Here is a 70873-nt window from a genome sequence, read left to right as displayed (position 1 = left end):
AGGCCAGCAAAAAACACCTAAGAGCCCTCTCCCATCGGGTCAACTTCAGCGCGGTGGGAGACAACCAGCTGTTAGGTTATGATTCATATGACAGTTCATAAATCATGCGGAAAAACCATAAAGCCAGGAAACATATTATTTACACATAATCATTTAGCATAGTTTAGATGCATACTCTTTGTTGCGTGCCTTCCCTAGCTGCGCCCGAACCGAACAAGAACAAGTCTTTAGGACTCCAAGTGTCGTCCCTCCGTAGATAGTCCACAGCACGTCCGGATCCGCCTTAAGATTGACCAACTAGAATCGCCCTTAAGGTTCTAATATTTTCGGTTAGGTAGGCAAGAATATTGGCTGATTTTTCTGCTTAAAAATCTTAGTTTTGAATACTTAAAACTTGTGTATAAATAATGACCCCTAGGCCTTTATTTATAGAGTTATGGAAAAGGAATCGTAATCCTAGTAGGATACGAATTAATTGAAATTAGAATCCTACATGAATTCTATTTAATTAATTTATCCAATTAGGAATAGGAATTTAATCATACACTAACTCTTGTAGATTTAGGAATCATGCATGAGCACAAACTCACATACACACGGCAGCCACAAGGGCTGCCCATGCGCGTGCGAGCAGCAGCCCACGCAGCGCGGCCCACGCATCCGTGGCCTTGGCGCGCGCTGGGCCTGCCTTGCGGTAGGCCTGGGCGCTGCCTTGGCTGGGCTTGTGGCGCGCGTGCTTGCTGGGCGATGGCCCGGCTTCGTGCTGGGCCTTCGTCCGGCAGGCCTCGTCCGATGCTAATTCGTACGATACGCTTCCGATTAAATTCCCGGTTCCGGAATTCATTTCCGATACGAACAATATTTAATATTTCCGATTCCGGAATCAATTTCCGTTTCGAACAAATATTTAATATTTCCGTTTCCGGAATTATTTTCCGATTCCGATAATATTTCCGATTCTGACAATATTTCCGTTTCCGGCAATATTTCCGATTCTGGTAATATTTCCATTTCCGATAATATTTTCCGATACGTACCATGTTTCCGTTTCCGGCAACATCTACGACTTGGATAATATTCATATTTCCGATACGATCCATATTTCCGTTTCCGGCAATATCATCGTTTCCGGAGTATTCATTTCTTGCCTGTGACGATCTTAGCTCCCACTGAAACCAAGATCCGTCGGTTCCGAATATTCATAGATGGAGTATTTAATGCCATTAAATACTTGATCCATTTACGTACTATTTGTGTGACCCTACGGGTTCAGTCAAGAGTAAGCTGTGGATTAATATCATTAATTCCACTTGAACTGAAGCGGCCTCTAGCTAGGCATTCAGCTCACTTGATCTCACTGAATTATTAACTTGTTAATTAATACTGAACCGCATTTATTAGACTTAACATAAAATGCATACTTGGACCAAGGGCATTATTTCCTTCAGTCTCCCACTTGTCCTTAGGGACAAGTGTGCATTTCCTAATTCCTTTGTCGCTCGATGCTTGCTCTTGAACATAAGGTAAGAGTTGTCATCCTTATTATGTCCAGAGGCGTTCCTCGGTTTCAGAGTTCAACTGATCAAATAAACAGATAATCATAGCCTATGATTCATCCGAGCACGGCCATGCATTTCACAGTTTCTAGCTCTCCGAGTGGCCTTGTACAACTTTTAAGCATCTCATCCCGATTTATGGGAGGACAATCCCAATCTTGCGATCTTGAGATTAGACTTCGTTTGATAGGTGATTACCTGAGCGTTGCCTTTATAGCCTCCTTTTACGGTGCGACGGTTGGTCAACGTCAAAGCAACCAGTTCTCAAACAAGTAATCTCAAATCACTCAGGTATTGAGGATTTAGTGTCTAATAATTTAATGAAATTTACTTATGACAGACTTTCATCTCTTACAGTAAAGTTTCATAGGTCTTGTCCGATACTAGTCTTCCCAAAGTAAGTATCTATGCAAATGATTATGACATTGCCATGTCCACATAGTTCAAGAAACAGAACTACTAGTCATCTTGCATTCTAATCGTCTAACGTTTTCTATGCGTCCAATTTTATAGAAAACTCCGATTAGGGACCATTTTCAACCTTTGACATTCAAGTTCACTTGATAGACATTTCTTAGTCACAGGACTGGTCCTGACAGTCTATCTTGAATATATCGTCAAGTTGAAGGGACTCATCATTTAATAAACCACAAATTAAATGGAAAAATGAATTCCTTTCATTTATTGTGAATGATTAACCAATAATGTTTTACAAAGATTTAAACTCTAAAACTTTAAAACATTAAACAGAGACATCAAAGCCATTCTCCAATATGCTTGATTCCCATAGCTGCAGTGTGCGAGTTGTGCTTCGCTTGCGGCAGAGGTTTAGTTAATGGATCTGATATGTTGTCATCAGTTCCAATTTTGCTTATCTCGACTTCTTTTCTTTCAACGAACTCTCGTAGAAGGTGAAATCTACGAAGTACATGCTTGACTCTCTGGTGGTGTCTAGGCTCTTTTGCCTGTGCAATAGCTCCGTTATTATCACAATACAGGGCTATTGGTCCTTTAATGGAGGGGACTACACCAAGTTCACCTATGAACTTCCTTAGCCATATAGCTTCCTTTGCTGCTTCATGTGCAGCAATGTACTCCGCTTCAGTTGTAGAATCCGCAATGGTGCTTTGCTTAGCACTTTTCCAGCTTACTGCTCCTCCGTTGAGGCAGAAGACAAACCCAGACTGTGATCTGAAATCATCTTTGTCGGTTTGGAAACTTGCGTCCGTATAGCCTTTAACAATTAATTCATCATCTCCACCATAGACCAGGAAGTCATCTTTGTGCCTTTTCAGGTACTTCAGAATGTTCTTGGCAGCAGTCCAATGCGCCTCTCCTGGGTCTGACTGGTATCTGCTCGTAGCACTGAGTGCGTACGCAACATCCGGGCGTGTACATATCATAGCATACATTATTGAACCAATCAATGATGCATATGGAATCCCATTCATTCGTCTACGCTCATCAAGTGTTTTTGGGCACTGAGTCTTGCTTAGAGTCATTCCATGAGACATGGGTAGGTAGCCTCGCTTGGAGTCCGCCATCTTGAACCTATCAAGCACCTTATTGATATAAGTGCTTTGACTAAGTCCAATCATCTTTTTAGATCTATCTCTGTAAATCTTGATGCCCAATATGTACTGTGCTTCTCCTAGATCCTTCATCGAAAAACATTTCCCAAGCCAAATCTTGACAGAGTTCAACATAGGAATGTCATTTCCGATAAGCAATATGTCGTCGACATATAATACTAGGAAAGCAATTTTGCTCCCACTGACCTTCTTGTATACACAAGATTCGTCCGCGTTCTTGATGAAACCAAAGTCACTGACTGCTTCATCAAAACGTATATTCCAGCTCCTGGATGCCTGCTTCAATCCGTAGATTGACTTCTTTAGCTTGCATACCTTTTTAGCATTCTTTGGATCCTCAAAACCTTCAGGCTGTGTCATAAACACAGTTTCTGTTAAAACGCCGTTTAAGAAAGCAGTTTTGACATCCATCTGCCATATTTCGTAATCGTAATATGCAGCGATTGCTAACATTATTCGAATAGACTTTAGCATTGCAACTGGTGAAAAGGTTTCATCGTAATCCACACCGTGGACTTGCCTGTAACCTTTTGCAACCAATCTAGCTTTGAAAACTTCAAGTTTCCCATCCTTGTCCTTTTTCAGTTTGAAAACCCATTTGCTTCCAATGGCTTGGTAGCCATCTGGCAAATCGACCAAATCCCATACTTGGTTTTCAGACATGGAGTCTAATTCAGATTGCATGGCTTCTTGCCATTGCTTGGAGCTAGGGCTCGTCATAGCTTGCTTGTAAGTCGCAGGTTCATCACTTTCAAGTAATAGAACGTCATAGCTCTCGTTCGTCAAAATACCCAAGTACCTTTCCGGTTGAGATCTATATCTTTGCGATCTACGCGGGGTAACATTTCTAGATTGACCATGATTCTCACCAGATTCTTCTAAAGATCTCTGAGTTTCATCTTGAATGTCATCTTGAGCATTCTCTAGAGTTTGTTGTTCGACTCGAATTTCTTCGAGGTCTACTTTTCTCCCACTTGTCATTTTGGAAATGTGATCCTTCTCCAAAAAGACACCATCTCGAGCAACAAACACTTTGTTCTCAGATGTATTGTAGAAGTAATACCCCTTTGTTTCCTTTGGATAGCCCACAAGGATACATTTGTCAGATTTTGGATGAAGTTTGTCTGAAATTAATCGTTTGACGTATACTTCACATCCCCAAATCTTAAGAAAAGACACATTTGGAGGCTTTCCAAACCATAATTCGTATGGAGTCTTTTCGACAGCTTTAGACGGAGCTCTATTTATAGTGAGTGCAGTTGTATTTAGTGCATGTCCCCAAAATTCTAATGGAAGTTCGGCCTGACCCATCATTGACCTGACCATGTCTAGCAAGGTTCTGTTCCTCCGTTCTGACACACCGTTCCATTGTGGTGTTCCAGGAGGAGTCAATTCTGATAGAATTCCACATTCTTTCAGATGGTCATCAAATTCATAGCTCAGATATTCACCGCCTCTATCAGACCGCAGTGCCTTAATCTTCTTGCCTAATTGATTCTCTACTTCACTCTGAAATTCCTTGAATTTGTCAAAGGATTCAGACTTATGCTTCATTAGGTAGACATAACCATACCTACTGAAGTCATCAGTGAAAGTGATAAAGTAGCTGAAACCACCTCTAGCATTTGTACTCATTGGTCCACATACATCTGTATGGATTAAACCCAATAGTTCATTTGCTCTTTCTCCAACTTTAGAGAAAGGTTGCTTTGTCATTTTGCCAAGTAAACATGATTCGCATTTACCATAATCCTCTAAGTCAAATGGTTCTAGAATTCCTTCCCTTTGAAGTCTTTCTAAGCGTTTCAAGTTTATATGGCCTAATCGACAATGCCACAGATAGGTGAGATCTGAATCATCCTTTTTGGCCTTTTTGGTATTTATGTTATATACTTGTTTGTCGTGATCTAATAAATAAAGTCCATTGACTAATCTAGCAGATCCATAAAACATCTCTTTAAAATAAAACGAACAACTATTGTCTTTTATTATAAAGGAAAATCCCTTAGCATCTAAGCAAGAAACTGAAATGATGTTTTTAGTAAGACTTGGAACATGGAAACATTCTTCCAGTTCCAAAACTAGCCCGGAGGGCAACGACAAATAGTAAGTTCCTACAGCTAATGCAGCAATCCGTGCTCCATTTCCCACTCGTAGGTCGACTTCACCCTTGCTTAACTTTCTACTTCTTCTTAGTCCCTGTGGATTGGAACATAAGTGTGAGCCACAACCTGTATCTAATACCCAAGAAGTTGAATTAGCAAGTATACAGTCTATAACGAAAATACCTGAAGATGGAACGACTGTTCCGTTCTTCTGATCTTCCTTTAGCTTCAAGCAATCTCTCTTCCAATGCCCCTTCTTCTTGCAGTAGAAGCATTCGGATTCAGAAGTGGGTTGACTGACCTTTCTCTTTGCAGATTTGGCGCCAGTTTGCTTAGTTGGGCTGGCCTTGTTGCCACCTTTCTTAGCATTCCTCTTCTTTCCAGATTTCTTGAACTTGCCCCCACGCACCATAAGCACATCCTGCTTATCACTTTTGAGCGTCTTTTCAGCGGTTTTCAGCATACCGTGAAGCTCAGTGAGCGTTTTGTCCAGACTATTCATACTGTAGTTCAGTTTGAACTGATCATACCCGCTATGAAGAGAATGGAGGATGGTGTCTATAGCCATTTCCTGAGAAAATTGCTGATCCAGCCGACTCATATTCTCAATGAGTCCAATCATTTTGAGAACATGTGGACTTACGGGCTCGCCTTTCTTAAGCTTGGTCTCAAGAATTTGCCTATGAGTCTCGAATCTTTCGACTCGAGCCAGATCTTGGAACATGTTCTTCAACTCACTGATGATTGTGAAAGCATCTGAGTTGATGAACGTTTTCTGCAGATCCGCACTCATGGTGGCGAGCATTAGACATTTCACATCCTTGTTGGCATCAATCCAACGATTGAGGGCTGCCTGAGTGACCCCGTCGCCTGGAGCTTCGGGCATCGCCTCATCTAGGACATACTCCTTTTTTTCCTGCATAAGAACTATTTGCAAGTTCCTTTGCCAGTCAAGGAAGTTTTTCCCGTTCAACTTCTCCTTTTCGAGAATTGATCGAATGTTGAATGAATTGTTGTTTGCCATATTAAAAACTACAATTGAAAAGAATAAACAAATAAATAACCATTCACAGTTTCTCTTAATAAACTTAAATTCTAGCATACATGCATAATTCAGTGTTTATTAAGCATTTTATTCAAATTATGTGTTCCGGCAGGTGTGAATAAAATGATTCCAAGATCCTAAAATCATTGAAGAACTAAGCACAGTTTGTCGACTTAATCCTAGAACATCTTAGGTAAGCAAAAGCCTTTTGCTAATAGTCTAGAAACTATTCTTGGTTGATAGGTACGTCTAAGAACTTATTAGGTAAACCTATCGAATTTGCCACGACATAAAAGGACTCCTTACTTATATCGTTGAGTTTCACCAAAACTAACATGTACTCACAATTATTTGTGTACCTTGCCCCTTTAGGACCAATAAGTAACACCTCGCTGAGCGAAAACTATTACTAGATTGATGTAAAGGATATCCAAGCAAGTGTATATTTTGGCATGGCACCTTTTAACTCAATTTTTTAAGTTTGGAACTTAAGGCTCTTACTATGTTGGTTAGATTTTAAGTGAACTAAAATCCTTAATCATGCAACATAATCAAGCTTTTGATCTCATGCATTTTAAGACATATTTAAAACAATAAATAACTTAAAACATGCATAAGATATTTGTGATCTAGTATGGCCCGACTTCATCTTGAAGCTTTGACTTCAAAGTCCGTCTTGAAAATCTCCGTGGGAGGCACCATTTTCTTCAAATAGGATAAGCTATAACTAATTACAACTATTTGATGGTTCGCAGACCATATTTGAATTGAAAAATAACTTTGGTACTTTAGACCAATTACATTCAAATTAATGGTACGCAGACCATATTTTCTATCCTATTTGGGCCATACTAGTCACTTCATAACCTGCAAAACAGTACATATACAATATATACCATTCACCCATTCATTATCATGAATGGCCCACGTAGCTGGTTAGTAAAACACATTATGCATCACGTAAACATTTGCAGCAATTAATCAAGGGCACCAATAATCTACCAATTATTCAGTCCTTATTAATTCTAATCAAGTTGTTTTAACCTTAAGGATTTGTAGACCTAATCAAGAGTTTATGACTAAAAAGCGCTCCCACTTAAACCAATAAATTCATATGCTTTACCAATTTTAAACATAAAAATGTATTTCTAGTCCAACCGGAAACATACAAATTTAATTAAAATTTAAAGCTCATATCAATTTATAATTGAATCCAAAAATTTAATTTAATTTCAGTCGTATTTAAATTAATTCATGATTTTAATTTTAGTAAAATAATTAGAATAAATAACATTTATTATAATTATAATATTCAAAATTAAAATCCAAGAAAATAATTCAAATTATTAATTTTAAAATTAATTAAAATTACGTGAACTGAAATTTTCAAATTAAACATTCAAAACGATCTAATCGTAACGCAAACACCCTACGCGTTGCACGCCCATGGACCGTACGCACACAGCCATTGCTGGCCATGTGCGCGCAGCCCATGCGCTCGTCGCATAGCTGCTGCTTCCCTATCGCAAGCCTCCGCACGCATTGGTGCTCGCTGCGCGCGCCAGCGCTCATCGCACGCGAGCTATCGCTCGCAGTGCGCGCGCGCGACATCGCTCGCTGGGCGCGCGAGCCATCGCTCGCTGGGCGCGCGACATCGCTCGCTGTGCGCGCGAGTAATGCTGGGCGCAGCGCTCGTGGCACGCGAGCTTGCGCTCGCTGCGCGCGAGGCTGCGCGCTCTTGTGCGAGGCAGCGCGCGTTGTGGCGCAGCTCGCTTGCTGCCCACACGCGACTGCCTTGGCTCGCCCTTCGCCCATGCCCATTCGTTCATTGCTCGTGGCACACGACACAAGGCAGGGCTGCTGCCTTGTGCTCGTGCACTACGCCCTTGCTCATTGCATTCGTGCCGCACGGGCGACGAGCTCCCTTGCTCGTCGTCGCATGCCCGCATTATACAACACCCCTTAAGGGTAACACGAAGCGTCCATTGCTTCGTGCGTGCAAGTTTTATGAACGAATCGCATAAAAATTTAAAATTTATATTTAAAATTAATGACAAATTAATAAATAATATTAATTTCATAATTTTAGGGCGAAAAATCGAAAATTTATTATCCAATTGATTTCTGATTGTTATGGATTCAAGTCTAGGTCATAAAAATTTAAAATTTATCGTAAATTTACAATTTTTATGGTGGTTTTTAATCATAGGTTTCTAATTAAATTACAATTAATTATGAAAATCAAATTAATTCTAAATTATTCTAATTTTCAACAAATTAATCATAATTACAAATTAGATTGCATAATTAACAAGACTAGGCATTCAAACTTGTTAAACATATGCAGTAGGTCAATCAAAAATTCAAGATTTATCAACAAGAATCGCAAATATTTAATTTAACATCTTAAATTTACGAAATTTTGCATTCGAAAAACTAAAACCTTCGAAAAGTCATAGTTAGGCTTCGAATTTGAGAATTCTGGGTTCGGCAGAAAAATACTCTTTTTGTCAAAATTTTAGAATGCCTTTTACATGCGGAATTGACACAAAAATCACTCGATTTGGATGAGTAACGAAGAAACTGCCGAAAAACTGCGTACGTATAATTAAATAAACGCAATTTGCAATTAATTAACAATTACGAAAATTAATCACCCCTTTTAATTCTTGCAAATTTGTAATATTTAACCATGTTCATGCAACTTAGATTATGAAAATAATAAGGGGCTCGTGATACCACTGTTAGGTTATGATTCATATGACAGTTCATAAATCATGCGGAAAAACCATAAAGCCAGGAAACATATTATTTACACATAATCATTTAGCATAGTTTAGATGCATACTCTTTGTTGCGTGCCTTCCCTAGCTGCGCCCGAACCGAACAAGAACAAGTCTTTAGGACTCCAAGTGTCGTCCCTCCGTAGATAGTCCACAGCACGTCCGGATCCGCCTTAAGATTGACCAACTAGAATCGCCCTTAAGGTTCTAATATTTTCGGTTAGGTAGGCAAGAATATTGGCTGATTTTTCTGCTTAAAAATCTTAGTTTTGAATACTTAAAACTTGTGTATAAATAATGACCCCTAGGCCTTTATTTATAGAGTTATGGAAAAGGAATCGTAATCCTAGTAGGATACGAATTAATTGAAATTAGAATCCTACATGAATTCTATTTAATTAATTTATCCAATTAGGAATAGGAATTTAATCATACACTAACTCTTGTAGATTTAGGAATCATGCATGAGCACAAACTCACATACACACGGCAGCCACAAGGGCTGCCCATGCGCGTGCGAGCAGCAGCCCACGCAGCGCGGCCCACGCATCCGTGGCCTTGGCGCGCGCTGGGCCTGCCTTGCGGTAGGCCTGGGCGCTGCCTTGGCTGGGCTTGTGGCGCGCGTGCTTGCTGGGCGATGGCCCGGCTTCGTGCTGGGCCTTCGTCCGGCAGGCCTCGTCCGATGCTAATTCGTACGATACGCTTCCGATTAAATTCCCGGTTCCGGAATTCATTTCCGATACGAACAATATTTAATATTTCCGATTCCGGAATCAATTTCCGTATTTCCGTTTCCGGAATTATTTTCCGATTCCGATAATATTTCCGATTCTGACAATATTTCCGTTTCCGGCAATATTTCCGATTCTGGTAATATTTCCATTTCCGATAATATTTTCCGATACGTACCATGTTTCCGTTTCCGGCAACATCTACGACTTGGATAATATTCATATTTCCGATACGATCCATATTTCCGTTTCCGGCAATATCATCGTTTCCGGAGTATTCATTTCTTGCCTGTGACGATCTTAGCTCCCACTGAAACCAAGATCCGTCGGTTCCGAATATTCATAGATGGAGTATTTAATGCCATTAAATACTTGATCCGTTTACGTACTATTTGTGTGACCCTACGGGTTCAGTCAAGAGTAAGCTGTGGATTAATATCATTAATTCCACTTGAACTGAAGCGGCCTCTAGCTAGGCATTCAGCTCACTTGATCTCACTGAATTATTAACTTGTTAATTAATACTGAACCGCATTTATTAGACTTAACATAAAATGCATACTTGGACCAAGGGCATTATTTCCTTCACCAGCCACACCCCCCGAACATGACCTTCACTGCTGATGATTGCTTCGGAGTCCAGTACAAACATGACGATCCTCTGGTCATTTCCATGGACCTCAACAACCACAACGTACATCGAGTGTTAGTCGACGGAGGAAGTGCCGTCAATATCATCTTCAGAAACTGCTTCGAGCAGCTGATCCTCGAAGAGCCAGAGGAAGCACTGACGAAAGTCAGTTGTCCTCTGATCGGATTCAACGGATCCGCAGCTATCCCTCGAGGAAAGATCACCCTGCCAGTCACAGTGGGTGAAGGCCAGGCAGCAAAAACCCTTCGGGACGAATTTTTGGTGATGGACTGCGACTCCGTATACAACGTAATCATGGGGAGAACCATGATTCACAAGATGCAAGCAGTCCCCTCCACATACCACCAGCTGATGATATACGTCTCGGATGCAGGATTCGCCGAACGAATCAGAGGTGATCAAGAAGTGGCGAGAAGAACCTGCCACACTGCTGTCCGAAAGCCCAAACTAGGGGACGGCCCCGAGGAAGAAAAAGGAGCTACGGGAGAGGAAAGCGAGGCAAAAAGGAGAAGAGCAAGCACGAGCAGCTTGTCTCCCGCAGAAGTTGATGCCCGCCCCGAAACCCTATCTCCCGAACCAGATCAAGAAATGGAGGATATCTTCCTCGAAGAGGATTCAGACAGGAGCGTCCGAATAGGCAAGGGCCTAAGCTCGGGGCTCCGAATCGATTTGATCCGATTACTCAGGGATCATAAAGACATCTTTGCATGGTCAGCAGCAGATATGCCAGGGATAAATCCGAAGCTGATTTGTCACAAGCTGGACGTCAACGCTGAAGCTCGGCCAGTCAAGCAAAAAAAGAGGAACTACTCCTCGGAGAAAAACAAAGCCATCGCCGAGGAGGTGAAAAAGTTGCAGGAGGCCGGATTCATTGAACCATGCATGTATCCGAAATGGCTGGCCAACGTGGTGATGGTCAAAAAAGCGAACGGCTCCTGGCGAATGTGCGTGGATTTCACAGACCTGAACCGAGCCTGCCCCAAAGACTGCTATCCCCTGCCAAGGATAGATCAATTGGTTGACTCCACCAGCGGCCATGCACTGCTCAGCTTCATGGATGCCTTTTCAGGCTACCACCAAGTATTCATGCACCCCGATGACAGAGCAAAGACAGCGTTCATCACAAGCGCAGGAGTGTTCAACTACAAAATGATGCCTTTCGGCTTGAAAAATGCCGGAGCCACCTACCAGAGGCTAGTTGATCACGTCTTCGCCGACCAGAAAGGGAGGAATGTGGAGGTCTATGTGGATGACTCCATCGTAAAAAGCATCAAGGAGGAAGACCACGTCAAAGACTTGGCAGAGACCTTCGGAAATCTGAGGAAATACAGCATGAAGCTGAACCCAAAAAAATGCGTCTTCGGGGTGAAGTCAGGGAAATTCCTCGGATTCATGGTGAGCGAAAGAGGAATTGATGCGAACCCAGACAAAGTCCAAGCGGCATTGGATTTACCCGAGCCGAAGACCAAGAGAGATGTGTAGAGGCTAACCGGCAGGTTAGCCGCACTAACAAGGTTCATATCAAAAGCCTCGGACAAGGGAGCCCCCTTCTTCAAAGCACTGAAACCAAAGAACCTCCCCGGAGGAGAAGCAGAACCAGTCAAGAAAAAGGGGGTCCCGAGGAAAGTGGATCCCGAACTGATATGGGAACAGGAGCAAAAAGAAGCTTTTCAGCAACTCAGAGCCCACCTAGCTCAACTGCCGACACTGGCCAGACCAAAGGAGGGGGAAACCCTGTACCTATATGTCACAGTTAGCCCTGGAACCGTCAGCGCAGTGCTTCTTCGGGAAGAAGAAAAGAAGCAACAGCCAATCTACTTCACCAGCCGAACACTCACAGGGGCCGAAACCCGGTACCCACTCATCGAGAAAGTCGCATATGCAGTAGTGGTAGCTGCACGAAAAATGAGGCCATACTTCGACTCCCACCAGATCACAGTGCTAACTGACCAACCGCTCGAAAAAGTACTCGACAAAATAGAGAGGTCAGGAAGATTGGCTGCCTGGGCCTTCGAACTATCAGAGTTCGGCATCAAATATCAGCCGAGGACAGCAATCAAAGCACAAGCATTGGCAGACTTCTTGGCCGAGTGCTCATACCAGGAAATGCTGGATGATACGAAAAGCACTTGGGAGGTCTTCACTGACGGATCTTCCACAATAAACGGCTCAGGAGCAGGAGTTGTACTAATCCCCCCGACGGGGAAAAGCATAGAGTATGCATTGAAGTTCGGCTTCAAAGCAACTAACAACGAGGCCGAATATGAGGCCGCAATCGCAGGGATAGAGCTTTGTTTATCCCTGGAGGCCGAGCATGTTTGCCTCAAAACTGATTCCCAGCTTGTAGCCAACCAGATCCGAGGGGAGTATGAGGCCAAATGGCCCAGCATGACAGCTTACTTAGCAAAAATTAAATCCTTAACGTCAAAGTTAAGATCCTTTGAAGTCATTCTCATCCCCCGAGGACAAAACACGCAAGCAGACGCACTGTCAAAACTCGCAAGCTCAACACTCATCGACCTAAACAGGTCGGTCCACGTGGAGGTTCACCAAGAGAGAAGCATTGACTTGCCACCCACCACAGTATGCAGCTTACGTACCGAACCCAGCTGGATGGACGCAGTAGTTGCATACAAAGAAAGGGGAGAACTTCCCGAGGATAAGCTGCAGGCAAGAAAACTGAAAAGATTCAACAAGTGGTTCATCATCAGCGCCGAAGGAGAGCTCATGAGGAAATCATTCTCTGCTCCGCTGCTAAAATGTGTGGGTCCAACAGACGCTGACTACATCCTAAGGGAAATCCACCTCGGGATATGCGGAAACCACATCGGAGGCAGGACATTGGCACATAAAGCTCTTCGGGCTGGGTACTGGTGGCCCACTATGGTTTCCGAGGCAAAGCAGATGGCAAGGAAATGCGAGAAATGCCAAAAGTTCGCACCAGCCATCCATCAACCAGCCCAAACCCTACAATCAACACTGTATCCCTTACCATTCGCACAGTGGGGGTTAGACATCATTGGTCCCTTCCCCTCAGCGACGAACCAGAAAAAGTGGTTGATTGTAGGAGTCGACTATTTTAGCAAATGGATCGAAGCCGAAGCTGTCTCCTCCATCACCGAACCTCAGGTCCGCAAATTCATATGGCAGAACATCATCACAAGGTTCGGCATACCAAGACTGATGGTCTTCGACCACGGGAAACAGTTCGACAACACCCCGTTGCAAAAATGGTGCAAACAGTTCGGCATACACCTAGCGTACTCGGCAGTCTGTCACCCACAAAGCAACGGGCAAGCCGAAGCTGCTAACAAACTCATCCTCAATGCACTCAAGAAAAGAGTCGAGGACGACAAAAACAAATGGTTAGAAGAGCTACCCGGAACGCTATGGTCCCTTCGGACCACTGAGAAAGAAGCTACCGGGCAAACACCGTTCCACCTTGTATACGGATCCGAAGCTGTAATCCCTGTGGAAATCGGAACAGAAAGCCTGAGGATCCAGGCATACAACAGGTATGATGGGCTCCAAGGAGAGAGCAACAACCAACTTCTATCCGAAGCTCTCGATCTACTGGACGAAGCTCGGAACGATGCAAGGACACTCAACGCAGCCTATTTGCAGAGGGTCAACAAGCATTACAACCGAAGAGTCAACGCCAGACCCCTAAAAGTCGGTGATCTAGTACTCAGAAACGCCGCCTCGGTTCAGAAAGGACGGATCCATGGCAAACTCTCAGCCACTTGGGAAGGACCATACATCATCCATTCCGAAAAAAGGCCAGGCACGTTTATGCTGAAACAGTTAGATGGAACAATTTTGAAGAACCATTGGAATACCGATGTTCTCAAGAAATATTTTGTATGATCTCTGTCTGTAAACCAAGTAAGTTGTTTAATGAGAAGAGGAAAGCCATTGGCACCATGAGTTTCATTAAACTTATCTCTATATTTATTGTCCCTTTATATATACATGCAGCCTCGGATCTGATCAATCCGAGACTTAAAAACAGGATTGACTTTGCCCATTCCTTGATAAAATGCAAGAAATGACCAAATCATACACTTCAGGGAATCGTCCAGAATCCTCGGATTCGCGGTACCCTAATAAAATTTGTTCGCAACAAACAGTCGCTCGAATCAAGTTATAAAACTCCGGCTCAGATCCACGGATCGCCGAAGGCATAACTAAGAGGCAGACTAGCGATCTCTTGCCCAGGTTTCCGAACCACAAGAGATCGAAAGAACAATCCAAACCTCTGAGCAGATCGACGAATTTGAAGAGTCTGGAAACTAAAGAGTCTCTTAGCAGATCTACGGATTTGAAGAACTCGCAAAACTAAAGAGTCTCTTAGCAGATCTACGGATTTGAAGAACTCGCAAAACTAAAGAGTCTCTTAGCAGATCTACGGATTTGAAGAACTCGCAAAACTAAAGAGTCTCTTAGCAGATCTACGGATTTGAAGAACTCGCAAAACTAAAGAGTCTCTTAGCAGATCTACGGATTTGAAGAACTCGCAAAACTAAAGAGTCTCTTAGCAGATCTACGGATTTGAAGAACTCACAAAATCAAAGAGTCTCTTAGCAGATCTACGGATTTGAAGAACTCGCAAAGTTAAAAAGTCTCTTGACAGATCTACGGATTTAAAGAGCTCGCAAGATCAAAAGGTTTTTAGCAAGTCTACAGAAAGAGGAGCTCGAGAAATCTACGGATTTAAAGACCTAAAATTGCGAAAGTACAAGTTGAAAAGAAGCAGCCAAGTAACAAACATTCATTTTTTATTCAATATTTGGGGGAAGTACAAATACATTGAAAGCCTCAAAAATTGAAAACAAAATGAAACAGTTAAAATCGGCAGCCATCAACAGACAATACCGGCCTACCGAAGTACTAAAGAAAACAAAAAGAAATGAGTACAACGCAGCGCCGAGGCAAAAGGGGGAAAGGCAAGCACATGTTCGGAAGTCCTCAACTGGAACCGACCGACTCTGAAGAAGACGACTGCCCGAATCCCTAACTCTTGGGAGTCTCAGGAGCATCCCCCAGGGGAGCATCCTTCGAAGAACCCCCAGCAGTAGTATCACCTTCTGAAGTCGCCTTCTGGGCCCGAGCCTCTGCAAGAGCAGCTTGGCGCTCAGCTTCAGCTTCGTCTCGATCGGCCTGGCACTCCACCAAGTGATCCTGGGCCCTCATCCAGAGCGGAACCTTCTCATTCCAAGGGAAATGAGGCATATGCTTCGCGAACATCCGCCGAGCACCCAGGATGCCATTCCAGTATTGCTCCCTACACTGATCAGCAGTGTAGAGGTCAACTCTCTCTTGCTCCAATTTCCGAATGGCAGCATCCTTCTCTCGGATCTTCAGCTGAAGAACGGGCACCTTATCAGCTTGGTTCTGAACAATCTCCCGATGCTTGACAAACTGCTGAAGCCTCGCCTCCGCTTCCTGGCTCTGCTTAATGGCCGCCTCAAATTTAGAAGTCATCTCCTTGAGAAGACTGTCCTTTTCTTCAAGTTCGCTCGCAAACTTGGCGGCCATTTCTTTCCTCTCCTTGTCGAAGGAAGCTATCTTTTCAGCATCCTCCTCGACTCGGAAAGTAAGCTTCCCAACTTCGGCCCCGATCTGCTCAGCCGATTCCCTAGCCTCACGACTGTACTGAAGGTACAGTTGCTTGAGGTCCACCATCTCGGCGAAGAGCTGCCCAGCCTTCTGGTCCAAGACAGGGATATCACGAGCATAAGCCTCCTGATACCTCCTCAGTTGCCTCTCCTCAACCGAGCTGCACTCGGAAGCGAACGAGGACCAGAAAACAGCCTGGGAAAGAAGAAAAGACGAGAAAAGATGAGGAAAGGAGAAAACAACAAACCAAAAACGGAACTCAAAACAAAATTTCCAACACTTACCTCATTCAGATAATATTGGGCCATCATAGCTGGGTTTCTCTCCTCAGCTCCAGGAACCCTCCACTGCGGGTTGGCCCGAAGAAGATTCTCCCGTGCAGCTTCGGGACCCACCAAAGATCCCACGTGAGCCATGGGGTTCTCCCCCAAAACCGGAGCTCTAGCATAGCGAGCCATCGCCTCCCTTACCTCCTCGGGGATCCGTTTCAGCGGAACATCCGAGCAAGGGTCAGCGTGGATCAGTCTATCCAGGGCCGAGGTCGAAGTAGAGCCCAAGGTCGAGTGGCGCCTCTTCCTCGTCAGACCCTGCTCGGGTTGCTCCTCCTCAGCAGAAGGGACCTCCTTCTCAGCTTCGGGAACCTGTATGTGAGCTTCGGTGAGATCCACCATCTCCTTATCTGGACTTTTCTCCCTTTCGAGAGAAACGTCAGCAGATTCTTCCTTCTGCTCGGCCACAATAGGGACATCCGAGCCAGGAACAAGGTCGGCTTCAATTGCCTCCATCACCTTGGTTATATCCTGGATCTCGATCCCTAAAGCAGCAGACGGCTTCAGCGGAGAGGGGATGGTATCTTCCTCAGCCAACGGTTGGTCCACGGGCGGCGGTTCCGCAACCACCACACTCTTCAACTTCTGCCCTGGCAAGGGCATGAAGTGAAGGAGATTTTTGGGAGGAGGCATGACTTCCGAAACCGCTTCCTACAGGGCAAACGCTCAAAGGTCAGTTTCAGAAAAAGAGAGAACGGACCACAAAAAGCTCCAAGTCAGAACAAATACCTTCTCCGAAGACTGAGAAGCTTTCGCTTTCTTCGGATGCGCAGAAGGCCTCAAAAGAGTGCTGCCCTTCCTTTTGCGCTGATCCTAAACAGAGGAGACCAAGGGTCAATAAATGTAAAAGAAGACAAAGGAAGGAATAAAGAAAAATCGCGAAGTACCCGGTTCCTAGATAAAGAGATATCTATCCGAGCCGGAGATGAAACCGAAGGAACGGCACGCGGCACAGCGTCAGTCCCAGGACCCTAAAAAGATGGTCCAGGACCAAGACGTTAGCCGACGGCCAACCAGAAAGAAAGACAAACAAAAGACCCTTGGTCTATAGAAACACTCACCGGATCCGAGGTTGTCCTCAAATCAGGGAGCACGACTTTCACTGGAACAGCTTCGGGAGAAGAGGCAGAATCCCACGGATCAGCTCGAACTTCAGATATCCGAGCGACACCCGACGGAGACAGCACGTAATCCTTCAAGCGAGGATTACGAGGATTCTCCTTCCCGAACTTGTAATCAGGGGCCGAGTCGTGAATGGTCTTCAGATCCAAAGAAATGCCCAAGACCACAGGATCAACGCAGCTAAAGCCGTACTCTGCAGAAACAAAGCACAAAACAAAGTCAATAAAACGAGACAAAAAGGAGGAGGACAAACTTACTAAAGCACGGTCCCAGCCGAAAGACACCTACCCCTGTCAAAAATCCTGCTGAGACCGGCAACAGCAAGAATGTCCTCCCGCAAGATATAGTTGAGGTTCGGGAGCCAGTTGGACGGCAGTTTGTAGTTGTCCTCCCGAGCCAAAAACCACTGGAGGAGATCCACGTAGTGGTGATGGTTCCGATCCGGAGCAGCCACGCTTCGCATATCAGGATCAGGAGTCACAAACCACTTCGGAGGGCGGTAAAAATGTGGATGCTTCGGATCTGTCGGCACACGAACGAACAACCACTCCGTCTTCCAATTATGATCAGAGCTGAGGTAAGGGTAGGCCGTAATGTAGTTCGGCTCCCCCTTCCTTCGGGATCTTTTATTGATGATGGTCCACCAACCATACCCATCCCCCTTGGAAGCGTGGTTGAAAGACAGATCGTGCAGATCCCGAAACACGGCAACAGAACATGGAAAGTTAATAAAATCGCACACCCATCTAAATCCGATGATGTGCCTCATAGATTTGGGGGTAAGCTGGGCCAAACTGATGTTGTACGACACCAGGAGCTCGGAAACGAAGGGATCCAAAGGAAAGCGGAGACCGTTCTCCAAATGATGAGTATACACAGAGATGAACCCCCTCGGCGGATGAGTCACCCGAGGACGCTCCTGGTCGGGAAGCTCGCACCAGTACCCCAAGGCGTGCTGGATTCCGTATAACTCTTCGGCTCTCCGATGGTAGTTCCCCAGCTTCGCCTCCACCAACCAGTCACCACTGACCGATTTTTCCAAGGGACCATCGATCTTAGTGGTCTCATGCAGAATCGGAGCATACTTGCCCTGCGGATCAGCTTCAGTCCAATGAACTGGAAACTCAGGGTAAGAGCGGCGCACACCCGAAGAACCAGCTTTCTTACCAGAAGTTGCGCGTTCAGACACGCTAGACCCGCCGACAACATCATCTTTTGAAGCATCCCAACCAGTCGAACGCCTCTCCACCGGCCTCTCCGAAGGCCGACCCCTCGAAGTTTTCGGTAACCTTCCCGAAGGCACGTTCTCCCTCTCACTAGAGGAGCCAACGACGAACTTGCTCTTGCCCCTATTCTTTGCCATGGCCGCGAATTCTCGGTCTAGGGTTGAGATTGAGGGGTAGAAGGAAAAACGAAGAAAAAAGGAGAATTCAGAAACAAATTACCTTTTTCCGAAGCGGAATTCGCCGATAAAACGAACAACACAAGTTCCCGAAGTCTAAAGTTGGCCGAATTTCGTAGATCTGAAGAAACAAATTGCACTGCGATCGCCGGAATTTAGAGAGAGAATGGGTTTGAAAGAAGGAGTAAAAAGTTCGAAAAGAGCAAAGCACCCCGTATTTATAGAAAAGAAAAGGGGCGCATCAACTTCCTCAACCCACGATCTCCACAACACAATACAACTCCCAACACTTGTCATCAATGCAAATCATCCCTTTTCAAAAAAGAGAGGGAACTTTCGGACTTCTGACAGCTGGAAACCCACCCATTTAATTCTAAATGGACCGGGTCTGGGGGGGCATGTTGTTTGGGCTCCCAATTGACTCTCAATTGGGCCACTAAGTCCAAAGCCCAATGGCTCTAAACAACAGCATCAAACCTACCAATGGCTATTCAGCCATCCATTAAGGCCCAAGGCCCAATAGCAATAAATGACCTATGGGCATTTATTGTGCAAACACTATAAATAGGCCGCCAAGGCTCACACCTCAAGGTACGTCCAATTTATCGCCTTAAGACTACTCTTCTAGAGAACTTCTCTCTAGAATCCGAGCATCGTTCTTACTTAGGCATCGGAGGGGCTTTCCTCGGAAACACCCCCGAGGCTAATGACTTTGCTCTTGTGCAGGTGAATTCGGACTCTACTCATTCAAACAAGCAAGATCTTCAACACATACAAAAGGGCCTTCATTCGAAGCCCATTGTTTCCATCCTTACAACACCGGAACAGTAATAATTGTGTGAAAATTGTAACATGATTGTAACAAACTAACAATGGAGTAAACCGTGCATGAGTGCATGTAGGAGGTGTGAAATAACTACCAAAAGACTCAAAGACTTGGCCATCAAAAAATAGCAACACAATAAACATACAAGCCTGAGAAAAGACGACAAACACTAAACACCCTAATCTGCCCCCGCATTCCCATTCTCTTCCACATTCTCCATGGTAATATAGGTACTACACTGTACACTGTACACATACTTTCTACTAGGAGTATTGTTGACTCGGTAAGTTTTGTTATGAGAGATTTGAGAGTGGACAAGAGGCTGCATCAAAGTTGTTTGTTACTCCTTCCATTACTTGTTGGTATGTCTCTAAAATATTGTCCTCGTACTAAAAATTATCATGTAAACTACAACTTTTTACTAACTGTTTGATTCAACCACTTTTGTCTCACCACTCAACCAAACTCTTAACAAGAAAAACACTTTTGGTGCATGAATATATGAGTCAAATAATAAAGGACGGAAGCAATATGAATGAGAGAAAATGCCTCCTACTGAATTACAGTGCAAACAACTTTTTCTATTTCTCTTTCTTTTTTTAAAGACTTTCATTTCATTCGTTACTATTTGCCGTCAAATTTAAGGGTGAAGGGGTAGCAAAGGAGGAAGAAGCAAACTTTATTTTCCTAATTTCAGGTAAGCTAAGTTTAGTCAAAATAAATTCAGTTAAGTTAATTTCAGTCAAATTTAGTTGAGTCAAACAACGCCAAAATTAGTTTAAGTATATGTTATTCGTATTCATAATCTCATAATTTTAATCACACCATCTCTCTCTTTCTCTGAAATTCACTCTACACTTGTACTTACAGAAATGGCAAATGTTTGTGCAAAATGCAAGACGTGGAGGAAAAACCAATACTGGAATGTATTTCCTCATAACAAACATCATTTTTTCAAGGTTATGCTAGGCGACTTTCGCAACTATCTGGTAAACTATACAAATCCCCCTCTAACTAAGAATGAAAATGTAGATTTTAATACTAGCAAACATGCATTTCCTAACTCTATATATGAATTGAATGTTCCAACAGAGAATTCCGAGGAAATTCAAAGATGAGTACACAGAGAAACTATCGAAAGAGATGACTCTTCGAGGTCCAAGTGGAAACTACTGGACTGCGGCTCTTGCACAGAGAGGAGAGGACATTCAACTGCAAGATGGGTGGAGAGATTTTGTCAAGGACCACAGCCTAGAAGAAGGGAACTTTCTAGTGTTCCAACATGTTAAGGATTCATTATTCGATGTTCTGATATTTGATAAAACTGGGTGTGAAAGAGAAGACTCTCACTTTGTTGAACAAGACGGGGACTTATGTCATGAGAACTGTTGCACCATGTTTAAGAACACCAATCAACAAACAAACAATACTTCATTGTTATCCGAGGATGAAGATGAGGATGAAGATGAGGATGAGGAGGAAAGCCAGCAAGAACTAGGTATAAAAGCATGTTTAATTCAAGATGGTTTCCAGTTCTGTTCTGTTTTCTCACTTACCTGTCTTTTTCTTCTTTTTATGGCAAAGGAACTAATTCAAAGACTCGGCAATGGAAGTACTATGAATCAAACAGAAGACCAATCACAAAAAAGGATAAGGAGAGAGCTTTCCATTTGGCTTCCAAGCACTCAACAACTCGGCCTTCTTGCATGATAAAGATGAGGCCGAGCCATGTCCATCACTTATTTATACTGGCATGTCTTTGTACATAAGATCTAATTAACAGGCTTCTAAGTAATTTTAATTATAATTTGTGGATTAATTAACACATTTTATGATGCAGACAATCAATAGAGACTTTGCAGATCATTGCCTTTCTAAGGAGTCTCAGGATATTTTGCTGAGGGTCGATTCCAAGATCTGGAAAGTAGCACTCAAACACAGGAATGTGCAGTGCACATTGAACAAGGGGTGGGCACAGTTTGTGCTTGAAAATAACTTGGAAACAGAAGATTATTGTGTTCTAGAGTTGGCAGATACAGGGGAAAGCCAGCAAACACTAACCTTGGACGTTTACATATTTCGAGCTGTTAAAGAAATCGTTCCTTTGAAAGTAGTTCTGCCTTCATAAGTTCATAGCCCACTAAATGTATTAGTCAAAAGGTTTCTTAGCCAGTTTAACTACTATTGTGTTCCTGTAAAAGGTAGCAAGTAACTTAATTCCAGGAATTTCTGCTTCTAGAATCTATAGCATGCAATTCGATCTGTCTAAAAATGTAATGAGAATCCTTGCATGTATAATCATAAGCATAAATGCATAAGAAATTGTATGGTCTTTTAAATCCATCAAAATTAATAGATCATACTAGGTAAAATGAAGTTATTATTTCCTTTTGAAAATCTACCAACCAATACAACATATCTTTTGTTCAAGACTTAAAAATCAAAAACTAATCTAAATCACTACTAATACATACAGAACATCGTTAACAAAATGATTAAACTAATCCAGATCACAAAATTCAAGACCTACAAAATCACAAAATTCACTACATAAAAAACACAAACTGATGAGGAAAATGTAACTATAAATAGTAGGTATCATCAGAGGACGAGGAATCTATAGTAATATGTTGAGCAGACGAAGAGGAAGGAAATGATACTGATACAGGAACTTTTGGGTAGACTTTGCGCTCAGGACAGACAACTTCTACCTTTCGTGATGCTCTACGAAACCGGTTCAACTGCGATGTCATCCTTGAGTGGCGGCTCTGCTTTAGGGGCATGGTCAATGATATATATAATTTCTCAAGCACAGGGGAGCAATCTAACAAAAACTCAATCAACTTCAGCTCTGTACTAGAACCACTACAAATTCCAATTTTAGCACAACGCAGGTGGTGTAATGTACAGTCAGGATTGTATACCAACACATGTTCATCCAGACTTTTGCTTGTATTAACCTGAAAAATAACAACTTCTTTTGTTATTGACAATTGTAAAATGGGAGATATATAAACTTTGAGATTGCTACATTGAAAAGTAAACTACAATTACCAAATTTGACAAAAAAATCATTTCGGAAAAGAAAAATACTGAGTGTAATTACTTACAGAGATATTAAGTGTTTCAATGTTGGGAAAGCTCTGTAAACAGCTAACCGCAGAAGAAAAATCATTAAGGTCATCCAAATGGAGAGACTGCAATTCCAGATTTTTCAATTTCTGACAAGTATTAGGAAGACTGCATGATTCGAACAAAACCTGCAGTCACAAAATGTTTGAAGCACACATGATTAAGAAAAAAGCGAAATAGTTATGAATCAACTATTTACACATCATTTTTTTAAATTTGTGCAGTCACCTTACAAATATGACCTCCTAGACAAAGCCATTCAAGTCTACTTGAATTTGCAAGAGCATTGATCAGATCATATGAACTCTCCTCTTCACGACGATTTATTGTTAACTTCTGCAGAACAAATGAGGCTGAAACAAGATCCTCGGGAACTTTAACATCAAGTGAACCAAACACACCATCAATAACCAAGTTTCTGAGGTTTGGAGCATCAACAATGATGTGTTTATTCTCCATACCAGAAAAGTCTTTTAAAACTAAATTCTGTAGTAATGGGCAACTTCCAATCAGATGTTTGAGTGTGTTGTATACTATGTTGATTCCATAGAGCTTGAGGCTTGTCAGCTTCGGAAACCCCTTAAAATTAAGAGGAAGACTGAATATGCAGCGATAAAGCATCAACTTTTCCAAGTCCTTACAAGAGAAGAGATGTGGGCTCAACTTAAGAGGGGTCCGGTACTTATTACAAAGATCGAATTCTCTAAGACCCGTTCGTGAAAGAAACGCTATCCAGTGAGTAACATCTGGACAAGATTTCAGTTCCGGAACCCATAATGACAACTTTGGAATAGGACCATCATGTTGAAAAAGTATTTTACTCGCAATTTCGAGAAATTCATGGGCTTCAGGTACTTTCTTTTTAAGGACCCTTGTAAAGAAGTGAGTATCAAAAGCAAGATGGGGGGTTGAAGCCCAAATCTTTTGCCATTTATGTGAGAGAATAGACATTCTTGCAGCATCACGAAGAGGTAAGCGTTCAATGATTCTGTATAATACATCTTTAGGCAAATCACTAATCATATCAGGTTGATTGTTAAGGCTTTTCCTTTTCTTGTATCTAGTATAGTGCACATCAACTTGAGGGGTAACACTCTTTGTTTTCTTTGATCCTTTTTGAGCCATACTAAATTTGACCATCCAAAAGCAACCAGAACAGAGTTAGAATGCCCTTCAAACATGAAAGAAAAAAAAACAAATTTCAACCCAACTTGTATACGATTATTAGTTAATCTCGAGACATGCAAATAATATAGCCAGTATAAATTACTCCCTCCGTCCCTCCTAGGCTTCAAGATTGCCTTAAAAAGTAATGCATCCAAAATAATGAGGTGTCCGGCCTCGTTCTCATTTATAGACTTATGGTATGAAGCAAACATAAAGAGACAAACGGTAAAATAAAACGGGGCTATCTGCAATTCTATGTGCAAACAGTTTCACCGAACCATGAGCATGGTACAACCAAGGCGGATTAGAGCAGAGGATAAACCCATATAAATCATGGAACTCTTTTTTAAATCGACAATTTGATCGCATTGCACAAATCGCCTATGATCCATTTTTGATATTAGGATCACATATAAAATGTTGACCAGCTGCATACAAAATCTATGTACTTAGATAATGAAAACATGATCAACAAATCATAAAGTAGGAATTGAGTTCATCTTTGATTAAATTTACTTTTTAACAAAACCCTAATCGGCATACATCAATTGATTTCGTACAAAATTTCAAACTAACAGATCTTTGGCAATTAATTCAATGATCTATCAAACTAATCAATCAAATTGGCAATTGAATTTTTTTAATAAAGAATTGCTAAAAATTAAGATCAAACACAAAAGCAAGTTGAACAAAAACAATTTCACAAATCAAACATAAAACTTAACATCGAAAATGTAGGAATTCAATTAATTAAAAAAGGGAATGAAAACAATTACTTTGAGAAACAGCCCGGTGATGAGCGTTTGTTGCGGTGGTGTGGCGGATGCGGTAGTGAATATTGTTTCTGCAGTCAGAATATTACTCCGTACTACTGTAACTGTGTAAGTTAAGTGAAGTTCTAAAGTATACAATAAAACTAAGACTAAAATGAAAATGAAAATGAAAATGAAAATGAAAATAAGTCTATTTCCAAATTAATCGCAGATTTGTTACGTAATGATATTTCAAAGGGCAAATTTTTAATTTTGACTTTTTTTTTTTGGCAAGAGAGCTACAAAGGGTAAGACGACAAATGATGTAGAGGGATTCGATCCTATGTCTTGGGTATCATCCCTTCAAAACTTTACCAACTACGATAGTTGACATCAACACATTAGGTGATTATTTTATTTTGTCTATTTTATTTTTAGGGCCCGTTTGATTTAGAATACACCTGTTCGGGCCCCTCGGTGAGACCCACTTTAGAAGGAAATATTCAAATACCTCTCAAACGAAAACCCTCTATGGAACTCATAATCTCGGGGCCCAAATCTCAGCTCCAGCAAGCCCAAGATAGTGAAAACCAAATTTCAATTAGATGATAGTCAACTTTTTTTTGAAGGATAATGCATGTGATTAGCAGTAAGAACTCTTTATCACCCAAATTTATGAAATAATGTAATTATAAACATTGATGTAAAAAATGTCCGTAATCGTAAATTACAAATATTTATGAAATTATGTAATTCAACGATTGTCGATAAATGAGAAAGATTGAAAGCTGGTTTAAAATTAGCTATATATCTAATATTCGTTAAAACAAGGCCTGGAGCAAATGAATGTTGGGAAAAATATTCTAGAGCAAATGAATGCTCTAGAGGGGAGACACGTGAATGTTAATGGTTTCGGTTTTTCAATAGTACGAAGTATAAACTTCCCTCGAAAAAATACTAGGAGTAGTTACAAATGTATTTTAGTTCTATTAAAATTTCATAAATTAAACCACTTCAACACGAAACGTCCCAAACCGGATCCGTGTCCGAATCCACACCCCTATATAATAGGAACCGAATTGAGTAACTCTGTCGCTAGTTATAGCATCTTGAATTGTACAAAATGTCTGCAAAAAAGATGGAACAAGAAGAACAATCGCATATGCTTCCAGAAGAGATGATAGTTGAGGTTTTCTTGAGGCTTCCTGCTAAATCCGTTGGCCAATTTCGTTGTGTCTCAAATCGGTGGAATTATCTTCTAACCCAATCCCAATTCATCAAATCCCATCTCAATCTAACCAAACAACACCCAACAACAGAGGAATCACTCATCCTTATTTCCCATGATCCTATTAACTCGTATTCTACCCAGTTGAACAATGCCCACCACCTGTTCGACAAAATGACTTGTTTTGCTACAAAACTCACTTTTGACGATCATCGCTTTTATCCATCAGATTCTCTATATGGTTCATTGGTTCTTGTGATGGGTTGATCTTAAAGCGGGATTATAATCGAAAGAAGTTGTTTCTGATCAATCCAACAACACGGGAATTTAAGCAACTGCCAAGCTCGCCTTATGCTCTTGATCCTCGTACTTGTTTCACCATGTATGGACTTGGGTATGATTTAGTTAGAGATGATTATAGGGTTGTTATGATTTCTCATTATGCCACTCATAATGAGATTGAACCTGGTTGTAATGAGATGTTTGTTGATGTTTATTCAGTTGGAAATGGTACTTGGAAGAGAGTTGACAGTTCTCCATATGATCATACTATCAGTGATTCTACAGCAGGCGTTTTTGTTGATGGGAGTATCCATTGGCTGGCTAGAAGGACTACAGATGACTCATGTGTTATTGCAGCATTTGATCTAAGGGAAGAGAAGTTTCGTGAAGTGCCACTTCCTAGTTTGGTTGATAGTGACAAGTATGTGGTGGGTGATTTTGATGATGAAGTTGAAGACTTAGTGTTCGATAAACTGGTGGCCCTTGGTGGGTATCTTTGTGGGTTCCCTGAATTCTTGGATGAATGTCAATAATGGATGCTTGGATGATGAAAAAATATGGTGTCCAGGAATCTTGGACTAAAATCTTTATCAATGATGACACAGACTCATCGTTTAGGCCAATATGTTTGTATAAGAAGAAACAAATGGTGTTGGTGATGCATGAGGACAGTACTGATGAGAAATTGGCAATTTACAATTCAGAAGATGAAACTTTAAAGGATATTGTAGTTGATGGCATTCAAGGTGGTTTTAGTGTAAGAGGGAGCTTCATGGAGACTCTGGTCTCTCCTCATTGCAGCTAAGTAGTATGCACATGTTGCTTGATTTGTGTCTTTTCTTGCATGATTGTGGAATTTCTTGTTGCAAAGTTTATTGAAAACGAGGTTGTTGCTTATAGTGATGTTTTAGATTTGTATGACACTACTTTTCAAAATTGCTGAAATGTTGATCAGATCGCTTTGGTTTTCTTCATACTCATGTAGTCATCTGTCATGCTTGTAATTTGCCTTCAAACTCACTAGTATAATTGCCTGTGATAATCCTTGTTTAGACCAGAGTCCCCATCTAAAACTTTACTCTTCAAAACTTGTAAATTATAATACTATCGTACGTACTCAGTAATACTGGGTATAAACAGTTAGTTGGCCTCATGATTTGTCTGTTCAAACCAGCAAATATGGGCTGTCATAAATTAAAGAAACAAAAACTCGTGTTCACTAATATATTGATATGATAGTCAAGAATTATGGCATTTTATACCAATTAGTCATCACTTCAAATATGAAGCTTTTGGATCTCCATTGAATATGCAGTTTGGAAATAAGTCTCTAATTAAGGCTCAAAAATCTTTTATCAGTGTTTTTTTTTGAGACTCAAATGTCTAAGAGTGAAAATGTGAGACGCTCAAATACTTTTCAAGTATCACTCTCTCTAATTTCCTGACTTCTGCCCACTTACATTCTACGCTATCTCCAAGGAATTAGTTTGACCACTAATATCTTGGATTATGCATTAGTAAAAGTGATAAACGCTTGATATATTGAAAAAACATAACGAAACGAATCCAACAAGATCTCAATTGATATATGTTTTTTTTCTTCTTATATATACATCAAGATACATGGTCAAAGGTTTTTTGTATTGACAACACATGAATAGTAAATGGGGAGAGCTAAGAAAAACAGACCCAGTTTCAATTCCCGTTTGGTAGATTTTAGTAGATGATGGGAATGAGAATAAACTTAATTGAGATTTTTGACATTTGTTTTAACAGGGCTTTGAGCCTTTGATTGATCATAGCTTAATTATTAGCTTTTTTTTTTTTTTGAGAGAAAAGATAAGCTAGTTCATTAATCAAGGGGCAAAGTGTCCGTCAAAACATACGGAGAAATCTCCGAGGGAAATGTTGTGAGGCGATGTAAAACCAAAGTTACAAAATAAAAGTAGCATAGAAAAAGTTACATAGGTCGATAGCATAGAAAAACTAAACTTGCTTCTACCAAAACGAGTTCATGTCACCTTCATCACGCAATCACACTGCTTGATCGAGCTTCACACCCGTGCTTCAACTATGCTGGAGGAAGAGGTGAAATTTGACTCGGAACATAACTCTCCATACGAGGGTCGTTGGACTGACTTTCAAACGTCACAATTGACTTCTTTGAACTCGAAAGAACCAAGCATGGCACCCAACAACGAGAACAAACAACAAATATCTTGCGAGTCTGTGTAAACCCGATCAAGTCACTGAAATTATTCCGTGTCAAGTCACTTAAAACAACAGAAACAACCCTTCCAGGTTGTTTCAAAATCTCAATTACCAAACCATTATCCGAGTTGGGAACAGACATGGCCAAACACCCTCCCATGACACATAAAGCAGCACTCTTCGGCGCACGCATAGCCAAAGAGGGAACATAGCAAATGTCTCAAAAGCCAAATCATAGCAAACAATTTCCATATCCCCAACATCAGTCAGCATTTTCTTTTTCCAGTACAAAGTTTTATTAAGGCTCCGTTTGGTATAGCGTAAAACGTTTTCCATGAAAATGGTTTTCGCCTTTTCAATCATTTTACGTTGTTTGGTTGGGTAAGGGATGTAAAACGATTTTACATGACTCCCTCAAATGTGGAAAACCCTTTTCCATTTGAAAGGGAGGGAAACCACTTTTCCTTCTTTCCTCCCTACCCCCTCTCCTTTCTTCCCCTCAATCTTCACCATCTTCTCCCATTTTGCTTTAAGTTACCAAACAAAGGAAAACTAGTTTGTAATTGTATTTTCCCTTGAAAATTGTTTTCCATGGAAAATCATTTTACGTTGAAAACGTTTTACGCCCTACCAAACGGAGCCTAACTAATAACCTTGCTCTTCCTACTAAAATACATTCACCAAGATCAAATCCAATGTTTTCCCAAGTATTAGTTCTAAGTGAGAACACATCAACTGAATGGATAACATTATAACTAGGGAACTGAACTATTCTAACAACCTTAAAGTCATCAAAAGAGGATACATACCCAAATCCCCAACAAATATCGACCTTAGTTTTCGTAATTACCAAGTCTTCAGGATAGTTATATTTGTGGGATTAATTAGTAGTAGGGTTCCATAGAATGAAACATTTCCCATAATTAATTTCACCTAAACATACCAACCCTTTCGAAGAACCCACTAGTCTGAATCCTTCCACCGTAGCAGCATCAAACTTATTATTTAATTTAACCAAATTATAATCAGAAGAGCGAGTATATTGGACATCCACATCATCATTATCATGATCAGTACAACGGTAAAGGTAAAAATCAGTACCACACTGAATAAAGAGGGATTCAAGAGGGGTAAAAGGGTGACTAAACTCAGATTGTTTGAAGTAATCGGGATGTGAGATGGTAGAAATCCAGTGTTTGGAAAGTAACTTACATTGCATCAATTGTTTGAGGGGCAGACATGGAAGGATGTGTTCAGCAATGATATCATCAGGAAAATTCCTCTGTTCTTCATCTTCCATTTCTTTGTGTTTTTCAAATGATGAGCGATATAATTAAGGATGCTATGTATTTCTCGATCTTATATAGAGATAATTATGGTGTCTTTCTAGTTCCAAGGTGACGTTTCTTTTTTCTAGGGATACAATTTATTGATTTTGACCATCAACAAACTACTGCTTGGAAGCACGGAAAGAAAATTACTCCGTAAATGAAAAGAATATTTTGTAATTTTGAAAATTACCCGTTACCTTTATGGGGAATTAAAAACAATTAATTACTGATTGATGAACCAATGATGTCTTGGCCTAGTGGTTAAGACTGAGGGCCTGTGTACAATAGGTCTCAGGTTCAAATCCCCCCGCCCCCATTTGTAATTTATATTAATACTGATGGATGAGTTCATGTCCAACACTGATAATGGTTTCAAAATCTCAATCACCAAACCATTATCAAAAATTACTCCGTAAATGAAAAGAAAATTAAATGTATATGTGTCACGTATACCTCTCATTACGCCACATCACCACTAATAAGCATCATGACATGTTATTAACAACCAAAAAACATATATACCAACTGCGTGTTGGTTCAGTGGTGATTGGGGTTGAACTTGGTAGATAGGACCCGTGTTCGATCTCCCGCAACAACAATTGGGAGGGAACTAAAACCTATCCACCCAAAACTCGCCCGAAATTCGAATTAGCCCTAAGGTTGAATCGGGTGCTAACATAAAAAATAAAAACAACCAAAAACATGTAATAAGATTTAACACTGAACCTCCTAAATTAAAAGTTACACCTTCTACGGTCTTAGCAAGCTACAAACTATGTTACATTTTTTCATATAAACATAAAATACAATTTTAAAAAAAAATTGGTTCATGTTTACAAAGAGTAAACCCCACTAAAAGTAAAACGTAGAGCAACGTTTAGGCTATACACTAGTTTTGTATATAACAAGAAATAAATATATTAATGCTTATGAAAATGTTAGGAATTATGCATCTATTTTTACCTAGATTTGGTTTTATTAAATTTAATTTATTCAAAAGTTAAATGATACTGTGTAATCTTAGCCATACTTAGTAAGGGAAAGTTAAATCTTTGAAGTTATGATCTGAACAATTTATTTGCAACATACAAAGTTATTATTTTTGGATCTCGTTATTTTACAAGTTTAGACATACGATAATAAAAAAAATTCATTTAATTTGGATATCAGTAAACATTTTCTGATATTGTTAAGTTATTGTAAGCCCTTGTGTAACCATACATACAAAACCAATTTTATATTTCAACAACCAACTCCTTTTTATAATGAGCACAATTAATTATCTGGATGTCCCACAAAGGCAACGAGTAGCGAAAAGATTATAGTACAAAGTGAAAAAAAAAACTTCCAATATTTTGATTTTTTCATGGCTAAAATGATCCCATAAATTAGTTTGTCACAATTATACGCATATTTATGGCAAAAATCAGTAATTTCTGGAATGAAAATACATAACTTATATGATTTCATGTTATAAAAAATTTCAGAAAATATCACAGTCACATCCAATTCATCACTTCTAGTTTCGTCTGACAGTGAAGAATAACACCTCGCCATATCTAATTCTCTATTACACCTTTTTTCACCCAATATATTGCAACAAATGAAACTATATTAAATCTTAACAAAACTCTCTAGGTGGTGAAGATATATGAATTTGGAGATCGAAAAAATAGACATGAATTTTATTTTTTTAATATTAAACAGAAAGATGTTTTAAAGGAGGGACATGTACGTTGTGATGTACGTTACACTCTAGATTATCAATTGTCTGTTGGTTTATTGATGATTGAGGTTGGACTTGGTACGGAGGACCCGTGTTCGATCCCCAGAACAATAATTGGAAGGGGATTGGAACCTATCCACTCATAACGGAGTAGCCATAAGGGTGAACCGAATGGTACACAAAAAAACGTTACACTCGATTTTTTCCAAATTTATTTGTTATTAAATGGAGTAATACTATGTTTATTTATTTTTGATAGGAATTAAATGGACTAATTAGATGATGCACTACATCAAATTTTACAGATAACTCGTCAACCGCATGGACATTAAACTAGTCACTTAAAAAACTCAAAAATTTGACGGCAAAAACAACGTAACCGTATTCCAATCGACCCCTCGTCAAATCAACCAATCAAAAAACCGAATCAGACATTTTCAATCATCTGAATTAACTGACATGTAAGATAATGACGGTTATTACGACATAACCACGTCTCCTTCTCCCAACTTCCTTTTCTCTCTCTTATATATAGCCCCTCAACTGCTTTTACCATGCACAAAATCAAAGTTCATCTCTCATTTGTCCGATGCCCTAATTTCTTAAAGCCCACTTTCAAGTAGAATTTTCTCTCATCCTTTCGGTAAATACGACGATAATCTTAATTAAGTTTTAGTTGGAGATTTAGCCCGATTCATCGTTCATTTTTCAGTTTGATTAGTATAATTGTATTCACTGATTTTCAAGTTGACTTGGGGCAGGTTTTCGTCGAAATGGCTCGTACTAAGCAAACTGCTCGTAAATCAACCGGTGGTAAGGCGCCAAGGAAGACACTTGCTACTAAGGTAATACTACGACCATCTTCGATTTCTACCGCTTTGTTAATTTAAGGTGAATTTGTGAATAACTGCCTTAAAAATACTCAGTTCTTGTATGTTAAAGGAAATGTTGTAAGAAATTAACTTGAAATTTCAATTCTTTTGTTGTTGATTATTAACGTTTTCTTGGATTGAAGTTTGCTTCGCAAGGTAGGAAATCAAGACCTCGGCCAAGTACCGGTGGTGTCAAGAGACCTCACCGTTTCCGTCCTGGAACCGTCGCTCTTCGGTAATTTTTCCATTTACCACTGCCACTAACTAGAAGGTGCACCCGGTTGCATGTGGTTTTACATGCAAGCTGGTTAAAATCACCTTTTTACAATCTAAGGCATTTTTTTATGGTTTAAAGGCATATTTTTCAATTTAAAAGCATATTTTTACGTTCTAAAAGCATATGTATTTTTTGTTCTTTTATAGCGGACGTACCTTTTAGGTAAAAATGTACTTTTAACGATAAATATGTGCTTTTAGTTAATAAAAACTATGCTTTTTAAAGGAATAAAAATATAAAACGATTGGGTTGCATGTAGCTCTACCGATTGTACCACTGCTTACGTTAAAAAAAAATTAATGATCTTCAGAAGTTTTGTTAAATAATCTACATATTTTGTAATTAATTATTTGATAATATTTGTAGTGAAATCCGCAAGTACCAAAAGAGCTGTGAGATGTTGATCCGAAAACTCCCCTTCCAGCGTCTTGTTCGCGAAATTGCTCAAAATTTTAAGGTTAATTAAATTCGTATTCTTCAATTCTATGGCTTAATTTTTAATCACGTAAAGTTTTGTAAATTATTAGACAATTAATGAAGTTCCTAATTAGGGTTGTGGTTGTTTTAATTGATGTTGTTGGAATAAACAGACTGATTTGAGGTTCCAGAGCCACGCAGTATTGGCAATCCAGGAGGCAGCAGAGGCATACCTTGTGGGTCTGTTTGAGGATACAAACTTATGCGCCATTCATGCTAAGAGGGTCACCATTATGCCTAAGGATGTTCAGTTGGCTCGTCGTATCCGAGGCGAGCGTGCTTAACAAGTTTTAACAAGGATATGGTGCATTAAAGAAGGTTGTTAGTAATTAATATATAGTAAATTGTTGTAGTTGGTATGTTGTTGATGGTGTACGTGTGTATACACACTTAAATACCTAGTCTTCATTTGCTGGTTTTTAGATTGTGTTAGGGATTCTGGATTTAGTTTGAACTAATTTGTTAAAAGTTGCTCTTAGTAGATTTCATTGTTGATTTTTTTTTTATTATTATTATTTGCTGAATTGCTGTTACCATTGTTGCATTCAATTTATGGAAGATGGGTGGTTGATGTTGTTATGGTTCAGTTTTGGCAAAAGCTGGCGGTTATATTGTTAAAATTTTACATGATTCGGTTAATAATTTATTATCATTATTGAGTCAACTAAGGTAGAGTTTTTAAAGTTTAACCTATAATTAAAATTTAATTTAAAATCATGTGTCAAAGAGGAGTAGGCCATAATGGATCAAACTCGGGTTGGACTATACATAATTTGAATCCTACCCGTTTAATGAACCAACCCCGTATTTGCCTCCATATCTGAGTTCAAATTCGGTTTCCAAATTGGTATCCAAAAGTGAAGGTGGATTGTCGGAATTCGCCTTCATTTTTGGCTCCAATTTAAAACAAAAAATACTTTTGGTTGATCAGTTTGTAATAGTTCCTATAACAAACTTTAGTCGGTTTTGGTACTGAACAAATCCCATTTTTTACTTCATTAATCCATACTAATTGATTATAATAACTCATTTTACTTCGTAAGAAACAAATAAATTGAATTGCATCGTTGTCCTGTGGCCTAGAGTACCAATCATAATCTCTTGGGTCGGTTTGGGTCATTACATATCGTGGCAAGTTACTCTCCTTGTTGAGTCGTGTCAGGAATCTCAACACTAATCCTTAGTCGTTTAATTAAACGTGTCGAATCTTATTGACCCGTTTAAATAAACGTGTGGTAAATCCATGCAATAATCTTTTTTTTTCATGTTATCTTGCCATAATAAAATTTACCGGCTCTAATTTTAGGGTTTACGGGGTTTATGCTTCCCTACAATGAGTTAACAATTACCTGGGCCCTTTTATTTAGCTTAAATAGGTATTCGAACATAATAATAAAACCCGGCCCAACCCTCCAAATTAGTCTCCAAACAAAACTCAAAAGTCTCAAACCAGGCAAGCGAAGAATTACCTAAACACAAAAGAAACACACAAGAGTCAAAGTGAAGTCCCCAATCCACAATCCATCAAATTAACCAATCAAGACACTACTAATCAGAATATTTTAATTGTCCGGATCAGTGACGTGTCATAAATACTCCACGTTTGCCTCTTCATCTCCAACCGACTCACCCTTCCCTCTTTGTCTCTGTCCTATATATATATCCTAATTCCCATGCACAAATTCCAACTCCACCTGCTATTCATTAATCAAATCCCTCATTTATCTTAACCCTAATCTTCCAATTTTTGGTACTAATTTCTTTCTCTCCTCTTCTTTCTTAATTGAGATTACGTTACGAAGATAATCTCTACGTTTTAGTTTGTTGTTTTTGATCGATTCATTCGTTAATTATTCGAGTTGATGTTGTGTTTTCTGGAAATTGTGCAGTTTTTTATTGATTGGATTGCAATGGCTCGTACCAAGCAAACTGCTCGTAAATCAACCGGTGGCAAGGCACCTAGGAAGACTCTTGCTGCTAAGGTACGGAGTATTTTTTTCCCCTAATTTTCGATTTCTAGGGTTTTTCAATTTTATTGCATCTTACGATTAAATACTTTCAATTAGATTTTTGATTTGTTTGTTATTGATTATGTTTTATTTCTTTATTTATTTTGTTTGAAGAATTTCTCTGTTACGAAAGCTGCAAGAAAATCAGCTCCTACTACTGGTGGTGTCAAGAAGCCTCATCGTTACCGTCCCGGAACCGTCGCTCTACGGTAAATTTTCCGATTCAACTCAAAATTGTTATAACTGTCCTTTTTATTTGAGAAACTACATAAGTTTTGCATTTTTAATAATAGAATTTAATTATGATAATGTAGTGAAATCCGCAAGTACCAGAAGAGCACTGAGTTGTTGATCCGCAAACTCCCCTTCCAGCGTCTTGTTCGTGAAATTGCTCAAGATTTCAAGGTCAGAATCAAATACTTAGTACAATTTTTTGAATTTTGAATTAATTGATTGTGTTGGATATTTTTAGAAATTTGAGGAGTGTTTCTGATTAGGTTTATGGTTGTTTTGTGAATAAACAGACTGATCTGAGGTTCCAGAGCCACGCAGTTTTGGCACTCCAGGAGGCTGCTGAGGCATACCTTGTGGGTCTCTTTGAGGACACCAACTTGTGCGCCATTCATGCTAAGAGGGTTACCATCATGCCTAAAGATGTTCAGTTGGCTCGTCGTATTCGAGGCGAGCGTGCTTAGGAAGTTTGAATGAATTCATTGTCAACTGTTTTAGGGTTGGATGGGTTGATTTAGGATACTATACTTACTACTATGCCTGTTAGTCTATTTCTAACTTTGGATCGGATTTGTGGTACATTTGTTACTTGATATATTTTGATAGTTTTGAATTAGAAATCTATGGTTTGTTTTAGTATTTATTTGTCGTTCTACTTGTTAAATTCCATACGTTTTTCTTGTTTGCATTTGTTAATTTGGTTTTTTGACATTGTGAATTCTTGTACACGAGGCTTTTTACATCGACTAATTAATTCTTCTACACGGAGCCAGGTTAATGGGGATTATTATTGTCTACCAGAATACTCATGTTTGAGACTGTGAGTAAATGTGTAGATCTTTTTTTCCCACACTGACACATAGTAGGAGATAACATTACATCTTTATAAAAGAGTTACTCTTGCTATACCGATTGATTAACCTATTTGCGAGTAAAATGTAATTGAGGATCAAACTCTGATCACAAATTGATTAACCTCTTTTCGTGTAAATTGATTAACATTTTATTAGGATTATTTATGGAAAATACATCAAAATAGTGTCATTGATACAAGTTGTGCTTGAATAGTGTGATTTTAAGTCATAATTCGTTTTTAAGACATAGGGTTACTGACTTACTGTGCTTCAAAAAATGGTTACTATATCTTAGAATTTTGGTGCTTAATTGATTATAGTTACTATATGAACAATAAAGGTCACTATGATGGTGAAAAGGGTGTTAAAGACAACTACGGAGTATTGATTTTGGGTCCACAGTTTCACACTAATATTATTGTGGACCAGGTCCACACAAGAATAATCCGTAAAATGTAATTGAGGATCAAAGTCTAATGTTGTCCTCCATTTTTGGGTGGTTTAGCCGTCCAGGCCCATACATTCTTAAACAAAACTTTACAGTTGTGTTTGTTACGAAATGTGTTTCAGTTTTGAACATAATACTCCCTCCGTTTCGGAATACTCGACCCGGTTTGACCGGCACAGAGTTTAAGGGATTTGAATTGACTTATTTAATTTAATAGGTAGTAGTTGATAGTGGGGTATTATTTTAATGTAGTTAGTGGGAAATGTATAAAGGGGTGGGGTTGGGGAGAGTAGGAGTTGAATTTTTAATTATTTTTTGTATGGAGTAGGGGGTAGGTGGGTTAATAGGGGTGGAGTGAGAAATAATATAATATTGTTAGAATATTTCCATTTTTAGAAACAGGTCAAGTATTAAGGGACGGCCCGATAAGGAAAACAGGACAAGTATTTCGGGACGGAGGGAGTAGTTCCATACGTACATTGAAACAAAATTCTCCTCATACATCGATCGGAATCATTTTGGGATGGTGGATCGTTTTTGTCTTAACAGTAGACATGAGTTAGTTCCCTAACTAGTTATTACCTATTGATATAGGTATGTATAATTACAAGTCAGGTTGTGTTCGTATTGGATTACATTGTTGACTTGTTATTTTTATTGGGTATACGTTAATATTATCTTCTAGAATTAAGTTTCAAGCTATATATACTTCAAATAACATTAATGAAGAACCATATTGACAACATTAAAGTGCACTCCGTACCACGAACGTAACTACATTTAGGTGCGATATAAATGGATTTCAAAGACACTAACTACAGTTGCACCCTTGGGTGTAGTTTATACCTTACGCTCAACAGTGTAGTTTTTTTTTTTTATGCTGAAGGGGAAACGAACTTCCAAAAGAAATACAAGTCAACAGTGTAGTTTGTAGTAATGCTTCATGCATTTTAATGATCATAGTTGATGTTATTGAGGCTATTTTATCCTTGACTAAAAGTTGTAGTTATCTCAATAGAATCATGGAAAATTTAATACTAGTACTACATACATCATTATAAATATACTATATTAGGTCCGGTGTATGCACAAATATTCTAAAATTATTATTTGACTATATTTTACAAAATATTTTTGTAGCAAAAGAATTATTCAAAATAATAATACGGGTTACAAAAGATTAATAAATTAGGATATATTTAATGAGTTTACAAATATTATTTTTTGGAGAAATGATATTACAACAAAAAAAATTATACTCCCTTTCGTCCCACATTATCGTTACACTCTTTTTTTTCATCGGTTTCACATTACTTATTATGCTTCCATATTAGGAATGTTCTCATGGTTGTTAAACTTCCGATTCGAATCTTATGATTCTACGACTTTACGATTCAAAAACACGCCACCGTTCCGGATCTTAGGTAGGTTCTTAATGTGTGTAGGATCTTACGATCCTACCACGATAAAAAAATTTGAGTGGTAGGATCTTAACACGATCCTACGATCCAACGATCCGATCCTACGATTCGATCCAGCATACAATATTTCAAGATATTAAATCACTTTTTTATTGTTAAATAGTTAATAATCAAATATTATTAGAAGTATCATACTTTTCTATCAGTAAATTAGTTATACAAAAAAACGTAGCATCGATCATTTTTACTAAAAAGTAAGGAAATTCATATAATTTTATCAATTAAGATTTGAAGTTTATATATAATAACTCAAATCTTAATTTCAACAAACTTGCGCACTTCTTATTAATTGAACTCAAATCTAGACAAATATTAATCTTATGTGAGCAAAAAAATATCTTTTAAGTATTAAGATTACTTGAATACATGATTTTACATTGCATTTTAATACTCCCTCCGTTTCTTTTTGTTGTATCCGTTTCCATTTTAAGCATTTCATATTGTTGTATCCATTTAGAATCTATTCTATTTTTGGACATACATTTTATCCTAAAATACCCTTACATTTCTATCTAATTACCAAAATACCTAAAGATTCTACCCATATTCCCACCTAATTTTCCCCTCCCATAATATTTAATTCTTTTCCTTTCCCCATATACCCACTCTCTCACCTCCTTTATCACCCATCATTATCACTCATCTCTCTTACCTTATTTCTTTATTATTTTCTCACTCCTTTATTTATTATAATCTCTTACACCCAATCATTTCTCTTACACCCAATCATTACACGTATACCCATACAAACCAATATTCCAAATTTCTTAAAAATCACACCAGATTCCAAATGGATACATCAAAAAGAAATGGAGGGAGTAATATATATTCGAAGTACATATTATTTTTACAGTTTAGTAGGATCTTTACGATCCGATTTTACCGATCCGATCCTACCCCCTCCGTCGATCCAAGGTAGGATCCCGATCCTTACAACCTTGAATGGTCCCATAATTATTATAATGTCTCTCTCATCACATTAACAAAAGTTTAGTCCCCACGCCCTCTCTCATCTAATTATCTCTCATCTAATTAATTAAAAGAATATCCAATAACTTCTATCACATCTATTTTTTTCAATAAATTAATAACCAATCACCTATCACCTCAAATTTTGTACAAAAATAAGTGTAAGTAATGTGGGACGAAGGGATATTGAAGATCAAATAGATAGAAAATGATAAAATTTTAATCAATTACATTGAATCTTTTCCACAAAAGTCATTGAAAATAAATAAATGAGTAAAAAGGAAAAAAATTGGCATAAATTTTTTCACCGGCAAGTGACATGTTTTCAATTCATTCCTTGTATCAATTTTAGATGAAAATAATAGAAATAGATACGAGATTTAAAGTTCCAATAGCATGTGTTTGGATGAAAACTTTAAGAGCATTAAACACGGCCATGCCTCAAATTCCCAAGATATGGGGTTTAGAAACCTAGGGTAGGGGAGGTGGTATGACTCATACCTTTACTCTAGTGATGACTAAACTGTATTTTATCAGTTAGTTCATTGAGCAAATATCAAGAGTATTGCAATTGTTCAACCCAGATTTTTCTCTCATTAATTGTGTATGCTCCAAGAGCTGTAATACAAGCTTAAATACTAAGGCTCCCTCTAGGGTTGAGCCGCCAGCTTTCTATTACAATAATGACAGCTAATGATTAGCATATCAACCTAGGAAAAGACATAATAACGGTAATCTAGGAATGAGAATATCTGGGATCATGTGCAGCTGTCACTTCATGTGATTGGGCTATGCTGCACTGTTGTTTGGACCAAGGAGATGGGCTGCCCACCTTCTCTACACTCCATGGCCTTTAGACATCTGCTATTTAACACTCCCCCTCAAGTTGAGAGTGAGTTCTTGCTCCCAACTTGTACATGATGGATTGGTGTTGTTTGGTGGGTAGGATCTTGGTCAACACATCAGCAAGTTGATCTGCAGTAGGAATGTAAGTAGGGGAAATTACACCTTCAGTGCATTTGTCTCTGATGAAGTGACAATCAATCTCCACATGCTTTGTTTTTTCATGGTGGACAGGATTGGCTGATATGGCAAGTGCAGCCTGGTTGTCACACAAGATTGCAGTAGGACCTAGGTTTTTCATCCCTAGTTCTTTAAGCAGTTGTTTCAACCAAAGCACTTCACACACAGTCATTGCCATAGCCCTGTATTCAGCTTCAGCTGTGGACCTAGCAACTACAAACTGTTTTTTTGATTTCCAACTGATAGGAGATGCACCAAGAAGAATGCAGTACCCTGTGGTGGATCTTCTTGTGGATGCACAACCTGCCCAGTCACTGTCACAGTAGGCAGTTAGTTGAGCAGATGATTGAGAAGCTAATAAGATGCCTTGAGTGATTGATCCGGCTAGATATCTAAGCACCTTTAGAGCAGCTTGATGATGAGCACATGTTGGGTTATGCATGAATTGACTTAGCACATGGACAGTGTATGAGATATCTGGTCTAGTGAGAGTCAAATAGATCAGCTTACCTACCAATTTCTGATAGATTTCAGGATGTGGGAGAGCTGTACCACTTTCTGGAGTGAGTTTCAAGTGACTATCCATTGGGAGCTTTAATGGTCTGCAATTCACCATGCCATATTCTTCTAGGAGATCAGAAGCATATTTTCTTTGAGACAAGAATATTCCCTGTTGAGTTCTATCAACCTCAATTCCCAAAAAATATCTCAATTCACCCATGTCTTTCATGTGAAACTGAGAGGATAAAAAATCTTTGGCCTGTTGTATGAGCTCAAGCTTGTTGCTGGCCAAAATCAGATCATCTACATATACTAGTATGCCAAGAAAGTTAACATCATCTGTTTTTATGAACAAAGAGTAGTCACTTTTGGACTGAGTGAAGCCATTGTCCATCAGTGCTAAGCTTAATCTAGAGAACCACTGCCTTGGAGCTTGTTTTAGCCCATATAGAGCTTTCAGAAGTTTACACACCTTAGTTGTGTTGGTGTGTGGGTACTCCCCCTCAAACAGACTACTGAATCTGTACCCCTTTCCAAGATAACCTGGAGGAAATTTCATATACACAGTCTCATTTAACTTGCCATGTAAGAATGCATTCTTCACATCCATCTGATGGACATACCACCCTTTTATAGAAGAAACAGCCAACAAAGATCTTACAGTAGAGAGTTTGGCAACAGGTGCAAATGTCTCTTCATAGTCTATGCCATACCTTTGCCTGTTTCCTAGTATGACAAGTCTTGATTTGTTTCTGTCAAACTCACCATCAGAGTGGTACTTGGTTCTGTATAACCATTTACAACCAATTGCTTGCTTTCCTGGTGGTAAGTCAGTGATTTCCCAAGTTTCATTTTCCTCTAGTGCATCTAATTCTTCATTCATGGCTTGCCTCCATTCTTCTTTCTGAACTGCATGTTTGAAGTGCTTAGGATCAGGAAGTTTAGGTTTCACAAGATGGGACATGAAGCAAAAGAACTGAGGTGTAACACCAGTCTCCACCACTTTCTTAATTTGAGAGGGTTGTGTCACACTCACATGTGACACATTGTAGTCTGAGTGCCAACTTGGAGGTCTGTGAGTTCTAGATGACTTCCTCACTGGTTCAGATTCATTTCTGACACCTGCTGTAGTTTGTGCTTCACTTTCTTCAGTATCATTACATGTATGAGGTGTGATTTCATCTCCCCATACAAGAGACTGGTTGTTGTTTTGATCTTCATGAGTTTTTTCTTGTACAGAGGTAGAATGAAATAGATGATATGGGAAGACACTCTCATAGAACTTTACATCCCTTGATACAAAAACCTTGTGGTTGATAAGATTGTAGAGCTTGTACCCCTTCTGAGTTGTAGGATATCCAATGAACATACAAGGCACACCCCTTGCATCAAATTTATCTTTGGTATTGCTTGGATTACTTGACATAGCAAGGCAACCAAAAGCTCTCAAGTGCTTGTATTTGGGTTTTTCATGATGCAGAACCTCATATGGACTCTTCCCTTTCAAGACTGTTGAAGGAAGTCTGTTTGTGATATGAACAGCAGCAAGTACACAGTCTGCCCAGAATGTCAAAGGCAATCCTGAGTGAAATCTTATTGCTCTTGACATTTCAAGCACATTCCTGTGCTTTCTTTCAGCTCTACCATTCTGTTGTGGTCTATCCACACAGGATGTTTGATGTATGATTCCAAGCTTTGAGAAGAAAGATCTGCACTGTTTGTCATCAAACTCAAGTGCATTATCAGACCTCACCACTTTCACTTTCTTTTGATGTTGAGTTTCAGCCATTTGAACAAAGTCACTAATAGCTTGATATGCATCAGATTTCTGTTTTAACAGGTGCACTGCACCCATGTCACTCTAGTGTGGTCATCAACTATTGTAAGAAAGTACCTATAGCTTCCTCTGCTTTCTACCTTGTATGGCCCCCAAGTATCTATGTGAACTAGATCAAAGGGATTAGTGGCTCTAGAATCACTTAGAGTATAGGGAAGTTTGGTAAACTTTGCTAGAGGACAACTCAGGCAGATTTCTCCAGCATCTTTCATACTAGGCAACTCTTCAATCATTTTCATCTTCTTCATAGGTGCATGACCAAGTCTGTGATGCCACAGGGTTGGTGCACTGATAGTTGGGACATCTCTCAGTACAGTGGGGATATGAGACAAGCTGGTCACATTCATGGAAGTGTTGTTCTTTGTTTTCTGATTAGGGCAGTTGTAGGTTCCCTCTTTGAGTTTTTTAATGGTGTTTTCCAGTGGTTCATTCACCAAATAGTACAAACCATTTACAGCCCTTCCTATTCCCTTCACAGCCTTACTTTTGCATTCCTCAATCACACAATATCCAGAGTAAAAATTGACTTTACAGTCTGAATCTTCAGCCAACTTGTTTACAGATAGAAGGTTATGTTTGAATGCAGGAACAAACAATACTTTCTTCAGTTCTAGATCACTTTTCAGTTTTACATTTCCTATATGAGAAATGCTAGATGTTTCTCCAGTTGGTAGGTTAATGTGTGGATTATTTTGACTCTTAACAGGACAGATCAATGCATTATAATCACCAGTCATATGATTAGATGCCCCTGAGTCAATTATCCAGTCACTACTTACAGAATCAGCAAAATAACATGACACCATACCTGAATAATTCATATCCATTTCATCATCTGTATCTGATCCTCCCTTTGATGGAGGGGGTAATCTTCTAAACAGTTGTTCCAGCTGTTGTTGGGTGAGAAAAGGTGCAGATCCTGTGCTTGAGCCACTTTCTTGAGCATTGGCTGCAATTTTCTGGTTACCACCAGATTGTTTTCCCTTGTTCCATTTAGATTGACCACCCTGCATTCTTCCTTTTCCTTTGTATGTGCTCTTGGTTTGTGGTTTGTTCTTGGCATGCCAGCTTGGATAGCCAACCACTGACCAACACACTTCTCTGCTATGACCTGGCTTTCCACATGCTGAACATGAAGTGTCATCTCCTTTACTGAACATTGCCAGACCTTCAGCTTCCTCCTTGACATTTATGAATAGCTCTCTCTGTGATTCCTCTTGTTGCAGACAACTACAAGCTGTTTCTACAGAAGGGAGGGGTGTCATCATGAGGAGTTGGCTTCTCTGAGGTCCATAGTGATCATCTATACCATTCAAAAACTGAAACAACTTCTGCTCTTCTTGCTGTTTTGTCAAAGCTTGTATAAAAGCATTGATTTCTGTTGTTACATTAGTGATAGGGGGGAAATCATTCAGTGATTCCAGTTCTTCCCATAACCCTGTCATGGTTGTGTAGTAATCACTAATGGGCTTTCCCATTTGTTTGGTTTCATACAAGTCTCTATTGAGCTTGTATTTCCTTGACCCATTAGTCAAGGACAGCCTTTGATCTAGCTGTTTCCATATTTGAGCAGAGCTATTCAGGAACCTAACTGATTTCTTTATTGACTCAGAAACAGTCCCAATGATCCATGATATAACCATGCTATTACAAGTTTCCCAATGTTCAACCTTCACAGCATCATCAGTGTCCTTCTTATATGCCCCTGTGACAAAGCCAAGCTTTCTTTTTGAAGCTAATGCAATTTCCATGGAACGCTTCCAAGATCTGTAGTTTGAAGATCCTTGGAGCTTCTCTATGGTTGCAAAGTGGCTTCCATCAGATGGGTGAAGGTACAAGTGGCTTGTTGGATCTATGGTGGTCATTGCTGAAGCAAAAGACTATATTTTTAGGTTTTCCTATATAAAGATGGGATTTTTATTGTAACAACTTTGCTGAAATGCAAAATCTTTGTGTTTTCCTTACCAAGATGGGTTGACAGATTGAGTTTTGGCGAACCAAAGCTCTGATACCATGATGACTAAACTGTATTTTATCAGTTAGTTCATTGAGCAAATATCAAGAGTATTGCAATTGTTCAACCCAGATTTTTCTCTCATTAATTGTGTATGCTCCAAGAGCTGTAATACAAGCTTAAATACTAAGGCTCCCTCTAGGGTTGAGCCGCCAGCTTTCTATTACAATAATGACAGCTAATGATTAGCATATCAACCTAGGAAAAGACAAAATAACGGTAACCTAGGAATGAGAATATCTGGGATCATGTGCAGCTGTCACTTCATGTGATTGGGCTATGCTGCACTGTTGTTTGGACCAAGGAGATGGGCTGCCCACCTTCTCTACACTCCATGGCCTTTAGACATCTGCTATTTAACATCTAGGTATCAAACAAAAGAGAAAAAAAAATACTTATCCCACCTTGATATCATTCGTGATTCCAATCCCATACAAATTTGCAAACCAAACACCCAATTAAAGTTCCAAATAGCAAGTGTGTACTACGTATCACGTACAGAAATCAAAAGTTGAAGACTAATGGAAACGCGACTATCTTCTAATTATAATGGAAATAATAAGTGTGTGCAATCAATTTAGACCATTCTATATCCTTCTAAAAAGTAAGAAACATGATAAGTTGCCAACTGCCTGAAAACACAAACTTCTTCTTCACGTTCAAGGAGCATTAATACGAAAAAGAAAAAGCTTCAAATTAAGAACGAAGAGAAGATTTTAGTGTTGAAACTACTAGGGATGTACGAAGAATTATGTCTGTAAAAATGTTCCTCACGTTACAGGTTTTCCTTGACATGAGCAATAGTTTAATTTGTTTGTAGACGCTGCCCTCAGAAAAATATATAATGATTTGGCTCCGTATGTATCAAGCATCCATGATTCTCAATTTCTCATTCTCCATCTTCGTCATCAAAAATTGATATATCAGAAGAATCTGAATCTGAATCCGAATCCGAATCCGAATCCGAATCCGCATCTGATGAAGTCGAATACGAACTTGAATCTTCATTAGTATCTGAATCAGAAGTCTCGTTGTCTTTAGTAGCCATAGAGATAAAAAAGATAATGTTAGAAGATGCCTTGTGGAACTGCTTCAATTTCCTTGAAATCTTCAACTTGACATCTGCATCAATTTCTTTATGAATCTCAAGATCGAATGACTCCAGTAGAGGAGAACATGCAAGCAGAAGCTCAATGACCTTGAGCTCTGCATCCGATCCCCTGTTAAGTCTGGCATTAATGTTCCGGAGTTGAAGAAATTTGCAGGAAAGATCAGAGTTTAAGTTGTGTTTATCAGTGTCAGTGCTCTTCTCGGCAACCTTTACCTAAAATAAAGCATCAATTGCAAGGATTAAATCCCAAATTCCCTCCAAAAGGGAAAAAAAAACAATTCTCAAGGACTATGGCTTTGTTCTTCTCAGCTTATTTTGCTGAATAAACTTATTTTTCTGTACTTGTAACTTATTTCTAATGAACTTGTTTTTGCCAAAATTACTCTTACTGTACTTATTTTAGCCGACCTTTTAGTAAAATTAGGATTTATAACAGACAAGAGTAGGATTCAATTCTTTATCAAACAAGTGTAGAAGACAGCAGGTTGACATACACTCTTGTTTGTCATATGTAGTCTCCGAGGAAGAATTTGGAAGGAAAAACACAATACAGAGTACAAAAGAACTTGCTTAAAAAATGTCTACAAAATATAGCAAGTAAACTGTCAAAACCTGGAGTATAATAAAATATAAGTTTAGTTATTTAACCGTTTAAAATGTTTATCTATCAACCTTTTTTTTGTTACGGAGTATAATACTTCCTCCGTTCCGGAAATATCGCACCATGGTTGACTTTTACTCTTCTACCCATTACTTTGACTCTTAATATCTCAAATCGTGTGCAAGTAAAAATTATAAAAAATTAATATATAGAAAATATTTATCGATACGAATCTAACATGACCTCACATGGCTAAAATTTTCTTACGTACGAATCACAATAAATGGCCAAAGTCGTAGTGTGAATAGTGTAAAAAACAAATGGTGCGATATTTCCGGAACGGAGGAAGTATAAAAATTAATCAAACTATAGTAAAAGTTACAAAAAACTATTTAACTATGTAAAAGTTATCTCAGTGTACAATAAATTTATTGTACACCTTGTGCGCACAAGAACTTTTGATAATTATATTTCATATAGTAAAGTTCTTAATTTTCAGCCCAACAACCTATTTAGCTCGTCACATTCTAACAACAGAATCTCAAAGGTTGGTTCACCAACTAATAACCAGATCGAGTGGAAGATACATAACTAACTTAATCTAGCAAGTAGACATATTACAGAGTTAGTTGACAACATGGCGCATATATTTTGATATTAACAAAGAATAATCAGATGTAGACTATGAACTTATGACATCCTTAAACTTAAAGGCATGCTGATAATTTGAATTATCACTAGTTTACATCAGCCTCAGTAATATGACTAGCAAAAATTACACGGTTTCAGAAAAGCAGGAGCTTACCCAAAGACGCAGCCTTTCAACATTAGGACAGTTCCGAATTAAACCAATTGCACAAGAGAGCTCCTCGCTAGAATCAATACTTGATATCTCCAGGCTTCTTACATGAGTGAAGGCCGCAGGAAGCATCCCTGATAAGCCATCTTTGACCAAGAGCTTTGTTTCCAGAATTTGAAAACAAAATTTCAGTATTTAACCCCATGTTTTTTTTATCATAAAGTTAAGACCTATGGAAATAAAATAGAATGAAAACCATAAATTAAAGGAAAGGATATCCATGCTGACCTTGACAAAGTACCTTCTGAAACAAATCTTTTCAACTTTACATGAAGACGCGAGAAATTGGATCAGTTTCTGTGCTCTATTCTTGATATGATCTACCAATTTCAGTAAAGTGATTGAAACCGACAAAAGACCTCGAGAACCATTGAGACAGATAGAGTGGAATATACCAGAGACAGTCAAGTACTTAAGATTAGGTGCATTAATAACTAGACGAGGTAGCTCATAAGTACCAGGGTCTTTTAAACTCAACTTCTCAAGAAGTGGGCATTTAGCTACAAAATCTTCAAGTATGTGATCATTCAGAAAACAAATGTTCTCAAGGTCAACACTAAGTAAATTCGGAAAGCCCTTAAAAGAAGGGGGAGGGTTAAAATAAAAGGAATTAAGCTTCAACTTAGTTAAGTTGGTACAAGCAAAAAAGTGAGAAGGCAACATAGAGATCTCTCCCCAGTTTACCAGAGTGACCTCCTTGATGCAATTCACAGAGAGGGATAGTATCCACTGAATAATATCAGGGCATACAGTACGAGGAATGTGAAGAGTGAATTTGGTAATGGGTCCATAGTGCTGTAAGAGTATTTTACTTACAATGCTGCTGTATTCAAAAATGTTGTTTCGCTTCTTCCCCAACACGTCTTTGAAGAAAGGATCATCAAGCACAAGAGCAGGAAGAGTTAACCAATTTTCTCTCCATGTCTTTGACAACACACTCATCCTTGCAGCATCTCTCAATGGCAAGCATTCCATGATTCCATGTATTAGATTTTCGGGTAGATCACTAATTCGATCTTGTGGATTCATAACTGAAAAATAATCGACATTAGATACATCGGAGAAACAGAATTTGCAGTACAAGGAAAAGAAGAAGAAGAAAATAAAATCTGATGCAGGGATTTATTTTCTTCAATTTGTTTAATTAATTCGCCCTCAAGATGAAAACTTTTTCTGATTGCTTTAACATAATTCAAATACATCGTTACTCTAGTTAACAGTCTCACTCATCACTAGAGGATTACTTTCTGATCATTGGCCAAAGAAACTACCCTCAATCCACATACAGCTGTATTAATATTAGATGTCAATTCCCGGAACTCAACGAACATTGAACAGGCATTAGTGTTACATGATTGAAATTTACACATAATCTTCAAGTATACAACCGAAGAAACAAAAAACGACACTTGGTGACACAGCCATGACCCGATAAACGATCAAAATAATCTCAACCAACAACAAATTTTGATAATTGATAGGAATATAGGATGCAATTGAAATTTAAGTTTTAACTAGTAGATTGATTCATATATATGAAAACAAAATTTTGGAAAAGGAAAGGGGGAATGAACTACCTGAACTGAAGCAACAACTCACCGGCGAACTCAGCGGCGAATTCCTAGCGACGGAGTTAATTCGCAATTTATAGGCTGAGAGCCTTGTTAGATTTGAGGGATTTGGAGGAAAGGGAAAGGGGGAAAGGGAAAGGGAAAGGCAAAGGGAAAGGGATATAGAGAGATTAAGGTCTCATCTGGTTTACTCTCATATTTTCTGATTTTTTTCTTCTCATCTAATATTACTTTAACCGATTTGAACTCACATGAAATAATCTGATTTTTCAGAATTAAGATTTTAAAAAAGATATATAATTATTAATATTAAACGGTTTATATATAAAATATATACTTTGCAATTTTATATATAAAGTATACGGAGTATTACTTTGTAGTTCAGTCCTAGTTGAATTCTTCTTGAAAATATCTTTTTATTTTTTAAATATGATAGATACATATTATACATCTGTATCCTAACAATATATATAAAACATACTACAGCGTAGTTCAGTTCAATTTGAATTCTTCTTGAAATTATATTTTTATATTAAATATGGTAAATACATATTACATATTTTTTTATCTTATCACGAGACACTAAGTTTATCTTTCGATTAAACATATATGTTATATCTATTTTTAATTAATTTAAAACATATTAATAATGAATTTGTGATTGGACATTCCTCGTAGACGCCTTTAATGCTCTTGAAAAAATCCCTTTATATCTGTATTATATAAGCCAGCTCCTAGGGGTATTTTAGTAACTTGACTTTTCGTGTCCCCTATGTAAAAGACTAAAATACTCTTATTGTGTTGTTTATCGGGCTTGCTGAGTTGCTGAGGCTTCGTTTCTAGGGTTAGATACTTAGATTCGTTTATCCCATCTCTCACCTGCCTCTCTCCCCCTTTCACTTTTCTCTCTCCTCTAACGTTTCTAGGTTACACTTCCTCGATCGTCGTCCCTCATCAATGGCGACTCTGTGGTCTATCGCAGGGAAATGCAGAGCTTTATTGGCGGCAGCGAATTCCTTCACCACCGCGTCAACGAACAGCAGGAGATTCGTATTATTATTATTTTTGTTTAAATTACTTTCTTCTGGGTAGAATTTTTATTTTTAATTTTAATTTGACAAAATTTCCGTTAACTTTTGCCTGATTCATTAGTTTTAGGAATTATGCAATTGCTGCTAATTCTTTGTTAATCTGATGGACTCCCATGAATGAATCTTTGAGGAGAGAGGGAATTGAGGATGAGGGTTTGGGTGAGGTGGCCGGGGGATACATGGTTTAAAATTGAAATAAGCACATCCTTTAGCTAAGAAACTAAGGAAAGTACATCGGGTTACGAAAACATGCACTGTATTTTGGGATGGAGGGAGTAACAAATAGTACCTCCGTTTCTTAAAGATCTTTACGGTTACTATTCGCACAAATATTAAGACAAATATAGAAAAGTTGGTTCAATATAATAAAATATGAATACAGTAAAAAAAATATGTGTACAAAAATATGGAAATTGTGATCGACTACTTTGGACTTTGAATTTAAAATTGGAATTTAAATAACCTAAAAATCATACATCTTCCTGTTATTACGAGGAAGTATTTTCGGATATCAGATATGTGTGGGCAAATGCATATCATAACAAAAGACAAAATAAGAAAAATGACAAAAAAGAAATTAAATGGTACTTTTTTAAACAAAAATGGTACTTTTTTTAACTGAATGGTACTTTTTTTTACAGAATGGTACTTTTTTAACATAAATGGTACTTCCTTTTTTGTCTTTTAGCTATTTGTCTTTTAGCTGATATGTGTGTTGCCACACATATCTGATATCCGAAAAAACAACCTCCCGTAATTACTGCCGGGCACTTTGACTAATCGAAAAATGTACTCCATAGTTGTGCATTTATTCCAAAAAGGATCTTCGGGGTACCATATATAGCAAATATAGGTTGTGAATACAGAGTAATTCATGGAATACTCACAAGAGTCACAACCTATCTCACCTTTTGCCTAAATAATAAGTAACCCGGCCGCCTTAGCGAGAGACTGAGAGTCAGAAAAATGGCTGGTACAAAAAAGGAAGAAGATAAAGATCGGTTGAGCTCACTTCCAGATGCTATGCTCACCGAAATTATCTCTCTCCTCCAAATGGATTCCGCCGCCAGAACCTCCGTGTTATCTCACCGGTGGCGCTACCTTTGGACCGGAGTCAACCGCTTCGAATTAGAGTATAATCGGGACTACCAAAAAATTTCAATTGTCGTCGGTGACATTTTAGAACAGTTGACCACTTCCAAGCTCCGGGTTTTTAAGCTTCAGTTAGGGACGCTGGAATACTTTTGTGAACCTGGATTAGCAGAATCATGCTTCCATGAAGTTTGCCGTCGAAATGTGGAGAAATTAATTATTGGTAGCGGAACATACGAGGATGTATTTCTTGTAGTACCTGCCATTGTGTTCAAAACTCAATCTCTGGTAAGTTTGGAATTAGACGGTGATCTTATGTTTGAGTTGAATTTTGAAATTCAACTTCCTAATTTAAAGAACCTTAGTTTGTCTAATCTTTCGAAAGTCTATCCTTGGTTGGAAACCCTATTTAGGTCTTGCCCTTTGTTGGAAGATTTAGATTTGTTCTTCGATTTATCTGGAAATAGTTCTTGTCTAAACATATTTACTCCCAATTTGAAGTGGTTGAAGATACAGATGCACTGCTACAATCAAACACAACGGACCAAAATCTTCATTGATGCACCTAAATTAGCTTACCTATCTATAGATGATTGCATTTCGTGCTATTATTTTGTCCAAAATCCAACCAAATTACTCGATGCATATCTTGATTTGACATCGGAGTTGAGTTTTGGAGAGGATCCACTTTCGATGGGCGGACGGGAAGATTATCTACATCAGATGTCGAAGCTTGTAGGAGGAATGTGTAACATTAGGCAGCTTTACTTACGGGTAGAAAGAGAAACTAATATATACAGGTACCTTAATCCTGGGAATCAGCCAATCTTTGCTAATCTAACTGGATTTCGGACAGGATTGGATGATATTGGTATCATTGGCTGGAAGAATTTGTTACTTTGTATGAAAAACTTTCCCAACTTAAAACAGCTAGAAGTGACCCTAAAAATGGGAAACGATGTTCCAATGGTGAACATGGAATGGTGTGCACCAGATTTAGTGCCAGATTGTTTAGTAAGGAAGCTCGAGATAATTGAAATAAGGGGAATTAACATGACTGATGATGAGCTCAAGTTGCTATCTTATCTTCTGAGTAATGCACTTGTTTTGAAAGAGCTACGATTATATCTTCCGCACGTGTGGTCATTCGGAAATTCTCAACCACGTAACGGAAGTAGTTTCTGTCGCTCTTTATCTAGGCTTCCAAGGGGCTCTTCAACTTGTGAGATTATGTTTCAAGGTAGGTGTGTTGAACCTGATCGCAAATATGATGGTGCAGGGGTGTGCACAGTGCTCTTGGTGCACTGGTGTTCAAACGACATGCAATAAATATAAAACGCGGATATCTTGTTGAATTCGGAGAAGAAAAGAACAAACGTTGTTTTTTTGATAAAAAAAGAACAAACGTTGTTCTTTTGTTAAAAAAAAGAACAATGACTGCTCTGTCCCTTTTTTTTCGTTCTTTTGTTTTTCACTCCATTTTTCTGGTATATATACCTTCTTTTTTATAATTTTCGAATCAGAATTTGTGAAGAGGAGAGAGAAAAACTATGGAAAGGAGAGAGAAACTGTGAAGAGGAGAGAGAAAGTAATGGAAAATTCTCAAATATAGGTTGATTTTTCTACTTCAATATCAAATCTATTGATTCTTCTTCTTCAAATTTGAATTCCTCTGCTGATAATCCGATTTGTGAAGGTAATTTTTCAATTTTTTAAAACGAATTACTTATTTATGATGATTTTGATTTCCATGTTCATTATTTTCATCATTTCAATTTATTTTGATTTTTTTGATCATTTCGATTTCTGCATTTCTCAATAACCTTGATTAATGTATTTTGATTCTATATATTGATAATTTTGATGATTAATGTATCTTGATTATATATTTATGACGATTTTGATTTCTGTTCTTTTTTCGATTTTATATGTTCTTTTAGTCTATCTTTTGTTCTTTTATATATTGGTTCTCATATATGTATTAAGAGATTGTAATAATACAGAAAATAATTATTGAACATGTTGTTCTTTTTTGCTTTAGCTTGTTGTTCTTTGTTCTTTTTTGCTTTAACTTGTTGTTCTTTTGATATTACACACTTCAGATCAAATTGTTCTTTTACCATTTTTGTTGTTCTTTTATCTTTTTTGTTGTTCTTTTTTCACATGGTTAAAATAAGTGTTCTACATGATATGTTCTTTTCTGCAATTTTTAATGTTCTTTTTCTTTACTTTATTATGTTCTTTTATGCTCTATTGTTGTTCGTTTTTTTATTGGTAATGTTGTTTTACATGGTTAAAATAAGTGTTCTACATGATATGTTCTTTTCTGTATTTATAATGTTCTTTTTCTTTATTTATAATGTTCTTTTAGGTTCATCCTCTTTTTGTTCTTTTGAGGAATTGCTCTGTTTATTCAGCCTCTCTTCTTGTTCTTTCAGCTGTTTTTGAAGATTTAACATCATTTGTTGATGGTCAAGTAAAAGCTTCCTTTGCTCTTCAATACTGTACTTTTTGAAAAAAGAACAAACATAAAAGAACATTAAGATTTATATCTAATAAACATAAAAGAACAGAACAACAAAACCCAAAAAAAAAAAACAAGTGCACCGTTCTTATCATGAACATGGCTTGTATTTCTTCTCCTTCCCCCTCTTTTTTTTTATTTTTTTTATTTTTCATTTTCTATATATATAATATTTCTCCTATTGGATTCATAACTTCTCATTTTAGAAACACATTCTTGAGAGAGAAAGAGGAGAGCTTTTAGTTTCTCCCAACAAAAGAGAGATTTTATGAGAGAGAAAGTTCAAAACAAATTTTCTCCTCCTTTTTTCTCTGAAATGTGATTTTAATTGAATTACGTTTACAAAAAACTAGTTTATTAAGCGAAATACTATTTCAATTTCGCTATTTTTTGAATTTTTTTTATTCATTCAAAGAGGTTTATGCTGTTGATGAAGGTGCATCGGGTGATTAAGGTAAATTTTCTCGTTCTTAATTCTATGTTCTTTTTAAATTTTAATGTTCTTTTCTTATAACTTTCTATTTCTGTGGCATCAAAACAGTGTGTTCTTTTTTAGAATCAGCAATTGTTCTTTTTACATATTTATAGTGTTGTTTTCAGATATCTTTTGATAAATAAAATAACAGAATTAGAACATAAATTGGTTGAAAAAGAACATTTTCAGAACTTAAAAGAACAAGAAAAAATATAGATCTGGTTTTAAAGTTCATCAAAGGTTCGTCGTTTTATTTTTTAATTAGAACATAAATTGGTTGGAAAAGAACATTTCCAGAACTTAAAAGAACAAGAAAAATTATAAATCTGGTTTTAAAGTTCATCAAAGGTTCGTCGTTTTATTTTTTAATTAGAACATACTGTAAATTGGTTGGAAAAGAACATTTCCAGAACTTAAAAGAACAAGAAAAAATATAACTGCTTTTTATATTTGTACCTTTTGTCTGATTTGTCAATATTAGTGTTCTTTTTGTTAGTGTTTTTTTGTTAATGTTCTTTTGTTAATGTTCTTTTTTTTTGCGGTTTTTATTTTTGTTGCATTTTATTGTTATTTATGTGCGTTTTGGGACAGGTGCACCAAAAGCACCATGCACACCCCTGCACAATCTGAGCGTTGGTGTTGAACTCGATCGTTAGCATCAAATAATGCCTGAAACTTTTGTGTTTTTCAAGCATATGCTTTGGTTTAGTCTTAAAATCACTTCTTGTAGTGATGGGAGGTGTAAACCTTGCTATGGATTTTTCTTTTTGGTCAATTCTATATGTAAACTGCTACTAGTATAAAATGCTTTATGCATCTCTGTAGGGTATGATTATGGTGTATGATTCAAACTTAATGTTATGGATATTTTGTGGTAATTACTTTTTACAGTAGTGATTTTGAACTACCCTTTATGTAGTTTATGTCTCTTTTTTGTGTTGTCGCACCACCACTTAATATTTTCCATCTAACATTATGTTTAAGGGACCACCAATAATGATTTACCTCTAATAATAGTCGTAGCACCTCAATTTAATTAAATTCTCGCTGTTTATTGCTGAAGTTGGTATATTGCAGACCTGGTGATCAATTCAATAAGAGTGAGGTTTCAATTAAACAAGGATTTGACGTACATATTCTAATAAAATTGAGTAATTGGATTTCTCAAACCGCTTGTTTGGTAGCTAGTTATAAATGATGTCAACGGGAATATATTCATATGTAAATTTATAAGGAAAATCAATATCAATTCCAATGGTAATGCATTACGTGGTTGAGATTTTCATTACTATTCATTACAATCCATTACTATTCTTTATTGTCCACTTACATCCTTATTATAAGAAAATTAACTCACATTTTTTAATCTTTGTACAGATCAATACTCATTAAAAAAAACAACAAATGAGTAATATTCTTTATTGTCCACTTAAAGAGTTAGAATCCATTGATTTTCTTTAAAATTAAAAAAGAAAAAGAATAATTTTAGATTGTAATAAGATTTATTTTTTTTAAAAAAAAATCCATTACTATTCTTTATTATACACTTACATCATTATTATAAGAAAATCAATTCACCTTTCTTAATCCTTATGTAAATCAATACTCATTAAAAAAACACGGAATGAGTAATATTCTGTAAAAAGATATTAATTTTTAAATAAATTCCAATTAAAAAACTCAAATTTATTATCTCTTTTTCCATTCCATCTTTTCATCCATGTTCAATTCATCAGCTCATTTTCCCATTGTCCAAAACTTGGGGAAACGTTCTTGAGTGATTTTCTTCAAATTAAATTAGGGATCTGAGTATGTGCTAAGTGAAGGAATGATTTCTCAAAAAAAATTGAGAAGAAACGTAACAACGACATTCGATTAGAATTAGGGGTGTAAATGAGCCGAGCCGAGCCGAATTTTACCCTGTTCATGTTCATGTTCATTTAACTTATGCGAGCTCGAGCCCGAGCCCGAACTTTTAACCGAGCTCAAAAATTTGTTCAAGCTCGATTCGTTTAAAATATTTTGTGTTCGCGAACTGTTCGTGAACGGCTCATTTATCACTACAAGAAATTGTATTATTAACGACGGGAAATCCCGTCGCGAAAGGCCAATAATCATTTATTAACGACGGGATTTCCTGTCGTGAACCCGTCATAAAAGGGGGCCGTCGTTCATAGAAAATCCCGTCGTAAATCCATCGTAAACCCGTCGTAAAAGACATTTGCGACGGTTATTCCCGTCATTGTTTGGTTGTTAGCCCCGTCGCAAAAGGCTTTTGCGACGGGATTTTTAACCCGTCGTAATTAGGTTGTCGTTAAAGATACAAATTCTTGTAGTGTATTAATCGAGCCGAGTTTATAAACGAGCTTTCTTAAACGAGCTTTAGAGTATAACCACTTGAAAATCTAACAAATTATAATTATATCTAATAATAAAGATTAAAGTATACATTACTTTATTTGATAAACAAACTAATAATTTAGAAAGAGTCAAAGAGCAATAATTTAGCAATTAAAATTTTATTTCAAAATATTTTTGTTCTATTATAGATTCCAAAAGTCAAAAACATGATTTTTATTTATATTTGAAAAATGTATATATGGTAAAATATGATACATAACATAACTAGACGAACTTGTTCACGAACATAAATGAACGAGTTGTTCATGAACATAAATGAACAAGTTGTTCATGAACTTAAATGAACGAGCATACATATGTTCATGTTCAAGCTCGTTTATTAAGCGAGCTTCAAAAGTTGTTCAAGCTCGGCTCGTTTAGTAAATGAACGAACATGAACGAGTTTTAAACGAGCCTGAGCCCGAGTAGTTTATTGACCGGCTCGGCTCATTTACACCCCTAATTAGAATTGGAGAGATAGAGAGCTCAAAAATTAGGGTAATGGTGTAGAGGAAGAACAAAAAAAAATATTTTAGCCGCCTAAGTAGACATTTAAGTCTTCTTTTTTTGTTAAAATGTGAACTATACTGCAAAATTCCAATTATATCTTTAAAAAATATCAAAGTAAAATGTGATCTAGACATAATTTATACATATCAGTTATGATCTGGACATGATATGATCATACCGATTCTAATCTGGACTTATCGGTTCAAAGCTGGACATGATATGCACAGATCGGTTATGATTTGGACATATCGTATCTAATCTGGACATGATATGTACAGATCGATCATGATCTTGACATGATCTATACATGTAAGTTATGATCTGGACATGCTATGATCATATCGTTTATGATTTAGACATAGCGGTTATGATATGTGAATATAGTTTTATCATAACAGTTCTGATTCAGACATGATTTGTATATATCTGTTCTGACCTGATATGATCTGCACAGATATGCTGGACATGATCTTTACATATTAGTTCTGATCTGGATATCTCAATTATGATTTGGAATCAATTACATTTTGTGTATGAGGGTATTAAGGGAAAAAATTAACGATTTCAAATAGAAATAGGCACATCATTTAGTTAGGTACGTACATCAGATTAGGAAAACAAACACTATATTTTGGGATGGAGGGAGTAACAAGTACTACCTTCAATTCATTTCATAAACATCTTTACGGTTACTATTTGCACAAATATTAAGACAAATATAGAAAAGTTTGTTGAAATAATAAAATATGAATACAGTGAAAAAAAATGTGTAAAAAGGTGGAGATTGTAAGAAAAAGAATGAATAAAGCAAAGAGAAATTGAGTGGAAAATTGTAAATATTGTGGAGTAAGAAGATAAGGTAGTAAATTTTCATGTCCAAAAATAGAATAATACAAATAGTAAATAACACTATAAAACTGACTAAAACAGAAAGTGTAAAAATCGATTTTGAAACAGAGGTAATACGTTGCATCTATTCGGTTAATCTATCATTTTATATAAATACTCGGTATTTATGTCTATTCAATTTGCTTTGTTACGTAAAACCTTCATATTACGGAGTACAGAGTAATTTGTATAATTAAATACTCTTCACATTACGGAGTACAGAGTAAAAAGTAAGATAGTAAATTTTTATGTAAAAATAGAATAAAATAAAGAGTAAAGAACATTATAAAATGGAAAGTACGTGTAAAGATCATTATTTTACATAAATACTCCGTATTTATCTCTATTCAACTCGTTTTGTTACGTAAAACCTTCCTATTACGGATATAGAGTAATTAAATACTCTTCACAAAAAAGTCTTGCGCGCACAAGGTGTACAATAAATTTATTGTACACCAAAATAACTATAACCCATTTTTTGTAACTTTAACCTAGTTTTGATTAACTTTTATATTAGTAAAAAAAAAGTTGATAGATAAACATTTTAAAGGATTAAATGATTAATTTAATACATTATTAGAGATTTTGAAGAAATAAGTTTTATTAAAATAAAAAAATTTATCACTAAAAATTAGATAACTTTTACATATATAAGCATAACTTTTAAGCATTTTGAGTTAACTTTTACTCCGTTGTACAATAATTATTGTACAACCATTGTAAATAAGAATTTGTGCTTCACAATAGGGATCACTTCGTGTGACTCAATAATACGGTGTACAAAGACTCAAAGAGTCATTAGCAGCAATATTGTGATTTGTGATGACTGACCGACCAGATTCGGAGTACTTGATTTGGACTTTGAATTTCAAATCAGAAGGATTCTACTATTTATATAGGCTTCCAGAGTTTGTCACAACTCAAATTATTCATGGAATACTCACAACTTACCTAAATACTTTCCTTAGTGAGAGACTGAGAGCGAGAAAAATGGCTAGAACCAAAAAAGGAAATAATAATAATAATAATAATAATAATAATAATAATGTCAAACTGCGACGAAGCATGAAGTTAAACAAGGAGGTGGAAGATGAAGATCGGTTGAGCTCTCTTCCGGACGATATCCTCACCGATATTCTATCTCGCCTCGAAATGAATCGCGCCGTTGCAACCTCCGATCCATCTTATCGCACCGGTGGCGTCACCTTTGGACCGGAGTCACCCGCTTCAAATTATACGGGGACTCCGAAAAATTATCAAAAATCATCTGCAACATGTTACGACAGCTGACCTCGTCGAAACTCCGGGTTTGTAAGCTTGACTTGGGGTCGTTGGAATACTTTTGTGAACCTGGTGTAGCAGATTCATGCTTACATGAAGTTTGTGTCCGAAATGTGGAGAATTTAATTATCCGTTCCTGGTCGTTTCGCGAGGGTGAAGTTCGATCGTCTTGTTATACCTTCCTTTTTGTTCAAAACCCAATGTTAATTTGGTAAGTTTGGAATTAGACATTGATCTTGAGTTTGACTTCCCAACTTAAAAGACCTTATCTTATCTTACGGAAGTCTATCCTTGGTTGGAAACTCTGTGTAAGTCTTTCCCTTTGTTGAAACATTTATATTTCTTCTTCATGTGTCATGTTCCCTAGCTAAGTACTAACTATATCAACATAATTGATCCATCTCAAATTCACTGTGGAATTAGACAGTCATGAACCCTAGTAATTGAGTGATTCTTAGCAAAACTAGTAATTGAGTTTTAAAGAAGATGTAAAAGTGTTATATTCCAATATTGTTTCCTAATAGTGATCAAGAACAGAGACGGGTGATGATTGCGGACTTATTAGAAACCTTGACAAATGGAGTAAACTTCATGTAACTAAATTTATGTCCTAGCTAGGTTGCCTTGACACTTAGACACCAGTGTATCCGTATTTGATCTGAGAGTTTTCGTTTACTTGCATTTTGTTATCTTAATTAGATCGATGTCCGAACAATGTTTTTCTCGGGATGTTTTTTGGATTATATCCGTACTTTAAAGTATTTGGTTTCTGGGGTCTAATATGATTCCCCAGTTGTAGTTCTGATTTCTGAAGGTTAATTTTTAAGGTTTGGGTTTTTTAATATTTTGTTTTATCTGCAATTTCGTTCGAAAACTAAACAGGTTGGTCAGGTTTTAGTAAGTTAATTAGCCTTAACATTTTCATATGGTGGTAATTAGCGCTCACTTAGGGCAATGACCTAACAAACACTTGAGTGAAACACCAAAGAGTGAATGATCACTTATCTAGAATTTTGCAGATCAAAGCCAGAAGCTATTCTCTAGCCTCCTTCGTCTCACAAAATACTTTCTTCTCCCCCAACCCTGTTAAGTGTTAACATCTAAATACAGAGGATGTATCACTTCCAGATTTTAAGAAATTCCTATTAGCATCCTTAACTCATATTCCATGTGCACTTAACACAACTATATGCTTCATGATCATCAAATTTAAAGCTTTTCATGACAAGCATCCCTTAACTCACAATCTACAACTTCCATGGCAAGCTTAATTCCTACAGCATTCCAAAGTTCACATGTCGGACATTACATACCGAGTCCCTAACAGATTAAGGATACAACATTCATAACCATAGAGTCACGGAGAAAAGGGAACGAACCAGAATCTGGCAGTAACGAGTGTACTAGTATACGTTACTCCATAAAAAGTAAAATAAAATTATCTACCCTCTCCTTATCTCCCTTCTCTAACGACTTTCTTTCTTAATCTCACCCTCCCTCACCTAACCTTGTTATCTGAATCTTTGATCTCTTTCTGTTTTCTTTCTTCCATGTTTTTTAATTATTCAATCTATGGCTAGTAATTTGATCCATGCCTGTTTTTCTGCCTCTCTTTTTTTCCCTTTTTTTTTTTTTTTTTTTTTTTTTTTTTTATGTGGAGTACTTCCTTAGCATACTTGTTTGTGATCATTTAATCAATAATGATCAAGCAGCAGCAAATGCCAACTACTGAAACTATAAAATCAAGCATTCAAAACTATGTTCTTCAAGTGGGGTCAGTATATTCAAATAACAATTCAAAGAGTACAAACCTTAGAGGAGCCTGAAAGTTTGTAGAATGCCAAAAACAATAGCAAATCCTAAGGAATAGCAGCAGCAAGAACATAACAAGGATAATTACGTCAAATCACTTTTTCAAAGAGTATCAACCATAGTCCATAAGAGAGTGAAAACTCGAACATAAATTCAGCGAGTGCCTAAAATTTCAAGCACTTGAAACTGTGCACTTTCAAGTGGTCGCTGTATAAAATTAACTGGGGAGTGTAAAACCTTAATGGACAACGAGATGAGTCAAGAATCAAGAAGAAGAATATTTACTTGAATTTTTTTCTACCCTCAATTGAAAAGAGACATTCACAAGGAGAAACAGATTATTAGGTATGTAGAATGCTCTGTCAACTCATACAACAACCTGGAAAACCCATGCAAGGTAACGTCACCAATCACCATCTCACCAATTCACACTCAGCATCTACACAACAAAGGGCCATCATGGTCTACTTCTTCTAAGACAGAACTATTCCGGAGAATAATGAAAAGCCGGCTAACTTACAGAAAGACTTAGCTAAAAAGAACTTCTGGTTAAGAGATACTTGTATACAGGACTTGCAACCGGTTTATGAGGGGTTCAGACACTTCAGAGAGACAGAGAGTGCAAAGAAAGGATGAACTGTTGTGCAGTAAAGAATATAACGGACCTGGTGTTTTAGGTAGCTGAGCTCACATACAAAACGGCGGTAAACTGCTGCGACAGAGGGGGGCAAATGATCTGCAGTAATACACTCCAACTCCAAGGGATTAATAACAGGAGTGTAAACTTCACAATCAAGCTCATTAAACAGGTGCGGGACAAACTTCTTTCGCATCATTCTAAAACCAGGAGGTCCACGTAAAAATAAGAATACCAAGATTCTTGAGTCCACACGGACTTATTTTTCTTGCGCACAGAAGAAGGAACTGGCTTAATATATCCATATCTAAATCTCATGGAGTTTAGAATGATGACCATAACTTTAGCTTAAAAACCCATGACAAGGATACATCTTTGTGCACCACATACTAACTCTGCAGATCATCAACAACCAAAAGATAGTCGCTACCCTTTTCGCTCGGCCTCTCCTTCATAACCCTTCTCTCAAAATATTATTTCTTCTGCCCCACCCCCTCCCTACTCAAAGAGCAAGAATTTAAAGCTGGATATGAACACAGGCTAAAAGTAGCCTATAATGTACCCCTTTCAGGCGATCTGCCAGGAGGCAAAATGTCCACTTCATCTATTTCCTAGACTCATTGGGGAGACAGGTGCACATAACACTTAGTGTACAAGTATCAAGGCAGCCTAAGACAAAAAAATTAGTCACAGGGAGCTGTTTTCTTAAAAAATTTACTCCGTAAGCCAGGCTTTCTAAACGATCATCAACTTCTGTTGTCAATCACTAGTAGGAAACAAAACCATTAAATCCCCTGAAACAACAAGTGTATACTTCAACATCTTCTTCAGAATTGAATTTACTACTTGTCTAATAATCACACTGCATCCATGTGCCCTTAACCCATTTGAGCTTCATGGCTATCGAAATTTACAGTGGCTTTAAGATCCTCAATTATTGTTAATATTTAGAACTAACGCGACAGCACACATGAGTTATTTGCTTGCCCAGTCCTCTTATCATAGTAGTTCATGTCCTGTAATAATGAAATAATCTAAACACACAAATATAGAGCACTATTATTTGGAGTCATAAATACACAAATTTCTGTTTTCCGGTTTAAAAGTCACACCATATTATAGAACATCACTACATCAGGTTCTGAAGCGTTAATATACAAATCAAAGATTCACCATAACCATAAAGAGAAGTGAAAGAACTAGAATTTACATTAATCACTGTAATATCAGAAGAAGTTAAAACATATTATTCACAAAAAAGACCAAAACATTGCAAGGCTACACACCCTGAATCCTGAATTCCTTATACATACCATTTCAAGAAGGGCCTGAGTAGTCTAACCTGCAACCCATAAGCTTGATCGCTGGCACTTGAAAAACAAGAAGTCGAATATATCAGGTTTATTTATTCATACCTTGGTTATTTTCAAAGAAATCCTTGGCCCACATACATTTCACATGTAAGGCGTCCATTTTGCAGGGCATTACCTGATGCTGTGACATACCTACATGAAACCACAACCTCACAAGCTGAGGAGCTTCTTGGAAACTCAAAAATTGACCTACAAAATTGGCATTCCTTCCACACTGCATACGCTTTTCCACGTTCATCTCTGGTATAAACTGCGTCCTTCATATAAACATTTACAATAAGACTTTTCAAAACAACTGCATTACATAGAATGTATGCTAGCAGTATGAGTTCATCACCAACCCCCTGTAATCCGCTTATTTGTATAGTCTTAAGCTTACTCACTAAACAATCTGGAATAGAATCCGGTGCGCACCAATTCCTTTGCTCTATTGGGCAATCACCTGAATATAGGCGCACCTTAAGATGCTCTAGGTTGGGAAAACAATGTAAAGAAACCAGCAAAACCTTTAAAAAGTTTGTTTCGAGATAGGTCAAATTAGAAAAGACTGGCAGATCAAAAGAATTAAGGTATGTTAATGTATTTGTACTGCTCTTTAGCATCAGCACAAGGTTGTTAACATTACACGATCCTCCAATAAACTTGGACATCTCCTTAACATAATTAGTTTCTTCATTCCCTCCTTCCTCTTCCCCAAAAGATATGAATTCACTCTCCAATCTAATATACGCTTTGACTAATTTAGTTGGATTCTGGAGAAAGCAATAAATTGAAGTCCAATCTTCGACGTCAAGGTTTTCCAATTTGGGTGCATCAATAACAACTCTGTATCGCTCGACTTGCTCAGTCAAATATGACATACATATAGAAAATGACTTCAAATTGGGGGCAATTATACGCACAACAGTATCAGGTTCGGGCAAATAGAGCAAGTTGAACAACAAATACAAATCTTCCAAAAGTGGGCAAGAACTAATTAGAATCCCCAACCAAAGAGGGAAATTAACAAGGAAGTACAGGCGAATTTCCTTCAAATTAGGGAGTTGAAAAGACAAATTCCCGTTTTCAGGCAACTTCAATTCTAACAAACTACTACATAATCTCAAAATTACCAGAGATTGAGAATTAACCAGACAAGCAGGAAAACGGAAGGAAAGGGTATCTTCATGTTTATATACTGCATTAAAAATGATAGTCTCCACATTTCGGCTGCAAAGATCACGGAACCATGATTCTATTGCACTAGATTTCGGTGTGACATATACATTTGACAAATCAAGATTAAAGTCGCGGAGTTTTCGAGATGTAACCTGTTGTAGGATATGGTCGATTATTTTGGTGAATTCCGAACTTTTCTGAAAACAGAGATTGAGGCGGAAGACACCGGTCCAGAGGCGGCGCCAACGGTGGGATAAGACGGATGTGGCAGCGGCGGAATGGATTGAGAGGCGAGAAAGAATGTCGGTGAGAATGACGTCTGGGAGTGAACTCAACCTGTCTTCTCCATCACCCTCGCTCAACCTCCAACGTCTTTGTCTGACATAGTACTTCAAGATTTTGAAATCACCCATTTTCAATCTAACTCGAGGTAAAAGAAAGTGGTACAGAGGTTTTGTTTGGTATGGAGGAATTGGGGTAAAATAATACGGCCCTAGGCAAAACTTGTAATAACAACCTCTTTAGGTAAAATTCTTATTAAGTTTAACACAAATTCTTATTTATAATGGGTGTACAATAAATATTGTACACCGGAGTAAAATTGAACTCAAAATGCTTAAAAGTTAAGCATATATATGTAAAAGTTATCTATTTTTCAGTGAGAAATTTTTTCATTTTAGTAAAACTTATTTCTTCAAACTAACCAATAATGTATAAAATTAATCATTTAACCCTTAAAAATATTTATCTATTAATTTTTTTTTTTTACTAATATAAAAGTTAATCAAAATTAGGTTAAAGTTACAAAAAAAAAGGTTAAAGTTATCTTGGTGTACAATAAATTTATTGTACACCTTGTGCGCACAAGACCTTTTGTAAGTTTAATATATATTCAAACTGAGTACTACATTATGTACTTCGTATAGCCGTCTTTTACATTAAATGAAAATAGTATAAAAAATAAATTTTCTTTATTCAATCTATTCTTATAATCCTATGTTGTACAGTTGTAGTTAATCTGGATAAAATAAAATATCTCCCACTAAATTTCACAAGCCAATTCCAAAATCATACTCCATAGTACTTAATTTGTTTCTTAATTTTATTTTTGTCTTTCTAAGAAGTTTCAAATTGGGTACTCCATCCGTTCCTAAATAAGTGTCACTTTTCCGTTTTTAGCAATTCTACTCTCTTCTCCGTGCTAAGAGTTACATAAAACAACCTAAATACCTCGGAAATCAGAACATCTTGCTTAAGAGAATCATCAAACGGATCATCAACCAAATCTATGTAATTGTTTTTATCAGTATCAACTACCCTCACATCAAAACTACGATCATTGTAATGACATAACAACCAAGTTGCACCCATCCTATACAAATAGTAAACGCAAAAAAGCTTTAAATTCATGAACTTAAGCATAGGGAAGACAACAAAATACAACCACCGACCATGTACTACCATTAACACCCCAAAATTCAACTTAACCCAGATCATGCAAAATTCCCGATTTTTTCAAACCCTTAACCCTAATTACAGCAAAATTCGCAAATTAAATAAATAGCACCCAAAACAAAAAACGAATTGAATGAGCTTACCTTGCCACAATTTTGATGGATGTACAACCACAAATTTCAGTCATTTGCACCTTGCAAGTTGCAACAACTTCTGTAGAGCTTGCAAAAATTCTAGAATTTTGGACCAAATTGTCAATCTTGAAGTGGGGATTAACATCAATTAACTCTTGCGATATGGTTTAAGCAAATCCCGGAAAACTTTGCACTTTTCACTATTTTGTTTGGGCTTCAAGGTCAATCTAATGGTCTAAGAGAACAGTGAAATGTCGAGGAAGTTGGGAAGTTAAGTTTTGAAATTTTTTTATTTTTATTTTTTTTTTCTCCTTGTTATGGCGTCAGAATGGGAAAGTAAGGGCAAAAAGGTAAAAACAGATTAATAGAGAGTTAACGTCCGTCAGACAAAAGAGCATTTTCAGATATTATTGCATACGTCAGGGGTATTTCGTACACGTTTGGTTATAACATTTAATTATACGGATTCCTATATACTCTGTACACCATTAGGAAAACATGAAGCACCTAAAATTAACAATTATCCCTTACATTAACACGACCATATAATAATGATTAATTAATGGAGTAATTTGCATTTTGTATATATATAAAAAAAAATTGGTAATATTAATGCTGAATTGCTGATTACAGCAAATAAAGCATCAAGTGAAAATTTCATAAATACGGAGTACGGGTAACGAAAGGCTACACATAACTTTAAATAAATTAAATAAGGCAAAATTTTCAAAAAGGACCTTTTATAACTCAATTTTTGCGAGAAATGACCTTGTATATTTTTTTTGTGAAATCACACCTTAATGTAATATTTTTTGCAAGAAAGGACCTAAAGGAAGTTTCCGGCATTGACTGATCCTTTTCGGCCATTGACTTCACGTGAGCAGCACGTGTGGCTTAACTAGCCTAATGACACTGATTTTCCCGAGTCTTGAATTTTCAAACATGATTTTAATTCGATTTTTTTTTAAACTTTAGATTTTAAAGGTTAGAATTTTGGAGGAAAATTGGGTGTGGTGATGAATCTTATTTGTATAGGGTATTTTAGGCGCTTTTAGGTTGCATTTCTAGGCATTCGTCTCATTTTAGTTGCATTTAGAGTCACATTTGCATAAGTTGTCGTTATTGTACTCTATTACGCCCTATTTGTGTTTTCTTTAATATTTCAGGTGATTTTATGATCATTTGAATGCTTTCGGATTGTTCATAGTTGATTTGGATGATGAACGGATGGGATGTTGACTTGAGGATCACTACATGTCTCTAGAAATAATCTTGAGTCAACAATGAAGCTAAACGTTATTTTTCTAAGCATCAAATCGGACAAGCGTTCACTCTTTTGATGATATCTCAAGTTCTACATATCGAAATGAGACGATTTTGATTGGGCTAGAAAGTAGACTTAAAGAGCTTTCCAACGATAGGTCACACGTCCTTAGGGGCATTGTAGAACGAGAGTTATGACATAAACAAAGGTGACACGAATGTGAGATGCGCCCACAGCCCACAACGCTGCGCCCTCATCTCACAACGATGCGCCCACATCCCCCTAGCTGCGAGGTACCTGAGCGCGCTGCGCCCACATCACTCCCTCGCTAGCATTGCCAAGCGCCTGACCTGCTCACAGCGATGTGCTGCGCCCACAGCACACATTTTCTTCTTCGATGCGCCCACAACCCAAGTGCTGCGCCCACAGCAACATCGCTGCGCCCACATCTCACTCACGCTTCACTAAGCGGTTGCTGGCCTGCTCACAACGCAAGGCTGCGCCCACAGTGCGCCCAAGTCGACGAATACCACATTGCGTACGTCTCTCTCGCCGTCGGGTTTTTCATCGCCATGTCATCACGCCATCGACCAATCATTGACGACTTCTACTTTATTTTCTTATTTTCTTATATTTACTTTTTATTTTAGAAAATAAAAACATATAAATACTTGAAGGGAATTATTTTTCCCTCATGCTTTTTATTTTCCTTTACGTTTTCAATTCCCTTAGAACTCCTCTTTCACGTTCTTTTTCTCTTCTCCTTCATGAACCCTAGATTTTCTTCAAACTCCATTAATGTAACTCTTTGAGGTATTATCGAATTTTCTCTTTATTTTATTTATTGCTTTTAATTATGTTTTCATTCTTAGATTTGGTTTTCATTGTTTGTTTCATGATTGAGTAGTTCGCTTTCTAGGGTTTGGGAATCCATGTTTATATTATGAATCCTTATTATTATTGTTGATGGTTTGATTATTCATTGATATTTCTAGTTGATTAGGTTTATATTGTTAATCTTTGCAATCTGATCAATTGTTTGATTAAATCATGCTAATAGGATTTAGAATCGAAAGATCAAATTTTAGAAGCTTACCTACAACTAGCAATTCTGATTATGTTAGCGACCGTACTGCATATGTTGAATTGAGAGCGTTAAGACCCGACCGTAGGATTAACTCGTGCTCTAGATACTCTGAATACTTGAATTGTTGATGATGTTTTGATTGATTTTGAACTATAAACATGGTGAACCATTGCCCTAGATCTTTTAATTTGTTTTCCTTTTTATTTTAGTTTAAACCTTCAATCCTAAATTTCGTGACATCGTTAGTTTCACCGTACTTTGAAAGCTAGATTTAAATAGCCATCTCTCTGTGGATTCGACCCTACTTACCCTACTACATTGTTAGGAGGATTCGTTAGGATTTTATTTTTGACAGGTGTACGACAACCTATCAAATTTTGGCGCCGTTGCCGGGGAGACGGTTTTATTTTTCTTTTTAGCTTTTATTTTTGGTGAGGCTACATTGTATATATTTTTTTTCGTTTGTGTATAAAATTTCCCTTTTTTTTTAATATAAAATGGCTTCTATTTGTTTTCCTCAATTTGAGAATGAACTGTTTTGGAGATATTATTATAGGCTTGGAGATTTTCTTGGTCCAAATCATATTTTTGAACAATGGGAACTATGTATGGTGATTTATGAGGGATTGAATGAAGATACAAGATTGGTGTTGGATTCCATGAGTAGTTATATATTTGTGGAGAAGACTCCAGAAGAGTATTGGGATTTGATTGAGCAATTAGCTAGGGATACATATGAGTGGGAGATGACAATGTTTGTTGAACCTACTCTGCAAAATTTCTCTTTTCCTATTCCTCAAACTCACACCCCTCCCCCGTATTATTGTTCTTATTGTCATTGTCATGACCATGATACTTCTCTTTGTCCCTATAACGAGTCATATGTTAGTACTGTCAACCCTTTCCTTCGATTTGATATGCAAAATTTCAAACTCGAACCATCTTATTGTGACATGAAAATCCTTTATAATGATGATAATGATGATGGTGGATTTGTTGAGAATGTTAGTTCATTAGAGGAAGGTTATCATTTGACTTTTGGTACTGATGAGGAAAAGTTGGACATAACGGAGACTTTGGAGGATGAAGAATCGCTAAAGGTTGTAGAATTGTTGGTTGAGAAACCATTGGTTGCGAAACTTTTGGTTGAAGATTTTAGTGACAAGTTTATTCACGAGGGTGGAATTATGGGTAAAAGCATTAATGTTGAGCCTAGATCTCCTCCCACCTATGTCCCGTTCTCGCGGAGGCTTGATCTTTTTCCTACATCCCCCATGTTAAGTCTTTCGCACTTTATCAATAGGTCTCCATTACATGATACATTTGACCTTGCCGACCTTGATGCTCATTCTAAAACGTTGACATTGCCCGAGGAGCAATTAGAGGGAAGTTGTAAATATTCTCCTTTTTCTTTTGATTTTTCTTCTTCTTCTTATTCTTTTTCTTTTAATTTTGGTTTTTCTGCTTATTTATCTAATACCCTATTTGAGAAGATGAATGTGATTTTACTCAAGCCATATGTAGTGCTCAATGATATATTTGCAGGGGCATTTGATAAACTACTCAAGGCGTTGGATTCTTCTGATTAACAATTTGAGTAGGGTCGTGCGGGACCTTAAAAATCAGCGCTTACCGAGAGGCAACCTGGTTTACTGTTTTAATTCCTTTCTTTATGACTAACCACCTAATGTGTGCTTAAGTGATGAAATATCTCTCTAGGTACAAGCATTGTTAGGTTTCTTGGCTTGTTTCATTACCACATCGTGGCAGTGGCGTCAAAAGCCTTTGGTGCTAAGCTCCTTGTTTGTGAGTTGTCTTTCTCCCCTATTCTCATGTTGTTTTTTGCATCCTCTTTGTTCACATTGAGGACAATGTGTTGTTTAGCTTGGGGGAGGATATTTGTCATCATCAGTTTGCGCATGTTAGTTGCACTTTAGTCTAGTTTTATTGTTTAATAGGTGTTGTGCGCTTTGTACCACTCACTAGGGGTGGGAGTTTACGTACAACGAAAAAAATGTACTGCTTTCCTAGTATTATTGATTAGTTTAGTTGTTTTTCTTTACTTGCATTGCATTCATATTTCCTTATACCCTGCATAGTGAATTTGACTTTCAAACCATGTTCGGACTCTTTTTGACTCTTTGGAGCTTCTCTTGAACTTAGCTATGATTCTGAAATTCAGTCGGTTGTGCTATACATTGATAACTGCTTGGCATTGTGTGAACCAATTGAATGGTATGCGGTAAGATGTTGGTCTCGTATCAAGAATAGCTAGCCAATTATCTTGTAGGTCACCTTACTATGTGTTTGTGTGATTGATGTGACTTGTTATCGTATGATTTTGGCTTGAGATTCATTAGTAGTTTAGTTGCAACTCACGCATGCCGCGTATGACAGAGGCCATTCTCTTAGGAAGCCTTCAGACGAATTTAGAAACATCAGTTCCTGCCTTTCATACCCATATTGTAGCCTTGTCCGTTTATTCTTTTAACTCCACAAAATTGAGCCTTATTAGCCCCGTTGGTTACTTGTCCCGAGTCTAGCTTGGGGGAGCTTCAGTGTTCGTAATGGTTTCATTGATGTTGATTGATTGGCACACTAAGCCAATAGTTCGTGGTTCGAGGCTATGTTTGGATTTGTGGTTCAGAAATGGTGTATATTATTGTTGGCACCCAAGCTTGTAACAGTTAGCATTAGATTTATTTATGTACTTTCGATTTCATTCTTTAGTTTCATTTTCATACACGAAAAAAATAGAAAAAAAAAAAGAGAAAATCAAAGAAAAATCAAAAAAATGTATGTCTTTCGTTCTTGTATATAATTTGAAGGCAAGGAAAGGGGATTGAAGAAAGATCATTGACATTATATTGTGTTCTTCCCCTTGGTTATAACTTGGTTGATTGTTCGAGTTCATGGTTCGATGGAGTTAGATTTTCGGCATTATCACGCCGACACATATAGTTCAC

The 70873-nt window shown here is 37.6% G+C and overlaps 7 protein-coding genes and 1 pseudogene across 11 annotated transcripts; 5 read left to right on the top strand and 3 right to left on the bottom strand.

The window, feature by feature from the left end:
* The first annotated feature begins 19852 nt into the window (after positions 1–19852).
* LOC110783993 (B3 domain-containing protein Os01g0723500-like) lies at positions 19853–22101 on the top strand. 4 transcript variants are annotated; one of them, XM_056841565.1, is made up of 6 exons: positions 19853–20124; positions 20408–20459; positions 20633–20751; positions 20855–21260; positions 21347–21513; positions 21603–22101. In XM_056841565.1, exons 3-6 carry the CDS (start codon positions 20635–20637, stop codon positions 21888–21890), a joined length of 978 nt encoding a protein of 325 aa, XP_056697543.1. In that variant the 5' UTR covers positions 19853–20124; positions 20408–20459; positions 20633–20634; the 3' UTR covers positions 21891–22101. The 4 variants fall into 4 exon arrangements, with proteins under 4 accessions (XP_056697543.1, XP_056697547.1, XP_056697536.1 ...); XM_056841569.1 differs by lacking the exon at positions 20408–20459 and having other exon boundaries at positions 19853–19992; XM_056841558.1 differs by lacking the exon at positions 20408–20459.
* A 131-nt stretch (positions 22102–22232) lies between these two features.
* LOC110783994 (F-box/FBD/LRR-repeat protein At1g13570-like) lies at positions 22233–24988 on the bottom strand. Of its 2 annotated transcripts, XM_056841554.1 has the most exons (4): positions 24838–24988; positions 23123–24020; positions 22873–23022; positions 22233–22722 (listed from the first exon to the last, which is right to left on the bottom strand). In XM_056841554.1, the coding sequence occupies exons 2-4, from the start codon at positions 24017–24019 to the stop codon at positions 22345–22347; spliced, it is 1425 nt and encodes a 474-aa protein (XP_056697532.1). In that variant the 5' UTR covers position 24020; positions 24838–24988; the 3' UTR covers positions 22233–22344. The 2 variants fall into 2 exon arrangements, with proteins under 2 accessions (XP_056697532.1, XP_021844099.2); XM_021988407.2 differs by lacking the exon at positions 24838–24988 and having other exon boundaries at positions 23123–24824.
* A 679-nt stretch (positions 24989–25667) lies between these two features.
* On the top strand, positions 25668–27297 carry LOC110783995 (F-box/kelch-repeat protein At3g06240-like; annotated as a pseudogene).
* Positions 27298–32100: 4803 nt separating this feature from the next.
* On the top strand, positions 32101–33698 carry LOC110783937 (histone H3.3-like). Its single transcript, XM_021988326.2, has 5 exons — positions 32101–32234; positions 32353–32436; positions 32607–32698; positions 33107–33197; positions 33331–33698. Exons 2-5 carry the CDS (start codon positions 32365–32367, stop codon positions 33499–33501), a joined length of 426 nt encoding a protein of 141 aa, XP_021844018.1. The 5' UTR covers positions 32101–32234; positions 32353–32364; the 3' UTR covers positions 33502–33698.
* A 1128-nt stretch (positions 33699–34826) lies between these two features.
* On the top strand, positions 34827–36100 carry LOC110783936 (histone H3.3). Its single transcript, XM_021988325.2, has 5 exons — positions 34827–34967; positions 35107–35199; positions 35341–35435; positions 35541–35631; positions 35751–36100. The coding sequence occupies exons 2-5, from the start codon at positions 35128–35130 to the stop codon at positions 35919–35921; spliced, it is 429 nt and encodes a 142-aa protein (XP_021844017.1). The 5' UTR covers positions 34827–34967; positions 35107–35127; the 3' UTR covers positions 35922–36100.
* A 9098-nt stretch (positions 36101–45198) lies between these two features.
* On the bottom strand, positions 45199–49015 carry LOC110783998 (F-box/FBD/LRR-repeat protein At1g13570). Its single transcript, XM_021988411.2, has 4 exons — positions 48733–49015; positions 47384–48186; positions 47102–47254; positions 45199–45908 (listed from the first exon to the last, which is right to left on the bottom strand). Exons 2-4 carry the CDS (start codon positions 48182–48184, stop codon positions 45474–45476), a joined length of 1389 nt encoding a protein of 462 aa, XP_021844103.2. The 5' UTR covers positions 48185–48186; positions 48733–49015; the 3' UTR covers positions 45199–45473.
* A 1296-nt stretch (positions 49016–50311) lies between these two features.
* On the top strand, positions 50312–52813 carry LOC110783999 (F-box/FBD/LRR-repeat protein At5g22660-like). Its single transcript, XM_021988412.2, has one exon. It carries the CDS (start codon positions 50784–50786, stop codon positions 52236–52238), a length of 1455 nt encoding a protein of 484 aa, XP_021844104.2. The 5' UTR covers positions 50312–50783; the 3' UTR covers positions 52239–52813.
* A 9778-nt stretch (positions 52814–62591) lies between these two features.
* Positions 62592–64468, bottom strand: LOC110783890 (F-box/FBD/LRR-repeat protein At5g22660-like). The gene has a single exon (XM_056841538.1). The coding sequence runs from the start codon at positions 64378–64380 to the stop codon at positions 62863–62865; it is 1518 nt and encodes a 505-aa protein (XP_056697516.1). The 5' UTR covers positions 64381–64468; the 3' UTR covers positions 62592–62862.
* Positions 64469–70873: the final 6405 nt, after the last annotated feature.

Source organism: Spinacia oleracea, chromosome 1 (genome assembly GCF_020520425.1).
Source record: "Spinacia oleracea cultivar Varoflay chromosome 1, BTI_SOV_V1, whole genome shotgun sequence".
Taxonomy (NCBI): Eukaryota; Viridiplantae; Streptophyta; class Magnoliopsida; order Caryophyllales; family Amaranthaceae; genus Spinacia; species Spinacia oleracea.
The sequence above is the reverse complement of the archived record's forward strand: the minus strand, read 5'-3'. Positions and strand labels throughout refer to the sequence as shown.

Coding starts and splice junctions, on each gene's coding strand:
- LOC110783999 (XM_021988412.2), top strand. CDS start 50,784: ATGGCTGGTACAAAAAAGGAAGAAGATAAAGATCGGTTGAGCTCACTT.
- LOC110783936 (XM_021988325.2), top strand. CDS start 35,128: ATGGCTCGTACCAAGCAAACTGCTCGTAAATCAACCGGTGGCAAGGCA. Junction 35,200..35,340: donor GGAAGACTCTTGCTGCTAAG/GTACGGAGTATT, acceptor TTTTGTTTGAAG/AATTTCTCTGTTACGAAAGC. Junction 35,632..35,750: donor AAATTGCTCAAGATTTCAAG/GTCAGAATCAAA, acceptor GTGAATAAACAG/ACTGATCTGAGGTTCCAGAG.
- LOC110783993 (XM_056841558.1), top strand. CDS start 20,058: ATGAGAGATTTGAGAGTGGACAAGAGGCTGCATCAAAGTTGTTTGTTA. Junction 20,752..20,854: donor GCGACTTTCGCAACTATCTG/GTAAACTATACA, acceptor ATGTTCCAACAG/AGAATTCCGAGGAAATTCAA. Junction 21,261..21,346: donor GGAAAGCCAGCAAGAACTAG/GTATAAAAGCAT, acceptor TTTATGGCAAAG/GAACTAATTCAAAGACTCGG.
- LOC110783994 (XM_021988407.2), bottom strand. CDS start 24,034: ATGGTCAAATTTAGTATGGCTCAAAAAGGATCAAAGAAAACAAAGAGT. Junction 23,023..23,122: donor TAGGAGGTCATATTTGTAAG/GTGACTGCACAA, acceptor TTGTGACTGCAG/GTTTTGTTCGAATCATGCAG. Junction 22,723..22,872: donor TTGAAACACTTAATATCTCT/GTAAGTAATTAC, acceptor GTTATTTTTCAG/GTTAATACAAGCAAAAGTCT.
- LOC110783937 (XM_021988326.2), top strand. CDS start 32,365: ATGGCTCGTACTAAGCAAACTGCTCGTAAATCAACCGGTGGTAAGGCG. Junction 32,437..32,606: donor GGAAGACACTTGCTACTAAG/GTAATACTACGA, acceptor CTTGGATTGAAG/TTTGCTTCGCAAGGTAGGAA. Junction 33,198..33,330: donor AAATTGCTCAAAATTTTAAG/GTTAATTAAATT, acceptor TGGAATAAACAG/ACTGATTTGAGGTTCCAGAG.
- LOC110783890 (XM_056841538.1), bottom strand. CDS start 64,380: ATGGGTGATTTCAAAATCTTGAAGTACTATGTCAGACAAAGACGTTGG.
- LOC110783998 (XM_021988411.2), bottom strand. CDS start 48,184: ATGAATCCACAAGATCGAATTAGTGATCTACCCGAAAATCTAATACAT. Junction 47,255..47,383: donor TCAGAAGGTACTTTGTCAAG/GTCAGCATGGAT, acceptor CTGGAAACAAAG/CTCTTGGTCAAAGATGGCTT. Junction 45,909..47,101: donor TTGAAAGGCTGCGTCTTTGG/GTAAGCTCCTGC, acceptor GCTTTATTTTAG/GTAAAGGTTGCCGAGAAGAG.